The sequence below is a fragment of the Chlorocebus sabaeus genome, chromosome 20 (genome assembly GCF_047675955.1).
Source record: "Chlorocebus sabaeus isolate Y175 chromosome 20, mChlSab1.0.hap1, whole genome shotgun sequence".
In the NCBI taxonomy this organism is placed as follows: domain Eukaryota; kingdom Metazoa; phylum Chordata; class Mammalia; order Primates; family Cercopithecidae; genus Chlorocebus; species Chlorocebus sabaeus.
The window spans coordinates 119625827-119695003 of NC_132923.1; the positions used below are offsets into that span (position 1 = coordinate 119625827).

The 69177-nt window shown below is 52.0% G+C and overlaps 2 protein-coding genes across 3 annotated transcripts in view; one reads left to right on the forward strand and one right to left on the reverse strand.

Moving 5' to 3' along the window:
• The first annotated feature begins 2911 nt into the window (after positions 1–2911).
• Positions 2912–35460, forward strand: RCC2 (regulator of chromosome condensation 2). Of its 2 annotated transcripts, XM_007980312.3 has the most exons (13): positions 2912–3094; positions 4124–4419; positions 13361–13454; positions 16866–17009; positions 19726–19857; positions 20272–20360; positions 21445–21559; positions 25618–25784; positions 28512–28692; positions 29055–29160; positions 30036–30108; positions 32156–32233; positions 33005–35460. In XM_007980312.3, exons 2-13 carry the CDS (start codon positions 4132–4134, stop codon positions 33107–33109), a joined length of 1572 nt encoding a protein of 523 aa, XP_007978503.2. In that variant the 5' UTR covers positions 2912–3094; positions 4124–4131; the 3' UTR covers positions 33110–35460. The 2 variants fall into 2 exon arrangements, with proteins under 2 accessions (XP_007978503.2, XP_072863882.1); XM_073007781.1 differs by lacking the exon at positions 2912–3094 and having other exon boundaries at positions 3844–4419.
• A 4499-nt stretch (positions 35461–39959) lies between these two features.
• The window catches only part of PADI6 (peptidyl arginine deiminase 6), a 29499-nt gene continuing 281 nt past the window's right edge, over positions 39960–69177 (reverse strand). The window contains exons 2-16 of the mRNA XM_007980315.3: positions 68418–68595; positions 65959–66031; positions 61817–61884; positions 60623–60740; positions 59385–59510; positions 53217–53395; positions 52895–52998; positions 49398–49509; positions 47523–47630; positions 47155–47309; positions 46506–46662; positions 45952–46075; positions 44479–44549; positions 42861–43022; positions 39960–40503 (exon numbers count right to left, since the gene is read on the reverse strand). Coding sequence (XP_007978506.2) covers positions 40270–40503; positions 42861–43022; positions 44479–44549; positions 45952–46075; positions 46506–46662; positions 47155–47309; positions 47523–47630; positions 49398–49509; positions 52895–52998; positions 53217–53395; positions 59385–59510; positions 60623–60740; positions 61817–61884; positions 65959–66031; positions 68418–68595 — 1969 coding nt within the window. The 3' untranslated portion in view covers positions 39960–40269. The remainder of the gene's footprint in view (positions 40504–42860; positions 43023–44478; positions 44550–45951; positions 46076–46505; positions 46663–47154; positions 47310–47522; positions 47631–49397; positions 49510–52894; positions 52999–53216; positions 53396–59384; positions 59511–60622; positions 60741–61816; positions 61885–65958; positions 66032–68417; positions 68596–69177) is intronic.

Here is a 69177-nt window from a genome sequence, read left to right on the forward strand (position 1 = left end):
GGAGGCTGAGGCAGGAGACTGCTTGAACCTGGGAGGCAGAGGTTGCAGTGAGCTGAGATCGCACCACTGCACTCTAGCCCAGGTGACGGTGCGAGACTCTGCCTCAAAAAAAAAAAAAAAAAAAAGAATTATACTTTTGAGGCTGTGCACAGTGGCTCACCCCTATAATCCCACAACTTTGCGAGGCTGAGGTGGGAGGACCACTGGAGACCAGCCTGGGCAACAGAGAGAGACCTTGTCTCTACAAAACATTAAAAAAGAAAAAAAAATTAGCCAGGTGTAGCTGCCCATGCCTGTGGTCTCAGCTACTTGGGAGGCTGAAGCGAGAGGATTGCTTGAGCAAGAAAGGTAGAGGCTGCAGTGAGCTGGGATCATACCATCACCCTCCAGCCTGGGTGCTGGAGGAGTAAGATTCTATCTCAAAAAAAAAAAAAAAAAAAAAAAAAGGAAGGAAATAAGGAAAGAATCACACCTCACCCCTGGAAGAGAACTTAAGCTTAGCTGAATCTAACTTGCAATATGATTTTGCTAAAGACGAGGTTAAAGAGTGATGGCAGGCTGGCACTTGGAGCCACATTTCCAAAATTCTAGGTGTAAAATGCTCAGCACAGTGCCAGACACCTGTGCCCCAAAGTATCAGAGAAATCTCGGCCATCTTCTTTCGCTTCCCCTCTCCAGGTTTTGCACCAAACCATCCTGTCCCTGGAGAAGTTGCTCAATTAAAGCGAGGTGAAATTCCAAGCGCAGTTTGAAGTCGAGGAAGTGTCATTTTCAGCTTGCCTGTAGGTGCACCTCGCTATGTAACATTTGTTACATAAGTGGCAGCATGACACACCTAACTGATGAATGTCTGTTGCACACCCGATTCCAGCCGGGAGAGTCACACAGGCTTCCCCTGGGAGAACAGCGGTGTGGAATGGAGGCACGGAGTTGCAAAAATTACTTTTGTCATCTAACAAGTAGGGCCAGTTCCAGGGTGTTATACCCAAAGTGCTTTTCTACTGCAGCATAACCTCAAGAAAAACCAGTTTCAGGAGCACCACACCTAGGATCAGATGATGCAATATGATATTAGCATCTCATTGCATCAGTGTGTCTGACGCATGTGTCTTTTAAGCCGGCAAAAAGCATTATAAAGGGGCAGGAGAAAAAAAGAAAAGACTTCCAGACTGAAAATCCAAAGGTCCTGTCAGTGCTGTTCCTAATTGGCCACACAGGGTGTTTAGAGGATAAACACCCAGCCACCCGCCTCGGCTGACAAGCATCAGCATGCCATTTCCTGAAGGGGACTTGACGGCATATTTAGGAGAAATTCTTTTCTGGTTGGTTCTACTTATGCTTTATATCAAAGCATCAAAGTTTAATCTCTAAAAAATCTTTTCAAATGCAGGTCTATTAAGAAGAGGCTTTCAAAGGGTGCTTCTATTCCGTCTTGACTTTTCTGAAAAACTCTGAAATGTACCGGTTGATTTCTCATTTCCAAAGTTCTTTTACACAAGCACTCTCAGCTCCCTTGACACGCAGACTTTTGACTTGGATCAAATACCTTAGATCTGGGCCTCCTGGTTTCTCTGTCTTCCTTTGAAGGACACTTGATACTTCCCACTCCTGTTTCTTGCACTAACAATGAATGAATGAATGAATCACAAAAATCCTAGAATTCTATCCAATTTCAGGAAGTTGCCTAAAGAAGGAACTTCCTTGTGCAGTCCGCCTAAGGAAAAAAGAAGCAGGAGAAAAAGCACTGAGAGGAGAGCAAGCGATGGTGAGATCGTAATGGAAGTGGGGTGGAGAGGTGGAGGGTGGAGACCGGTAGGAAGCAAGCAAGCCTTTTTCACCCCTCCCAGGACACGCGAACGAGATCAAGCCTCACTGCGGTTCACTAGGGTCTATGCAGGCCCTCGCACCCCTGCCTACCTCCTCATAACCCAGCCTCTTAGCTCTTCTCACCCCAGCCCCACCAGACAGCTTCCCTCCCAGGAGGTGTCTCTCAAGATCTCGAAATGTGGAGCGTCCCGTTCACTCCACCTGGCCTGGAATACTTTTCCTGCCCCCTTTCATCGGGTCTTATTCATCCTCTAAGTTGTTCAGCATAACTTTCCACCTTCCCTTTCCGCTTTCCCTGGCCCTGAACTAGGATAAATCCCCTCGCCATAATGTTCCTACACAGGCGCCACTTTGTAAAGCTTATCACTCTTGTAATTGCTTGTTTACTGATCTGTCTTTCCGTCAGGCTGTGTGTTCCACTAGGGTGCAAACCTTGTTCCCTGGCTCTGCAGCCCCGGGCACTGTGGGTCTTGCATGTACCGGGGGCTCAGTAAATATTTGTCAAAAATGAAAAAGTTCCCCTCAAAACCAGCTTCCAGTGCCTCCACGGCCCTCAAATTAATTATGAATTAATTCACGAATACAGCAAACCTTTATGTGATTCTTCCGTGTCACAGCACCTTGCTACATACTGAGGACACATCCATAGGCAAATAAAACTCAGCTTCTCTCTGTACAGGAAAAATTATTCAAATTGTATTCATTTTCATTCCAATCACTCAATTAGGGCACGTCCCTTGTTGGCTGCTGCGTGAGCGAAGTAACTATCTTCCAGCGAGTGTCCTCAGGTGACCTGTCTAGACGTGCCCAGGAAAAACAATCCAGCATCCTCCTAAGCCGCAAAGAAGTCCCTGACGCGCAGGCCGCACTGCGTGGAAGGCCCGAGGCGCGCTCGCGGGCCCGCGAAAGGCGCAGGAGCGGCGGAGCCGAGGCAGGCGGCGTGTCGCGCGGCGCGGGGCGCAGGCTCGGGTGGGCCGGGACGGGCGGGGCGGGGGCGCCAGCGCCGGGTCCGCCGGCCGGCAGGGGGCGCGCGCGCCCCCGGGCCCCGCGCCTCCCGCCCCGCCGCGCGCTCGCTTGCCGCGCGGCCGCACATGTGTTTCTGTTTTGTGTTGTAGCATTTGTTCTGGAAGCTCGTATTTACATTTTAAGTGTATCTGGTGAGTGGGCTGGAGCCCTTGTCTGGGCCGGGAAAAAAAAAAGCCCTCCGATCCATCTTTTAGTTGCTTCTCTTCCTTTTTTCTCTCCGGTTTCTCATCATTCCAACCAGGTAGGGTCTGAAAATCGGCAGTGATCAGTTTGTGGGGTCTGGGAAAGTTTTTTTTTTTCCTTATTTTAAAGAGAAAAGGTTAAAAAAAAAAAAAACCCTGGGGGAGGGGGGGCTGGGTGATTGAAGCAATAAAAAGAGGAAGGAAGGCGGATCCACGTGGTTTAATCGGAGACAGACAGAGATCCCATTGTTCAAAATCAATAAAAAAAAAAAAAAAAAGCAGACAGGGGAGAGCGCAGGGACGCCGGGGAGCTGGTGGCGGCCCTGGGCACTTTGCATTCGGATCGGAGACCGGCCCGGCCGCGCGGCCGGCAAGGGGTCTGGGAGAGAGTTGGGCACCATTAAAGTTTTTATTTTTCGTGTCTGTGCGAGCAGGTGTTTGGGGCTGGGGTCCGGCTTTCTTCGGGCTCTTCCCCCGTCGCCCGGGGCAGTCCGCCTGAGGGATTCGGCCAACTAGGGCCCGAGGTCGGAACCCCTGAGCTAGGGCCGAACGGGGGTCCAGGGCTGACACGGGATGGGGGAAGAGTGTTGCATTAAATGCGATGAGTGGGTTTGGGGGGAGGCTGCGGAGACAAAAGCAGCAGGTGGGGTGGCCGGGGAACAGGGACTCCCTTACCCCCAAGGTGCCAAGAGGGAATCCTGGAAGTGTCCCGAAGCCTCCTTTAATGAAAATCTAGGGGACTGGAGGCTGCTTTTACTTTCCGTTTACTTTTGGGGGGGCGAGGTTCCAACTGCGATGCTTTGTGGGCAAACCTAACTTAAGGATAGGCCGGGGGTCTCCATTCTCCTTCCAGCGGATTGCCTCTGGGGCTCCCGGCTGCCCTGCGGGATTCCCCGAAGGAGCCGCGCCGGGGCCAGGGAGGGGCGCGATTTCCTCTCCCAACTCGCCCCCTCTCCGCCCACCCTGCGGCCGCCACTTTGGGGAGGGCAGGGGAGGAAGTGGAGGCCGGGTGGCTCTTCTCCGCTCCCCTCCCCCCGCGCAGTTTATAACCCGTCCATTGTGCGCCGCTGCCCCGTGTCTCCCTCCAGCCGCGACCATGCCCAGGAAGAAGGCGGCGGCGGCGGCGGCCTGGGAGGAGCCGAGCTCGGGCAACGGCACTGCCCGCGCCGGGCCCAGGAAACGCGGCGGCCCAGCGGGCAGGAAGCGCGAGCGGCCCGAGCGCTGCAGTAGCAGCAGCGGCGGCGGCAGCAGCGGCGACGAAGACGGCCTGGAGCTCGACGGGACCCCCGGCGGGGGCAAGCGCGCGGCGCGGCCGGCGGCGGCCGGCAAGGCGGGCGGTGCGGCCGTGGTCATCACCGAGCCCGAGCACACCAAGGAGCGCGTCGTGAGTGAGGGGCAGGGCGGGCGGGTGGACGCAGGGCCGGGGCCGGGGGGGGGCAGCGACGCGGCACAGCGCGCGTTCTGGCCGGGGGCAGCCTCGCGTCACGCTCCCTCCCGGCGGCCGGGCCGGCGCAGGCCGCGGGCTGAATCATTGCCTCCGCCTCCGCGCAACAAAAGGGCTCGGGCCGGGGCGCGCGGCCCGCGGCCTACCCGACCCCGGGCACCGCGCGGGCGGTTGGCGGTTGGGGCGCGCGCCCGGGCCCGCGGCGGGGGAGGGGCGGCCGAAGCCCGCGCGAGGGGGTCATGGCCCCGCCCCCACGGCTCCCTCTGCGCCCCTCCCCCCCGCCCCGGGAAAGGGGACCTCGGTAAGTTCGCCCGGCCTGGAAGAGGGGGCGGCCAGCCAGCGCCACACGTCCGTGGCCGCCGGTGGGCCCGGACGCCGCGGGGAGGGGGCGGCCGGCGCTCTGCGGGGAGCGGCCGTTTGCACCGGGGCTTTGAGGTTCCCGCCGCCTCGGCTCCGGCGCCCGGGGGAGGCGGGGCCTGACGGCCGCCGCGCATGCCCCGTGCTGCCCTGCGCCGGCTCGCGCGCCGGGAAGGCGGGGGCGGCGGGCGCCGGGGCGGGGTGCAAGGGCGCATGCTCCGCAGAGCCCTCCCCCGAGGTCGGGGAAGACCCCCGGCTGAGCGGTGCTCAGGCTTTTGTTTGCCGCCGGTGGTCCGAAGCTGCAGGATGCTCGGGGTGGGCTCTGTTGTAGTCCCCCAGTGAAGAAGCATCTCCAAGGGTCTTGGGCCGGCTTCTGTTTTCTCAAATTTTAATTAAGGTCGTGGCTGACTCAACTTAACATTCCCGAAAAAGCCTGCAGAGCCGGAGATCTGAACCTGGCATCTGCCGCCACATCATTCCCCCCGCTACCAGAACTTTCTGCAAGTTTGGTGTGGTGTGGGACATGTTTTTCAGAAGAGGGTCTAAGTTTTCAGCAGATTCTCAGATAACCCCCAGAGAGTAAGAACGTCCACCTGGGGTTTAGAGCCTGACCCCCGGTGAGGTTTTTTCCTTCCATGAGTGCCCATCTCCTAAGGGTGTTTAAGGGTTAACAGCAGAGTGCTTTCCTCCAGAGAAGCGCAGGCAGTGTCTAATAACACATTTTCTACGTCCGCTTTATAGATAGGGAAACTGGGGCACAGAATTTGAAGGCTTTGTCCAGAGTCATGGATGGAACTGGATCTCCAAATGCTGTAACCCTTGATGTCCCTGCAAATTGCACATGGGAATATGCTTTGTAAAACTGCCCTCTGGGTGAAAGGGTTAACACGTTAGGCAGTGGAGGAGAGCCCGTCAAAAGCTGTCAAAAGGTCCTGCCCAGGGTCTTGGATCAGGCTAGACTTAGACAATGGCCAAAGTATTGAGAAATTGGAACACAGGAACTGTTTTCCTTTGACATCTAATCTGCTGTGCCAGACTGTAGACATTTGCCCTCCCAACACAGTATGTTAGGACAAAACTAAAAAGAAAGGCCAGGTGAGCTTCCGCCTCTCCTGTATCCTAGTTTGAGTGAGTTTCCAAAAGCAAGATTGTGTTTGGACATCCAAGACTCCAGCTGTCAGCTGTACAGCTCCAGGCTGTTGGAGCGCTGAGTTTTGCCATCAGAGTAAAAGATCCCCCCCATGCTCAGGTTGACCCAAGAAGGTAGTGACAGGGAGTGTGTGAATGACTGGCTCTCCCTGGCCCATCTCTGCCTCCAGCTGTGCTGCTTGAAGCTGGTTTGTCAATGGAAATGGCACATTTGCTCGTCTTTTTTTTTTTTTTTAGGCAGAGTCTCCCTCTATGGCCCAGGCTGGAGTGCAGTGGCACAATCAGCTCACTGCAACCTCCGCCTCTCAGGTTCAAGTGGTTTTTGTGGGCTGATCAGCCTCTCGAGTAGCTGGGATTACAAGTGTGCACCACCACACCCGAATAATTTTTGTACTTTTTGTAGAGACCGGGTTTTACCGTGTTGGCCAGGCTGTTTCGAACTCCTGGCCTCAAGTGATCTGCCTGCCTCAGCCTCCTCCCAAAGTGCTGGGATGACACGCCTGAGCCCTTTGTTGGGCTGCACGTTTGTAAGTCTTAATGTGAGTAAATAGCAGTCCATTGCAGCTTTCAAGTTCCTGTTTATACACATAAATACGTTATTATTTTACATAAGTGTATAAGCAGGACTTTAAAAGCTACATCTTCCTTTCTCCATCCACTTAAAAACCAAGAGGGCCCATGATGCCCATCCTTTGGGCTGTCGGTGCTGTTCTAGAATCAGAGCACCTGGGAGGCTGAGGGTTCGACAAATGATGCCCCTTTATGCCTCATGGAAAGTGCACATCCTGCGTTTAAGTTTTGCTTTTGTTTTTTTGAGCTGGAATTTAGTTCTTGTTGCCCAGGTTGGAGTGCAATGTCGTGAGCTCACTGCAGTCTCCACCTCCTGGGTTCAAGCAGTTCTCCTGTCTCAGCCTCCTGAGTAGCTGGGATTACAGACGCCCACCACCACACCTGGCTAATGTTTTGTATTTTTAGTAGAGACGGGGTTTCACCTTGTTGGCCAGGCTGGTCTCGAACTCCCGACCTCAGGTGGTCCACCCACCTCGGCCTCCCAAAGTGCCCCATGTTTAAGTTTTGTTAGCATCTACTGAGTCTGGTTCATGGTCAGGGCTGGGTCCGTGCAGCCCCATTGCCTTTCCATAGGCCTAGGGCAGCCCTCTGCCCCTTGTCCTGGGTTGGCCTCCTGCCCAGTCTCCCTGACCCCAGGTTTCTGGTCTCTGTCTCTCTGTTGAGCAGTCCTAGGGACTCTGCTACCACAGGCAGACAGCAGTCCTTGATACAGAAAGAACCTTTTTTACTGAGTATTTTGCACGCCTTCTCCCTGCACAGGGTTGCTAGGAGGAGGTCTGTGTGAAAGCAGCCGTCCAGGAAACATCCAAAACCGTATTGCCTTCAGTGACTCCAAAGCTGCAGGTGACCCCAAAGCTGCTTGTAGAAGATGAGCCAAATACTTACATTGTTGAGGGGCAGAGTTGCCTTGAGTAAAATATGTGCATTTTATAGAACATTCTTATGGCAGACGCATTGTCATTGCCTAAGTGTTAAGAAGAAACTCACATTTTTGTTTTTTCTTCTGCTCTCTCACCACGCAACAACCAACACAAGACTTCTTCCCACCCCTGCCACCCCCAGACGGAGTCTTGCTCTGTCTCCCAGGCTGGAGTACAGTTTTGCAATCTCAGCTCACTGCAGCCTCCACCTCCTGGGTTCAAGCAATTCTCCTGCCTCAGCCTCCTGAGTAGCTGGGATGGCAGGCACCTGCCACTGCGCTTGGGTGATTTTTATATTTTTAGTAGAGACGGGATTTCACCATGTTGACCAGGCTGATCTTGAACTCCTGACCTCGTGATTCACCTGCCTCGGCCTTCCAAAGTGCTGGGATTACAGGTGTGAGCCACCGCGCCCGGCCTCCCAACGCAAGACTTATATGACCAGACGTAAAGGGAGGTCTCCCCCTACTATCAAGCAAGTAATCAGTTCTGTAGCACACACCGGAAGGGTGTCCTCCTCCAGCTTATCTGTGACACTATCCACCTGGAGGTAAATTTCCTCAGCTTGAGGGCTCCGTCCCCAAGACTGTCCCTTCACCCCAGGCACCAGTGGCAAGTCCAGGCCCTGGTAGCTTCTGACCAACCAGCCTCTAGTTGGGGTTCCCATTACCCCCTCTTTGGTGTCGATTAATTTATTGAAATGGCTCACAGAACTCAGGGAAACACCAGTTTATTATAAAGGATATTACAAAGGCTATGAATAAAGAGATCTGTAAGGCTAGATGTGGGGGAAGAGGCACTGTGCTTCCGTGCCCTCTGCAGACCACTTACCTGGTACATGTTCAGCTCTCCACAAGCTCTGTGACCTGGTCCTTACAGGTTTTAATGGAGGCTTCATTATGTAGGCATGGTAGATTAAGCCGTTGATCATCACTTTAACCTTCAGTCCCCTCCCTTCCTCCTGAGGTTGGAGGGTGGGGCTGAAAGTCCCTAGGCTCCCACTGCCACTGCCTGGGGGCTGCCAGTGTCAGTCAGTAGCATACAAAAGACTTTGCTTTGGAGATTCCAAGGATTTGGGAAGCTAATGCCAGGAACTCCAAATATTTATGGTGCAGTGTCACTAGGGTAGATTCAGTCCTAATTCTTTGTAAACGTCATAATCTCCTAAAGCAAGTAGAGGCAGCAGCCTTGGCCAAATCCTAGAAAACAGGTGAGTGTCGCAAACTGCCCAGATCTTTGTAGTTTTTCCAGTCTTGAGTTGCCAAGGTTTTGTGGACCCTGAGACAGATGTGTTGAATCTGAAAGGACCAAATAAATAAAACTGAAAGCCGAGCTGGAAGTCTGTTTCAGTTGATGGCCCTTAGGTAATTGGTCGATGCCGGCATTGTTCCCAGGGGTCTTACCTCCCCTGGAGCAGCGGTCTTCTAAATGGACCTGTGTTAAAAGGTTGACTCATGCACCTTGTGTTTGGATCATAATTCAAAAATTGCTTTAGACTAGAAATCCCATTTTGTTGATTGAAGAAGCTCAGTGCCTTTTCTGTCCGTGGTCATGTGTCTCTGCCCAGGTTATGTGACCAGGTTGCTAGAGGCAGCCAGGTGAAATGACATGAAAATCACTCATCTTGTTGGGGACACTATTTGCCAGGCTGTCTGCTGTGTGACCTTCATACACAAGCAGTGTAGCAGACACTGAGTTCAACCAAAAAAACATTTGTAAACCCATCAGGGAAGGCTGAATTCAGCCTGGGAGGGAACATTGAACTTCAGACACCCACACACCCACTGGCACCACCCCCCCCACCCCCGGCCCCCGGCCCAGGGAGCCCCCGAGCGCGGGAGGCTCTCCCACGATTGGTCGTTTCCAGTCTCTGACAAAGAGGAGCACCCCTTAAGTGAGAAGGGGTGCTGGGAGTTCTCTGTTACTCAATTTAAATGTTAATTCCACGTAAGACAGAGGAAAGAAGTTATAGAGAATAAAAGAAAGCAGCTTAGGGCAAACAGTTGTGTAAATAACGAAATGCAGTAACCTCCATCTAATGTGTGAGGAAATAGGGTCCATCACGTAAAAACTTGACTAACAGTTAATGTCCTTCATAGGACTCTGACCACTGTCACTGGGGTAGACTCAGTTTACCAGGGTTTTTCACACACACGTGTGTGTGTGTGTGTGTGTGTATATTTTTGTTATTTGAGACGGAGTCTCGCTCTGTCTCCCAGGCTGGAGTGCAGTAGCGCAATGTAGTGTCACTGCAAGCCCCGCCCCCTGAGTTCACACCATTCTCTTGCCTCAGCCTTAGCCTCCCGAGTAGCTGGGACTACAGGCTAGAGCCACCACACCCGGCCCACAAATATATTTTTATTGATGTGGTTGGGTTTGCGTATAAATGCTTAGCTAGCCTGATGGGTCTGTCTTCCTGAGCCCTTGACCAAATGTCCAGGTCACCCAGGAAACTCCCTCCTCAAGGCCAAGGCCACTGCGATTAAGCTCTGGCTGTCTGAACTTGCCCTGAACCATGCCCTCTGGCCTGATGGAGCTGAGGGTTCTGGTGTGGCCTCAGCGCTGTGAAGTTTTGCTGCAGTGATTGTATCTCAGTGTTGGGTGGTTTGACTTCAATGGTGCGTGCTGAGCACAGGTGCACAGGAACCTCCGCCTGCCTGGTCCACAGTTACTGGCATTCCAGGGCTCTTTTCTAGGCTGCTCTCTGGCCTGGGAGCTTGGTCTCCAGTGCCTTAGCGCCATTCCTGGGTCTCCACTGCCCCCTCCATGCCAACTTGGTAGGCTTGGGCAGAGGACTCAGGCCCCTCCTTCCACAGAGACTTTGACAGAACCCATTGACTGTAGACCTGTAGCATATTCCAGCCAGGCCTGCCAGTTAAACAAAGAAGGCGAGATAATCAGGGGAAACTAGGCTCCAATTCAAGTAACCTGAGTTGTGGGTGCTGCAGGGGCTGGGCCACCCTCTGATTAAGGTCATTTTCTAAATAATTTAAATGTGGCAAAGTTGTTCTCCCTTTCTGTGTTGTTTCACTTCCCTCCCCACCGCCTGTTTTTCTTTTTTTGAGACGGAGTTTCGTTCTTGTTGCCCATGAGTGCAATGGCGTGATCTTGGCTCACTGCAACCTCTGCCTCCTGGGTTCAAGTGATTCTCTTGCCTCAGCCTCCCAAGTAGCTGGGATTACAGACAGCCAGCTAATTTTTTGTATTTTTAGTAGAGACAGGGTTTCACCATGTTGGCCACGCTGGACTCGAACTCCTGACCGCAGGTGATCCACCTACCTTGGCCTCCCAAAGTGCTGGGATGATGGACGTGAGCCACCGCGGCTGGCCTCACTTCCCCTTTTCGTGACGACTGCAGGATGCATTCCTGTAGATTGACCATCTTTCTCCTGTTACATAATGTGGTGGGGTGGGCAAGCGTGACGGAACCTATATTTTGGTGGACGCCCTAATCAGGTTTGGGTTGTGTAAAGGTTCCTATGAAATGGAATTCATCTGCGTGAAGATGTGTAATCTTTTTTTTTTTTTTTTTTTTTTTTTTTGAGACGGAATCTCGCTCTGTCGCCCATGCTGGAGGGCAGTGGCGTGATCTCAGCTCACTGCAAGCTCCGCCTCTGGGGTTCAGGCCATTCTGCCTCAGCCTCCCAAATAGCTGGGGCTATAGGCGCCTGCCACCACGCCCAGCTAATTTTTTGTAATTTTAGTAGAGACAGGGTTTCACCGTGTTAACCAGGATGGTCTCGATCTCCTGACCTCGTGATCTGCCTGCCTCGGCCTCCCAAAGTGCTGAGATTACAGGCATGAGCCCCTGCACCTGGCGAAGATGTGTAATCTTAGAAATGCATGAGCCGTACTGCCAAAGCATACTGGTGGGGTGATCACACTGTAGAGGTTAGAATGATTGGGCCTTTTTCTTTCTCTCTTTTTTTTTTGAGACAGGACTGGCTTTGTCACCACGGTTGGACTTGAACTCCTGACCTCAGGTGATCTGCCTGCTTCGGCCTCCCAAAGTGCTGGGATGACAGATGTGAGCCACCATGCCTGGCCCACAAATACATTTTTATTGGCGTGGTTGGGTACTTTTATCGGCGTTATTTTATTGGCGTTTTATCGGCACTTTGGGAGGCCAAGGTGGGTGGATCACCTGCAGTCAGGAGTTGGAGACCAGCCTGGCCAACATGGTGAAACCCTGTCTCTACTAAAAATACAAAAAATTAGCTGGGTGTCTGTAATCCCAGCTACTTGGGAGGCTGAGGCAGGAGAATCGCTTGAACCCGGAAGGCAGAGGTTGCAGTGAACCATGATCATGCCATTGCGCTCCAGCCTGGGCAGCAACACTGGGAGTGCAGTGGCGCCATCTCGGCTCACTGCAACCTCCACCTCCCAGGTTCAAGTGATTCTTCTGCCTCAGCCTCCTGTAGCTGGGACTACAGGCGCACGCCACCATGCCCAGCTAATTTTTTTGTATTTCTAGTAGAGACGGGGGTTTCACCATATTGGCCAGGCTGGTCTTGAACTCCTGACCTTGTGATTCGCCTGCCTTGGCCTCCCAAAGTGCTGGTGAGCCACTGTGCCTGGCCTTTGTTTTGAGACAGAGCCTGGCTTTGTCACCCAAGCTGGAGAGCAGTCATGTGATTCTGGCTCACTGCAGTCTCCAGCTCCTCAGCTCAAGCAATCCTCCCACCTGAGCCTCCCAAGTAACCGGGACCACAGGCTCATTTTTGTATTTTCTTTCGAGACAAGGTTTCGCCTTGTTGCCCAGACTGGTCTGTAAGCTCAAGCAATCTGCCCGCCTCGGCCTTCCAAAGTGCTGGGATTACAGGCGTGAGCCATTGCGCCTGGCCAGCCTTTTTTCCTGAAGCCTTCCAAGAACAATTCTGTAAACGGAAGGAAATCCGTTTCCTTTTCACATCCAGGAAAGATGATGTGTAAGAGCAGAAAGTGATAGTAATGAATGCTGCCCTTGCCAGTGTGGACTGAGTGGGGAGTTCAGAATTGAGTTTTCCACTAACAGCCTACTTGAAAAAGTATATTTTGACATTTAAGGAAGCAAAGTGCTGAGAATATTATGAGTGCCACCCAGAATTGAACAATGGCCTTTTAAAATGGCGTAGATTTTCGTTGACAGTATGAGAGTTGGTGGCCCTGATGACTTTATGTGTTGAGAGTCTGAGGATGAACATTGGCGTATCCTGGCTGCTGTGACAGCTTGTTCCTGGAGAAGCCCAGCCTCTGGGAGGTCCTGTTTCACTCACCATTGGCCCCCGGGCTCATGGAGAGCGGCTGAGGGTGCCATCAAGGCCGCCTGCATCAGACCCCCGCATACTCACCAAAGTTGCGTTCTGCCTGGTCTCCCTTCAGTGGAGAAACCGAACCTTGTTCTCTACTTTCTTCCTGAGTCCCCATGGAAAGGCTCTCGGCAGAGTGGGCAGCAGAAGTGATGTGGGGCTCCTAAGGTTTGAGGTCCCGGACTGTGCTAACCATGTGAAGTGGAGACTTGGCCCTAGGACGAGCCAGATGTAATGCCCCTAAGTGGCCGGCAGGCTTCCTGCAAATACCTCTGTGCATCAGTTTGCGAAGGAGGCATGTATTTGGGTTATTTCTTTTGGTGTTTTGCAAAAGCTATTTTAAAGGGAAGTCAAAGGATAAAAGTGAGCCTGGGCTTAGCAAGTGAGCGGCTGGGGGCAGGTTTGGGGTTGCCCGCATTGCCACTTGCCGATGAGGGAGGGGAGTGTGGGGAGACTCTGTTGGTGTGGAGGTCACAGGTGACTTAAGGGCTAACAAGTGAGTGATTTTCTTTCGTTTCGTGCTGTCGTTGGACGGCCTTGGGAAGCTAGGTGCAGACTTAACACGCTAATTTTTTTTTCCTTTCTCTGTCTCTGCAGAAACTTGAAGGGTCAAAGTGCAAAGGGCAGCTTTTGATTTTTGGGGCAACCAACTGGGACTTGATTGGTCGAAAAGAAGTGCCTAAACAGCAAGGTATGAGAATGGTGTCTTTAAACCCATTGAATGCTTCTTAAGTGCTAGGTTCTGTTGACCACCTGCCTGGTAGGTATTCCCTTCATTTACACATGCATGTTCAGAGAGGCCAAGTGACTTGCCTGAGACCACACAGCCACTGCAGTGGTAGAGCTGGATTTGAACCCTGATCTTAGTCTTTTAAAGGCACAGTTTTGCAGTGACTCACTAATTCCATTAAGATTAATCAGGAAAATATAAGTAGTATCCTGAAATGTGAACACTGCCACCTTTTCCATCTTCCCTCTCATGTCACTTGTTTTCATTAAAATGAAGAGACTGGCTCTGTGAGATGGTGTCAGAATGTCCTAGACATTTGTCAAATGTCAGATGTCAAAATGTCAGACATTGCAGAAGAGTCCATGTTTCTTTGCAAGCTGCCAAATTGTTGTAGGAACTGGTTTGATGGAACAGTCTGGAGCGGGGGAAAGCAGAGAGGTCCTTAAGAAGAAATGTTTTGTCCCGTTTCCTTTGGAAAACTGGTGTCTTACCTTAAGGGAAATGGCCCATCTGGCACGTAGCCAACTTTTATGGCTTCTTGATTTCATCTGGAAAGACTCCCAAAGTGCTTTCCAGCATTGCTTTGTCCCCATGAACAAATATTTGCATGCTGGCACGTCTTGGCACCTTAAAACAGGGGCGTTGGAAATCACCTTGTTCCATGAAAACAGCTTATGAATCAGCAGCACCTGGGGGCTAGCTGAGTTAGAAATGGGTTTAAGTTGCAGGTAGCAGCAACGTCTTGTTTGGAAAATGCCCAGCCTTCAGGCTCAAGCCAGGAGGGGGCCACGTCCACACAGTGGCTGGTGTCCCAGGGAAGCGCCTCCTGGTCTGCAGTAACGTAAGCCCAGGTGCTGATGGTGCCTTGCTGCCAGTCCTGTGCCCGTGTTGCGTCATCTCTCAACGCTGTTCTTCAACTGAGCAGCCACTTGACACTGAAGATACAGAAGCCCAGAGAAGGGCAGTAAATACCAAAGGAAGCGAGTGGCAGGGCCAGGGTTGGAGTCCCACCCTCTAGTTAACTCTGTTGCCTCTCGTACATGTATGTTGCTGTAGATCTGGTGAAAACCAGCACCCTGGATGTCTTGTTTTTTGCAAGATAGCACAGCAATCCACACATAGCTCTGTGATTAGGACCAGACCCCAGGGATCCGGAGGCCGTGGGAATTGACTTCTCAGTCTGACCGCAGGCCTGGGACTGCTGCAGGGCATTTCATTTGACTTGCTCCCCCGCCTGGTCCCTCCAGTCCCTCCAGCCCTTCCTTGGGAGGCCAGAAGAAACCCAAGCCTGCTCCTCAGGAGCTGATGGCATCCTGGGCACTGCAGGGAAAGATGCTTTGGTAAGTCCAGGAGCATCTGACCACCTGAGACTCCCCTTGGCCAATCTAGGTCAAGTGTGGCACCACACCCTTGCCTGGCATCCCCTGGCCTCCTGTGCCGTGGCACAGGGTCGTGATGATACTCGTCAGTCATGCCGTCATTTTGTCTTCATGACAAAGAGACCTTAGGTTTCTCTTTTTCCCTTCTAAGTTTAGTATTAATACAGTTCCTGAATCTTAATTTAGGTGCCACCTCCTTGGGTTTTTCTGAAGTTTTAATATAGACCATGAGGCTTTTATTTTTGGTTTGCTCTTTCCCCAGGAAGTTGTTGATGTTCTTTTTCCTCCTTTCAGGGGAGGTGTCTGCAGGTGTGCTGCCTCAGGTGCCAGGTGGGAGAGGCTGGCCCCTGCCCCCTGCGACCAGGAGTCTTGCCCACTTGCCCCTGCACCTGAATGAGGGAGCATGTGGCGCCCTCTGCTGGGAGCGGAGGGTGGGCCACAAACGAACTTCACAGATACTTTGCAGGGAGCCAGGCGCTTGATAGACACATTGTAGCCTTTTGATCAGTTCCTACATTGGATCAGTCTTACACACTCCATTTGGCAGTGGCTAGCATTTCAGGATCATCACCACAGTCCTGGAAATATTCTTGAGCGTCTCAATTTCAAAAATTAAGATTGCTGGGCATGGTGGCTCATGCCTGTAATCCCAGCACTTTGGAAGACTGAGTCGAGTGGATCACTTGAGGTCAGGAGTTAAAGACCAATCTGGCCAATGTGGTGAAACCCTCTCTACTAAATGTACAAAAATTAGCTGGGCGTGACGGCACATGCCTGTAATCCCAGTTACTCGGGAGGCTGAGGCAGGAGAATCAATTGAACCTGGGAGGCGGAGGTTGCAGTGAACCGAGATCACGCCACTGCACTCCAGCCTGGGCAACAGAGTGAGACTCCGTCTCAAAAAAAAAAAAAAAAAAGTAAAAAATTACTTAAAAAAATTAAGTAAGAAATTGGCCCTGTCCCATCCACTAATAGGGTGTGAAGGGGGGTTTGTGAGGAAGGCGCTATTTCTTTTCTCTCCCATTGAGCGCTCACTGCGTGCCAGGCATTTGTGAGGGTCTAGGCTGGAGGGAGCCTACAGCTTTGGCCCTGGGTGGCTTCTCATGGAGTGGGAGGGCCGGGGAGCTCAGGAAGAGAGCTGTGGTGGGCTGAGCAGGGCTGGGGCAGGGGAGCCCTGAGGGAAGGAGATTTCTCAGTGGATGTTGCCCTAGAGGGCTTCCCCAAGGAGGGGAACTGGTGCTTGACTTGAGCTTTGAGGGATAAGTCAGAGATGGGAAGGACATTCTAGGGGAAGTGAATATATGGGTGGAGGTGGGGAGTCATGAAGTGGCTGCCACTTTGGACGGGTGAGAAAGGAGGGGGAGGTGGGAGGGATGCTGTGTGAGCAGTGCCCCTCCGCGAGGGGCCTGATGGACCTGCTGGGAACACTGGAAGACAGGACACTTGGGTCACTCCTCAGAAAGAGCCTTCTGGCCCAGGGCGGAGGCCAGAGATGGAGGGCAGGAGAGCCTGGGAAAGGAGAGGTGGGGCGGCAGCAGGGAGTGAGGAGGAGGAGGTGACTGTCAGGGCGAGCGGGGTTTCCTGGGTCAGCTTCTTCCTCAGCTGACAGCACTCCTGCCTCCTGGACAGGCCTCACACCACGTCCCAGGCACTTGTGGGTAGGCGTGCTCAATGGCAGAGCACGTGGGGCTGAGGCCTGTGAGAGGTGGGACCCATAGAAGGGGCTGAGGCCGAAGGGGTGTAAAGGTGGCAGGTGACACCAGGCCTGTGCCAGCTCCTGGGCATTCTGTTTTTTGGGCCTTCAGAGGCATCGCAGAGATTAGAAGTGCAAACCCGATCCTTGTGCAGCCTCCCAGCAGCCACGTTAGGGTGGCACCCAAGGAACACCTGTGTCTGGTACCCTTGGGAAGTGGCTTCTTGGTGGCCAGTGACATTTTGGAGGTCACCCCACCCACCCCCAGGTGTCTGATCTGCATTCTCATTCTCTCTGCAGCTGCTTACCGCAATCTCGGTCAGAATTTGTGGGGGCCCCATAGGTATGGGTGCCTGGCGGGGGTCCGGGTACGGACAGTGGTCTCGGGCTCCTGTGCTGCACACAGCCTCCTCATCACCACGGAAGGGAAGCTGTGGAGCTGGGGTGAGTACCGCGTGGGGGCTGGGCACTGGGGACCACTGTCACCAGCTGTCCCCACACAGCATTTTCTTCTGTTTGCCTGGAAAAGAGACTCGCGTCTTAGAAGGCTGGGTTCCTTCGTTCACAGCCCACGTCTTTTTTCCTGATTCCCAGCTCGTCTCTTGTCTACACGCTACATGCAGATCCCCTTCCTCCTCCTGACATTTTTTGCCCGTACGCAGCCCCTACTTCTTTGATTCCTTGTGTTTAAGCAATATTTTCTTGAATCTTCTGCCCGGAGCTTGATCTGATACTGAGGTATGTGAATGTGTTAGGCAGGCTGTCCTTCCAGAAGACAGTTTCCTTCCTCTTTGAGGCATGATATGACATGATACCTCTGTTCCTGCCACTGGAAATGCCACTGGCTTTTATACCTGCCACCTTATGTCATAGGATGCTGTGTCCCTGCCGCCTTGCCCTTGTGTCTGAGGTCTGCGCAAGTCTGTTCTGCAGGCTTGGTCGCTCACTGTCTGTGTTGTCTGCTTCTTTGGCTATTTCCCCAGATACCTCAGTTTCCTTTTTTGAAGTTGTTTGCCTTTCCCTTCTGTTTTTCCTCACCTGGGCACTCGGGATGGGTTCCAGTTCTTCCGTTAGCCTCTGTCCACGGCACTGTCCTCTGCAGCTGGCCGGCCCATTCCTGCCTGTGTCCTCTTCCAGATCATTCCAGCCATAGGGTGTGGGCTAAGGCTCATTTTATCCCCAGCGCTTTGGGTGGCTCCTGGCCTCTGCCTCCAGCGGGGTATGTTGGCGTTTGTCCCCACCCTTTGTTGCTGGTCCTCTGGCTAGCTTTTAGTCCATATGACTGCATTTTTATTTTGGGCTGTTTGAACTGTTTTTTGTGATTTCATGAGCTGCTGTACCAAAGTCCAAATATATTAACATCTGTTGTCTTCCCTGCACACGGCTAATTTTGTAATTTCTGTTGAAAAAAGCTAAAGTGTGTCTGGCCCAAATTTATACTTTATAGTCTCTTGATGGCATGCTGACATTGCCAGAGTTTTTGTTTTCCCCCGGTTGGCATCCCGGTTGGCACAGATGTGTGTCCCTTCCCCCAGAGCACCCCTCCTACTTCGTGTTCTAACACTGAACACAGCCTTTTATGTCAGTGTTCCAAACCTAAAATACCTTAGTTCTGATCTCTCGCTGAGCTTCACTTGCTTGGTGGCTCTAAAAGCGCCCTCGGTTCTGACCCTGTGGGCAGGGACAATGTATGTCCCGCCATCGAGACGTGTGATCCCCGAGCAGACAGTGCAGTACGTGAGGACAGGGTTGGAGGTATCACAGGCCCACTGCTTGCCACTCCAGAAGGCAGAGGGGCACCGTCTGGTGTGAGTGTGGAGTGTCACGGGAGGGTGGCTGACGCATTGCTCATGGGGGGCCTCCGTCTGTGGCCCGCCCCCCCGTCCTGCGGCAACTTGGTCCACTGAGCCTCGCTCTTGTTGCTCTGTATTCACCTGCCTTTCACCGTGAACTTGGGCACCTCCCATTGGAAGCTGGTGTGTCTGCCTCTCCTGCTCGAGTGCCAGTGTTGGCCCTTCAGCCTGCCATTCTTTAGAGAGCGAGTCAGAGGCTGGTTTCCCTTAGTCGCAATTCCTTCTGTAGTCAGAGGCTGCTCCTGCAGGCCTTCTCCAGGGCAGCTGGAACTTATCTTAATGACTCTGCTGTCTGCCTTTATCACGACCTAAGGGTGAAAAGTTCATTGCTGGAGAAGGTTGCAAAACCCCCTAGAATCCCTCTGTCTTCTCACCTCTGTAAGATCTCCGTCAGTATCCCCAAACGTTAGCTTACAGGTGTGGTTCATCTCTTATCGGGAGGGATCCAAGAGGGGCCGGCTGAATTTTTGTTTTGGAACTTGGTAGTCTGTGTTGAAACGTAGATGAGGTGTAGGGGCTCCCAGCCCTCTTTTTGGCCCACCCAACTTCCACGTCTGTTTTGGAGCTGAATTTGGTGCTGCAGAGGGCTCGGGGGCAGGGGTTGGCCCTCAGGCCTGCCTTCCGCTGGAATTCACAGGTGCAGGGCCTTGGTTGCACCTGCAGCAGCCCTGGAGGTGGGGCTGGGCGTGTTGTGTTCAGGGCAGATCTGTGCTTTGTCACCAGGGTTCCTGTTGCTGAGAGCCCTTGAGGGGCGATCCCTAGGGGTAGGATTGGCACTGTTCTGTGAGCACCATTTACAGGGTAGAAAAAGGAGGAGAAATATTGGGCAGACAGCAAATAGTCCTCAGTGGATGCCCACAGCACCAAAGGGATTAAACTCTGGTGAGCCAGGTGTCAAAATGGGTGCTGTCTTAAAATACATCTCAGAGGGTAGCGACGGGGTGGTTGTCTTGCAGGCACTCCAAGTGGGAGCAGCGTGTTTCTGTGAGCATGCCCGCCTGTGCTTGGTGTCCGTACCACACGGAGCCTCTCGTTTCCCTTTGTAGCAGAGATGTGGGAGGTGCGCACGGGTGGTCCCGCTGCTGCCCCAGGGAAGGAGGTCGGGGGAGCTGCAGCAGGTGCCATTCCAGTGGGCGGAAGGCCAGGACGGTCTTTGCTCTGGATCTTGGCTGCTGTTGGGAATTTGGAGGGTGCCTTCCGGAGACACAGATGGGCGTCATTTGAGAGTGTGTTGGTACTCACCTTCGCCTGGTGGTGCCACCTGGACCACCCTCTCTCTTTTCTACTTTCTCTCATGTGATCTGCAGGTCGAAATGAGAAGGGGCAGCTGGGACATGGTGACACCAAGAGAGTAGAAGCCCCCAGACTCATCGAGGGTCTCAGCCACGAAGTGATTGTGTCTGCAGCATGTGGGCGGAACCACACCTTGGCCTTGACGGGTAAGGAGGGGGCTGCTGGTGTTTCTTAGTTTGGCAAGAGGCCAAATGGTCTGCCTTGGGGATGGGGCGTGGGGGGAGGGGTGGAGTTACCCTTGTGACTCTTGGTCAAGATCAGAAAGAGGTCCTGAGAACCTGGGTATGGAGTGGCTTCTTGAGGGCATTGGCAGCCTCCCCATTGGCCATAGGAGGCCCGTCTGGGAGTGGGAGACGCTGCCCTGCGTATCTCGGCACACCCAGTTTCTGATGTGAAACGACTTTACTGTGAAGCATCTGCACTGCCAGCTTTTGGGCAGCCTCACTGGCCTTCTGCCTGGCAGATGAGCTGTTTTTATTATTTTGATGCTTTTGATTCTAAATGTAGTTCAAAACATTCACCATTATCTTCCCTTTTGTGATATTTTCCTTTCTTTCCAGAAACGGGTTCCGTGTTTGCTTTTGGGGAAAACAAGATGGGGCAGCTGGGCCTTGGCAACCAGACAGACGCCGTCCCCAGCCCCGCGCAGGTGACGCCTCCTCAGCTCCGGCTCCGCGGCTTTTCCTTTCTCTTTACTTTTGTGTTTGATTTTCTGAGGTGGGGTCTCCGTTGTTTGAGTTAATTCACCCCTTGTAAAAAGAGGTCCTGGATGTTTAGTTACATGCTGTAGGGTTTTTTTGTTTGTTTTTGTTTTTGTTTTTGTTTGAGAACGGAGTTTCGCTCTTGTTGCCCAGGCTGGAGTGCAGTGGTGCAGTCTCCGCTCACTGCAACCTCTGCCTCCCAGGTTCAAGTGATTCTCCTGCCTCACCCTCCAGAGTAGCTGGGATTACAGGCGTGCACCACCACCCCTGGCTAATTTTGTATTTTTAGTAGAGACAGGGTTTCTCCATGTTGGTCAGGCAGGTCTGGAACTCCTGACCTCAGGTGATCTGCCCACCTCGGCCTCCCAAAGTGCTGGGATTACAGGTGTGAGCCACTGTGCACAGCCTTGCTGTAGTTTTTAAAACAGGCGTAGTCTGTGGTCAGGTTGAAAACCATCCTGAAAACATTTTGTTTCCAAATGGAGAAATGTGTTAGAAATGCCTTGTCGTAAGCCTGTTCTGTTCCAAAGAAAGTGAGATATGTTGTAGGATGTAATTGTACTTACCTGCAAATACTTTGTTTTGACCTTGTATAAAGTCACCACCCAGGTTCTTAGAACACAAATAAAAGATAGGCAGTCTTTTTTTTTCCCTAAGAAACTTGAGTTGGAAGGGTGAGATTTATACCTTAAAAACAAACTACTGCTAATGGCAGAAGAATGCTAAGTGCCTAATAGTGGTTTAGGTGATGAAGGAAGGGAGGGACTTGGTCTTATTGATCTTAAAAAGAGACAGTGGCTAGGCTTTGAACTGTGCTCTGTGCTGGGAAGGTGGGGGGTGTGAGGGTGCTTCTTTACATATCTTCTAAGCTTTGTGTTCTAGAAATGCCATCAGCTTTTGCCTTCAGAATTGTTGAGTTTATTAAACTTCCCTTTGTAACCTAGTAATTGTTTCCCACCAACATGCAGAGAGGTAGAGGCTTTTTATCAGTCTTTAAAAAAAAAATGAAAGTCTCCTTTCTTTTCTTTTCAGATAATGTACAACGGCCAGCCAATTACCAAAATGGCCTGTGGGGCTGAATTCAGTATGATAATGGACTGCAAAGGAAACCTCTATTCCTTTGGGTGCCCTGAATATGGTCAGCTGGGTATGGAAGTACATTTTTTTAAAAGCTCTAATCTAGTTGTGTATATTCAGAACCAGAGATCACCGGGTGGCTGCACACACGTGTTAGAAATGTGGGTAATTGATCTCAGATAATAGCCTTTGTCCATTAAGTGGATCTCACGTTCAGCGGAACAGCGCATCCTCATTCACAGGATTGTGGAGTATTGCAACACTGCCTCAATGGAAAAGTTGGGACTGGAGTGTGACAAAAGATTTCTTTTTTTGTGATTTGGGAATTCATTTATATAAAAGGATTTCAAAGTTTAAAAAAAAAATCAGGCCACCTTCATTCAATTTCACATTTAAAGATTATGCCTTTATTGAAAATGAGAAAATTACACAAGGTGAAGGTTGTTCTGGAAACCCTGGCCTGGGCGATTATTTCAGGTTGCCACGTGAGGAGCCCCGGTGGACCCCCTCCCCGTGCGTCATCCCTAGCCAGAATCTGGTTGTCCAGAGACTTGTTTCTTCGATCTAATTGGTAGAAAAGGAGAATTCAGGAATCAGTTCTCAGTCAGTGCGGGGAGTGTCTTGCGACTTGGTGGTCTCAGTTCTCCTTCCTGTCCCACCCCGAAGTGTGGTTCCCCTTTGCGGCTCCGCCTCCAGCCTCTCTAGGGAGGCCTCCGCGAGGTGTGGCGCGGGCGCCCTCTGCTGGCCACGCCTGCTTCTGCAGCCACAGCGCCTGGCAGATGGAAAAGGTAAAAATAGCGTCGAGCCCGCTGGCCTTAGCCTCGGGGAACAGTGACTCTGTGAAACTAAATATACCTCAAGTCAGAAGTGAATAAGAGAGAACAGCCCCTTACGCACATTTCACATTTTGCGTTGGTTGCCTGGGCGGAGCCTGAGACAGTTGGAGAGCGGTTTCCATGGCCACGGCCCTGCTGCGGTGCCCAGCAGCGGTCCGCTTCCTGCCACGTGCGCGCTCCTGCTGCCTCGGCCTCCCCTCTGCACCCTGGCAAGTCGATTTTCCATCAGGAAGCGTGACATGCTGTTGGTGATTAAAAATGGCTCACTTTCATGGAGCAGTGACTGCGTGTGCCAGGCACCATGTAAGTACTTTGTACAAATTCTCAGGTGCTCAGTTACACTCAGCTTGTAGGATTGGCTTGATTTGTAGCTACAGAATCGTTTCTTCTCAGTGTATTACTTGTTTTAAGGCAGGTTTTTGTCTCGTTGTCCAAATCCGGGTAGATCACTTTTAGAATGAGAACCTAAATCTGACTGTGGCCGTGTCTCACCCACACAAACTCATGCCTTGTGCCCCCTTTTTTGCAGTGCACTTACTGGGCTGGGCAATGCCAATATAAGAGAGAGAGAGTCTCTCTCTGTCGCCCAGGCTGGAGTGCAGTGGTGTGATCTCAGTTCACTGCAACCTCCACCTCCCGGATTCAAGTGATTGTCCTGCCTCAGCCTCCCGAGTAGTTGGGACTACAGGCGCCCGCCACCACACCCAGCTAACGTTTTTGTATTTTTAGTAGAGACGGGGTTTCACCATGTTGACCAGGCTTGTCTCAAACTCTTGATCTCAAGTGATCTACCCGCCTCGGCCTCCCGAAGTGTTGGGATTATAGGCGTGAGCCACTGTGCCCAGCCATGCCATTTAACTTTATTTTAAAGAGCTGTCATCCCTCTCGAGGGACAGGGAAGTCCCCGTTCCATGTTTTCTGGAGTAGTTTCTGTTCTGTTCTTCTGGAGAAAGCAGATGTGTGCAGCTTTTTAAAGGAGATGGAAAAAACAGTCCCCAAATATGCCTCCTCTACTGTCTGGGGATTGTGTCTGTTCAGTATCCACTGTGTCGGTAACAAATAAAGGGACTCTAATCATTTGTTGGCTGCCTTGCTGAAACCTTGTCCAGAAGAGTGCAAGTGTTTAAAAATACCACTTTTGTGAGAGAGGTAGCATCCATATCCTGAAGTGCATTCTATTTGCTATGATGTCCTTCAATTCATCATATCCTAGAAGGTGGGGGAATTTCTTAGTGGGAACCCTCAGACTTTTGTTTTTGTTTTTGTTTTTTGGATACAGAGTCTTGCTCTGTGGCTAGGCTGGAGTGCAGTGGCGTGATCTCGGGTCACTGCACCCTCTGCCTCCTGGTTCAAGCGATTCTCCTGCCTCAGCCTCCCAGGTAGCTGGGACTACAGGTGTGTGCCACCATGCCTGGCTAATTTTTGTACTTTTAGTAGAGACGAGGTTTCACCATGCTGGCCAGGATGGTCTAGATCTCTTGATCTCGTGATCCGCTCGCCTCAGCCTCCCAAAGTGCTGGGATTACAGGCATGAGCCACTGCGCCCAGCCAAGACCCTCAGACTTTTAAATGGACAGACATTCTACTGGAATGGATTATGTCAACAGCAGAACTGCTGTCATAATAAAACCTGCTTACGAGATGAGTGTTATAAAGCACCGCCCTGTAAACAAGCCCAGTAATTGTACTGTGCGTGGTTTAGTTGTGATTCCAGGGTACAGCTGCTCCTTGGTTACCTGGGGGATTGCCTCCAGTACCCCCTATGGATACCAAGATCCGGAGATGCTTAAGCAACTCAAATAAAATGGCATCGTATTTGCATGTAACCTATATACTTAAAATCATCTCTAGATTACTTCAGTGCCTAATGTGATATAAATGTCATGTAAATAGTTCTACTATATGGTCTTACTTGTATTATTTGTATTATCTTTTTTTCTTGTTTACCCCTCCCCCCAGATGTTTTTTTACCACAGTTGGTTGAACCTGTGGCCGTGGAGGGCTGACTATTTAAATAGCACAGTGCTCAAAACCACACACACCAGTAAGGACTGAGGTACACACAAGCGTGTCATATGGAGGGGGATTAGCCACAAGCTGGGGGGCTCGTTTACAAACTGACACAACCATTTTTTTTTTTTTTGGAGGCAGAGTCTTGCTGTGTCACCCAGGCTGGAGTGCTGTGGCCCGATCTTTGCTCACTGCAACCTCCATTTCCCAGCTTCAAGTGATTCTGCTGCCTCAGCCTCCTGAGTAGCTGGGACTACAGGCGCCCACCACCACGCCCGGCTAATTTTTGTATTTTTAGTAGAGACAGTTTCACCATGTTAGCCAAGATGGTCTCAATCTCCTGACCTCGTGATCCGCCCGCCTCAGCCTCTCAAAGTGTTGGGATGATAGGCATGAGCCACCGCGCCCAGCCTTGTGTTTGTTTAGGTAGAGACAGGACTTCACTGTGTTGGCCAGGCTGGTCTTGAACACCTCACTTCAGGGGATCCACCCACCTTGGCCTCCCAACGTGCTGGGATTATAGGCGTGACCCACCGTGCCCGACCAAACTGATGATCACAATGTAGGAATAGGAGCAGTTTAAAACTACAAACTACTCAGCAGCCCTGCTGCTGCGGGTGCCTGCAGGAGCATGGGTGACTGGCGTGTTCTCAGGACTGGAGCGGCCGGTCTCCTGTTGTGTGGTGTGCTGAGCTGGGTCCTTGCAAACCAGTCCCTGGGTCAGTCGGAGTGTGGGAAGTGCAGGTTTTAGCCACCCATAACCATATGTTTAGGTTACTGGTAATTCATAAAAACAGGCCTGGGATTGTGTGTGGAGCTTTTCTGTCTATTCTTGGCCCATCAGGGGCTCCTTGTGGTCCCTCCAGTCGAGTAGAGATGTTACTTGATAGACCATTCCTTGATCAGCAGCTTCAACTTTTTTGACTGCAGCCCATTGTAAGAAATACGTTTTCTGTTGCAACCCAATCTGAACCTATAATACCTTAGCTAGAATTGTTATAACATGGTGGCATTGTTATGTGTAGAGTATTCTTTGTCATTCTGTTCTATTCATTTTTAAAAAATAACTGGTCTCAGCTCACAAAATTGATTTCACTGACCCGCTCACTGTGCTGTGCCTGAGATTGGAAACGCTGCCCTTGTTGACCATCGTGTGCTAGTATAAGGCCCAGAAGGGCCAGATTGGGGTGATGCCGGGGCTCACTACAGACTCTGTGTGGGCGCAGTGACACATCTCTTGTGCTTGTGCTGCCGCTGATGGCCGGCTCTGTGGTCTCTACAGGACACAACTCAGATGGGAAGTTCATCGCCCGGGCACAGCGGATAGAGTATGACTGTGAACTAGTTCCCCGGCGAGTGGCCATCTTCATTGAGAAGACGAAAGATGGACAGATTCTGCCTGTACCAAACGTGGTTGTGCGAGACGTGGCCTGTGGCGCTAACCACACGGTGAGGCTCGGCTTTTCTCACTTCCTGAGAGTCGCACGGGGATAGAGGGTCTTCATGCTCAAGTTTCCTGACGCTTGGCTTTGGCTAGGAACTGATTCCAGGTAGACATCTGCTTGCTTCTTCAAGAGGGCTTTGCACCCTGGCCAAAGGGTCCTTGGTCCCAGGGCAGGGTTCCCTGTCACTGCCTCTCCTGTGTTAACTTCTCCCATGATTTAAATAGACACATCTTAAACAAGTAGATGTTTTGCTGTCCTCACCTGCACTTTACGGTAAGCACTTTCTGTTTTTGGCTTTTGTCTAACATAACATCACAGACATCTTTCCAGGCCAATAGATGGTGCCCCGTCCTGGGGATGTGAGTTGTTTTTAATCAGTAGGTTGTTCCTTTTTTTTTTTTTTTTTAAAGACCGTTTCGCTCTTGTTGCCCAGGCTGGAGCGCAATCTCGGCTCACCACAACTTCCGCCTCCCAGGTTCAAGCAGTTCTCCTGCCTCAGCCTCCCGAGTAGCTGGGATTACAGGCGTGCTCCACCATGCCCCGGCTAATTTTGTATTTTTAGTAGAGATAGATAGGGTTTCTCCATGTTGGTCAGGCTGGTCTCAAACTCCCGACCTCAGGTGATCCGCCTGCCTCAGCCTCCCAAAGTGCTGGGATTACAGGTGTGAGCCACCACGCCCCGGCCTAGGTTGTTTCTTTAAAGGTCACTTTAGGTAAACCGCAGTGCAATCTTTTGTTTGTGTATCTTTTTTTGTTGTTGTTTTGAGACGGAGTTTCACTTTTTCACCTAGGCTGGAGTGCAGTGGCGGGATCTCGGCTCACTGCAACCTCTGCCTTCCGGTTTCAAGCGATTCTCCTACCTCAGCCTCTTGAGTAGCTGGAATTACAGGCGCCTGCCACCATGCCTGGCTAGTTTTTGTATTTTTAGTAGAGATGGGGTTTCACCATGTTGGCCAGGGTGGTCTCACACTCCTGACCTCGTGATCCACCTGCCTCGGCCTCCCAAAGTGCTGGGATTACAGGTGTGAGCCACCGTTCCTGGCAGGTGTTAGAGTGTCTTTTAATTTTAATGGCCTTCCTGTGGTTCTTCATTCTGAGAATGCCTAGGAGTCTCTGTTCTGTGCTTTGTTCAAAGAGCCTGGGCCGGGAGTCCAGAGATCAAGTTGGTCCTCCCCACTGAGTGGTGTCAGCCCACCAGCTCCTTCCCTTGGAATCTTCTTCCCGATGAAGAATGCCCATTGAACTGGGCTAGGACTAGAGTAGGAGATTTCAGTTTGTGCATGTCCAAAAACTGTGATTTGTTTTGTCTAATGCATTCGGGGAAATAAAGTTGGCTTTTGTTTAGGACCTTGTAGGTCCAGCTTTTTAGTAAGTTGTAGATTCACATGGTTTAGACATGAAACATGAAAGAACTGAATTGGCATGTCAGAAGATGGGAAGACAAGACTGAAGAAGATAGATCTGAAACACTTGAAGTGTCTTTTGAGTTCATTTCATCAGTGACCAGGTACAGGTTACCTCTGTGTACCTGTGGACAAGGGGGAAGTCTAAAGAAGAATCCAGGCCGGGTGCAGTGGTTCATGTTTGTAATCTGAGGACTTTGGGAGGCCAAGGTGGGCGGATCATTTGAGACCAGCCTGGGCAACATGGTGAGACCCTCTTTTCTACCAAAAAAACACAAAAATTAGCTGGGCGTGGTGGTACACACCCAAGTCCTAGCTACTTGGGAGGCTGAGGTAGGAGATTCACTTAAGCCCAGGAGGTGGAGGTTGTGGTGAGCCGAGATTGCACCACTGCATTGCAGCCTGGGTGACAGAGCATGAGACCCTCTCAAGGGGGAAAAAAGAAATGAAAAATCCAGGAACAGGTAGACCTTTTCTCTTCTGTTCTTTCTGCAGTCGAATCTGTTTTTTTTTTTTTTGAGATGGAGTCTCACTCTGTCACCCATGTTGGAGTGCAGTGACACAGTCTCGGCTCACCACAACCTCTGCCTCCCAGGTTCAAGAGATTCTCCTGTCTCAGCCTCCCAAGTAGCTGGGATTACAGGTGCACACCAGCATGCCCAGCTTATTTTTTGTGTTTTAGTAGAGACGGGTTTCACCATGTTGCCCAGGCTAGTCTTGAACTCCTGAGTTCAGGCAATCTACCCGCCTCGGCCTCCCAAAGTGCTAGGATTACAGGCATGAGCCACCACACCTGGCGGAATCTCTGTTGTAATAGGAATCAAGTGGTTGCCCTGCTGTCCGAAGACACAGCCCTGTTGCTTCTGACTAAGGAAAGGGTTAAGACTTGTAGCTTAAATAAATAAACAGAACAAAAAAGGATTGGAAAATGGAGTCCCTGGCAGAGAAATAGCAAACTAGGTTTATTGAATGCATGCCATTTTGCTACACTTGCTCCTGTTGCCTCCTCTCCCACTGCTGAAGGCGGGAGGTAGAGGATCTTTCTGCTGGAGGCAGGCAGAGGATATTTCTTTGGTTTTTAGAGACTGGGTTTCACCATGTTGGCCAGGCTGGTCTCGAACTCTTGACCTCAAGTGATCCACCTGCCGTGGCCTCCCAAAGTGTTGGGATTAGATGTGAGCGACCGCGCCCAGCTGGTAGGGGATCTTGGATGTTGCTGTTCCTTTGCCCTTAGCATTTGCATCAGTTTGTCTGGACAGAAACGATGACCCCTCTTGTTGCCTGTTGGAAGCCTGTTTGTTCCAACCCTGTGTTTTCTTTCCTTGCAGCTGGTCCTGGACTCCCAGAAGCGAGTCTTCTCCTGGGGCTTCGGTGGCTATGGCCGACTGGGCCACGCAGAGCAGAAGGATGAGATGGTGCCCCGCCTGGTGAAGCTGTTTGACTTCCCTGGACGTGGGGCTTCCCAGATCTATGCTGGTTACACCTGCTCCTTTGCCGTCAGTGAAGTGGGTTAGTGATTGCTGCTCCCTGGCTTATCAGTGCTCTGGTGGGGAACTGTGTAGCCATTGTCCTGTCCCTAGACCACCAACCCCAGTTCTCTTTACCTGCCATTGTTCTTTATTTTTTTGAGATAGGAGCTCATTGTGTTGTCCAGGCTGGTCTTGAACTCCTGGGCTCAAGCAGTCCTACCACCTTAGCGTCCTGAGTAGCTAGGACTGCACAGGCACGCCACCATGCCCGGCTCCAGTTATCTTTTAGACAGAACACTTGTTTGCCATCCTGTCTTCTTACTCTTCACCCTCACAATGCTAAAGATGAGACTCAGCTCTCGATGTCTGGTCACGCTGGGAACATGTTTTGTCTTCCCTCAGGTGGTCTGTTTTTCTGGGGGGCCACCAACACCTCCCGTGAATCTACCATGTACCCAAAAGCAGTGCAGGACCTCTGCGGCTGGAGAATCCGGAGCCTGGCTTGTGGGTAGGTGGCAGCACCTCCTGTGGGTATGAGGTCTCTTCCTTTCTTGGGGGTGTCAGACACACCCATGGGGTGCCCTTCCCTGATGGGGCTCTGTTTCTGCTGCCTGTTGGGCCATCCTCAGCAGGCCATGTGACACACTGAATCCTGGAGTCTGGGGGCCCAGGAGGGGAGAGGGCCCATTCGCTGCTAGAACAGATGGCTGTTCCCTGTCTTGTGGGAAGAAAGTCATTTTGAAGGTTTCTGTTCAAAGAAATACACAAGCAGAGCTTGATGTATTCCTGCGTTGCAGGTTGAAAATTATACGTAGTTGGGAACGTAGGACTGGAGTTGCTCTGACACTGGGAAGACGACATTGTCTTGACAGCAGTGGTTTGTAGTTCATCTCAGGACTCCTGTTGAGTTAGCTAGCACTTCCTGCTGAGGAGCTGGATTCGTCAGCTGGCGGGTGTGGGTGGAACAGTCTAAGGGGCGTGGCTTTAATCTGTTGCGGCCTCTAGCCCTGCCCAAATTACTATGCATGAAGGCTGCTCCCTCTGCAACAGGCTTTTACTCCATTGTGATCTGGTCTCCTCTTCCCAAAGCAGCCTCCCACTGAGAGAGCCCTAGGACCTAGGGCAGGGTGCACAGCAAGGTCCCCTGCCTTCGGCCCCTAGGCCTGTCTAAGGGCTTTGTCGTTTTGTTGAAACGTTGAGTGGCCTGCACAGAACAATCTTCAGAGTTTAGGAGAAGCCTGTTGGCCCTGTTGTCGTGTTTGCTACTTGGAATGTGTACACCACCTGAAAAGCGGCAGCTCACACCCATGCCCTCGGAGCCGTAGCTGGGTGGGTCCAGGGCTGGGGCTGCTGGGCCTGCGGTGACAGCCTGCCTGTTTGCAGGAAGAGCAGCATCATTGTGGCCGCCGACGAGAGCACCATCAGCTGGGGCCCGTCACCGACCTTTGGGGAACTGGTAAGCTGTCACCTGCGCGAGTCGGGGGAAGTGGAGCCAGTCAGGGTGGCTCTTGGCCTTTGGGTTCTCTCCACCAGTCTCCCAAAACACACAGAAGAAAAACATTTGGGAGATTCTCCTCCCCTTATTGTATTAAGGTCTGCAGCACAATTGAGTCCCATGAGTTTTCAAGGACAATTCTGTGCTAGTCAGATAATTCTGAGTCATCTCTGCACATTTGTACTGAAAATTGGGACTTTTTCAGATCCAGTTTCCCCTTGCATTTTGTAAACCACAGTTGGGATATGGTAGGAAAGGGGCCTGTTTGTTCCCTCTCCCCTGGAGGCCTAAGTCAGTGGGAAACTCATAGTACTGGGTGATTTGAGGACATTCTTCATTTTTCCAAATTGAGTTTAAACCTGTGTTTTTGTTGTTAATACCAGTTACTTGAGTAATGAGGTTAGAACCCATGGCCCTCAATTTCACACACGTGGCCCTCCCCAAACAAATGTCTTTCATTCTTAGGTCCTGGTGCTAGGTGAGTCTTTTTTTTTTTTTTTTTTTGAGATGGCGTTTCTCTGTCACCCAGGAGTACAGTGGCACAATCTTGGCTCACTGCAACCTCTGCCTGCCACGTTCAAATGATTCTCAGTTCTCCTGCTTCAGCCTTCTGAGTAGCTGGGACTACAAGCGTTTGCCACCACGCCTGGCTAATTTTTGTATTTTTGGTAGAGATGGGGTTTCACCATGTTGGCCAGGCTGGTCTCAAATTCCTGGCCTTAGGTGATCCACTCGCCTCGACCTACCAAAGTGATGGGATTACAGGCGTGAGCCTCTGCGCCCGGCCAAGGTGGGTCTTAGAGGTTTTGTTAGGAAGACTCGCTTGGCTGTGGAGTGTATCCTGATCTGCCTGCGCTAGTCACGGTTTGATTCTCCGCTTGATGAACTCTTAGTGGTCTTAGTTTTAGTCCCTCATTTCTTGTTAGAAACACAGTCTGCCTCCGTCTCCTGAACCTCGGGGTTGCAAGCTGACGTGTTGTTGGAGAGGAGGGGGAAGGAAGGGGCAGTCCTTGGTCCCTCGAGCTGTGGCTAGGATGGATGGTGAATGCACCTTTTTCTCGGGGTTCTGCATGCCCTTGCAGTCTGGCTCAGACGCTCTGCTGGCCCGATTTGAAACATTGACAGGAAAGAGACAGAACTTGGCCCAGTTTCTACGGATTGTTCTTAGCGGAGGATGGATGTTTTCTGGGGCCTATCAGAAATAGACTTTGACCTTCTAAATATAAATTTCGAAACAAGAGGGGAGCAAGGGAGACTTTCTGGGGAGCTTCTCAAGGGTGAGAAGGTGGCCTGGCACCTTGGAGGGAACGTCTACTGTGTGGGAAGGCCGGGGTGGGGCCTGGTGGGAGATGAAACCAGGGACACGTGGGCAGGCCCGGGCTGGGAGGGAGGGTGTGGCTCTCCTGCCCTGTGGGACCCTCTGTTTCAGCTGAGCTGGGGCCTTCAGCCTGTCAATTGCCCAGCTCCACACCTTTGCACAAGACTCCCCCTTAGCTATGCCAATTCGTCCAGTTCCTTCTACCTCTGGGAGGGAAACTGGTTCCCTGGTGCCATTGCTAATAAACAGTCTCCCTGTCATGCTTAAGCCCTTTTGTTTTGTTTTGGATGGTGATTATTCCACTCTCTAGACGGTGGAGGCATCAAGGGCATCTGGTCATCCGTGTTCTTGGTGACTTTGGTCCAGAAGGGCTGCAGTGGTGTCATCTCCTGTCACCAGTGCCATACTCCCCAGAAGGGACTTGAGTGCACAGAAGTCCCGCAGGCTAGAGTTGGGCACCTTGGTCTTCCTTAGGTTAAGCACTAGTCGCCTGCTGGCGGCAGCTTTCGTGGATAAACTTGGATGATTCCACCTGGCCCTTGTGTGCAAGGGTGGCCGGGCTTGGTCACAGGCCAGTGGGCATCGTCACTGGCTTCTGTTAGTGGGGGCTGGGAAACGTTGCCATGATTCCCCACTTGTGGACTGAGCCACACGGATTCCCGATTGCAAACATCTTATTTGCTTCGCCAGGGTTATGGGGACCACAAGCCCAAGTCTTCCACTGCAGCCCAGGAGGTGAAGACTCTGGATGGCATTTTCTCAGAGCAGGTAAGCGGGGGTGGCTGTGCCAGCTCGGGGACGTGTCCATACCCAGTGGTACGTCACTCCTCATGCTTTTGATCGTCACGATCTGTTTGGGTTGTCTTGTTTAACAACTCCTCAGTTAGCTTTCCTGGTGCCTCACGCTAAGGTTTGCTGAGGGGTAACAGTCATCCGCAGGAGAGAGTGCAGAGGGTTGCTGGCCAGGCTGGGTGGCTGTCCTCACCCTTGATGACAGGTGCCACCAACTGACTGCAGCAGATCGCTCTCGGGCGAGCACGTCGCTCGTGTCTCCGTCACACCCAGGACTCAGATTCACTGGGCTGGAGGCAGGTCTGCAGGTCCATGGAGTAGAGGCTGTGTGGCTGCAGGAGTCAGATGGTGGAGTGAGGCCCCTGTGGCTCAGCCAGGCTGCCAGCCCTGTCTGCCAAGATTCAGAGAGGGGTCGTGCACCTCACTCAGGCAGGATCGTGGGCCAGAGAGGAGGATGGAAGTGGAGCTGGAGCCATGTCCCCACCTGTCCTTGCTGACAAGAGGTGGCCCAGTGGGCTTCCTTCCAGCTAGGTCTCTCAGGGCAGCCTGGAAGGCTCTGATTGGCAGAGTGTGGGTGACAGTCACATGGAAACTAGCTGTCTTGGGCAGAGGGGCTTTTTGCGGTTTTCAAGGGCACCCTGTTTTTCTCCATGCTGACCCGCTTTGGCAGCCCAGTTTCCAGAGTCTCCTCAACGTGTTCATTAGCCCAGGCGCTGCAGGCACACCCAATGCTGATTTGTCCCCCAGGTCGCCATGGGCTACTCACACTCCTTGGTGATAGCAAGAGACGAAAGTGAGACTGAGAAAGAGAAGATCAAGAAACTGCCAGAATACAACCCCCGAACCCTCTGATGCTCCCGGAGACTCTCCGACTCCACACCTCTCGCGGCAGCTGTCATTTCCATGTGCACTGGGACGGGAAGTCCAACGAGGAATTGAAAAAGGCAAAAGTTGACCGAAGGTGCATTTTTGTTTAGACTCCCTGAGGTTCCGTTTTACAAATGATCCAACGTTAACTACCTTTTTTTCTGTATGCTTTCCAAAGTCCCTTTTCCCCTTCATGTCGAATTAAAACACTTGCTCATAGTTGACTTACCATTCCTACAAAAGAGGCAGAAACTTTGAGCAATCTAGGTTGTTTTTTTTTGTTTTTTTTTTTTAAAGTTTTTTTCTTTCTTCCTCTCCTGAATACACTCCCCAAAACACCCCTTTCCAGTTATAATTAGCATCGTGATCCAAGCGGATGCTACATGGAAGAGGAATCGCCATTTACTCGGAAAAAATGTCCCTTACAGGAACCGGCAGCAGCTAGGCAAAGTCGCAGGCCCGCCTCCATCCCAAATCACGCTCGCATGCTTCGGAAGCATCCGGGTCACTCCTTTCCCGCTTTTTCTTGCAGATCGGCCTAGGCCGGTGTTGATTCTGTTTCTCCCCTTGGCTGCCTGTACGCCCACAGCCTTCTGGCTGCGACATTAGAGAATCGGCCGTGTCCCCCCTGGTGGGGGATTGGGGATCTGTGTTTAGCCATTTATATCTACTCTAGCTGTTAAAGAAGCTGTTAAAGAAAATCAGGTGATGGTGGAACCGTGGGGACTTGCGGGTGGGGCAGAGGTGGGAACATTTGTATCAGTTGAGTCAGCTTCGTGGCTCCCTGTGGAGCCAGGGCGGAGCCTTGTCACGTGCACTCGCCAATTAGAGATTGATCAGCCAGCAGTCAAGTGCATTCTCCAGTCCTTGCAAGAAGGATCAGCCCTTTCTGTACCAGCCTCGATCGCCTTGTGCTTTGGTCTCCTTTTCTCCCCCGCCTGGATCCTGCCTCGCGCGGGCCGTCCTGTTGCTGAGACTCGGGGTACCGTTCTGCTGACCCAGCTCCCTTTAGTCATGTTTGCTTGGCTCTGGTACCAAATAGTTGGGATTACCGAAGAGTCCCCTTCCTCGCGTGTCAGCACGGATGCTGTGACTGCCACCCGCGTCCCCGTCAAGTGCCCGTGCCCGAGCTCGCTGCTGTGTGCACTGCGCTGAGTGAGTTATGAGGTGCCTTTCCCGGAACCCTCCTCTCGCCTGGACCCAAGAGAGGCGACAGCTGTGGCTGGGGCTCTTGGTTTCCAGAGGGTCTGGACTGGTTTGGGTGCTTTAAAATAGATATTTAGTTCAGTGGTGCTTATGGGGGAGATGGGACTAGAACTTAAATGTGAGACTTGGGTGGATGGGAAAGTTAAATATTGGTCTCTTCAAGTTGTTTTTTTTTTTTCTCTTGCTATTGTTACCACTTGTCACCGTCTCCATGTTAAAATGCCAAAAATGATCTAGTTGTTGCTTTTTTCCCTATTTTCCACCCTAGTCATTCCTTACCGTGACTCCTGCCCTTGGAGGGCACGTAGCAGTGTCTGTCCTGCCAGTCCCAAGGCCCTGTGGGAGGAGACTGGCCTGCATCTCTCTGAGACTTAGTCTGACGCCACGCACATCTCTTGTTCTGTGTTCAATCAGTAGTCCAGGGGAGAAGCTTCTGCCACTTCAGAGCTTTGCTAAACTAACCCAATTTGTCCAAATCACCCCAGAACCACCATCTCTGACTCAAGCTTCCATGCGACAGCCTGATCCGTTTCCCTGGACAGGTCTCTTTCCTGGAACGCAGCCCAGGCACCTGTGCTCCTGGCACCTTTGAGGTCTCTCCTTTGAGTCGTGGCCACCGAGAGGGTTGAGGACGCAGCACCTGAGGTCCCAGCCTTTGCAGGAGCCGCCCTGGGCGGAGCTGGACTTAGATCTTCGGTGGCCTCCTATAAAGCCGGCGGCCAGCCTCTTCTAGAACCCTAGCCCAGGGACTGGAGCAGGAAAGGACCTTCGAAGCGAAGACCGCCTTGTCCCGCACTTCTTCCGGCTTCGATGGAAAAATGGGCTTCCTAATGGGTTAAATCCTTTAAAACAAGGGAGTTGGGGGGGGGAAGGGTGTCGTGCACTCCTAGAGAAAGGTACACAGTTGCCCGGCTGGGAACGTGCTTGGCGCTGACCCTGCGGGCATCTGACTGGTCTTCCAGCTCAGGAAAAAGAATGTGAAAGAGGCTTAGCGTGAAGGGGAATCAAAGAGGAGGTTGTGATTTGGTCGAAGGTGCCTGGTTTAGTGCTGTAATTGTCTTATTATTTTTTTTTATATATATATTTCTTGGAGTAAACATTTTAAATAAACGACATCATTGTCTACTGTCCTGGCTTTTTTGTGTTTCTTTTTTGGTTGGAATGGAGCTCTGTTTTTCTTAACTCCTTGTATGTGTACCCCCTAAGCCCTGGCACCCACAGCAGGTGGTGTCAGGAGACACGTAGCCCCAGGGGAGCTTCCAGGTTTAAACCACACTGGTTGAAGTGAGTGGATCCCCCAACTCCACCCCAAATGCTAGGGGAGAGGGACCGTGTCACTTCCTCAGTTGTCCAGTTCAGAAGAGGAGTTCTTCCCATTTTCACGGGGACTTTGAGAGGGAAAAATAAGTCATGGGAGGCATCCAGAACAGTGACCGCATGTGCTATGTGCCTAGCAATACGCATGTGCACCCACTCCCCAGGCTTCAGCAGGGGGTCCTGTGGTCAGGCCCTGGCCGTGGCTTCAGGCCAGTGCTGCTCCTTGCAGGCAGTGTGGCCAACTGCCCACCAGAGGGCACCAGGAGGCTGGTCCTCGCTTCTCCGGGGCTGGCAGGTATTCATTCGCCTTTACGCTGCTGCTGAGTCTATACCGGACAGACTCCTAGACAAGACCCTTGCACAGGACACTGGCTCCCTGCAGCCAAGGAGATGCCTGGGATCCCTGGAACCTCAAGTGCTGGCCGCCTTGTGTTTACTGGCTGAATAGTGTCCAGACCAGCCCCTCCTGGCAGGCATTGGCCCAGTTTGGGAGAGGAGGAAACCGTGTCCCATGGCCTATTAGCTGCAGAAGCAGCATGTGCACTGTTGCAGGACAGTCCAAATGTAAAACACAGTGTTTTCCCCATCTCCCACCTTGGCAGTTTGGAGCTTCCCATCAGATGCTCCTGCCCTGGAAGAGCCCCTGTGGGCAGGGAAGCCACTACTGGGGGCAGTGTCCCGGCTGACACACTGGCTGTCATGTATTGGGCACGTGTTGCAAATTGAGTGTTGTGTGTCTTGCCCCTGACTCCTGCAGTCTTGTTTATTGGTTTTTTTTGAGAGAGTTTCGCTCTATCGCCCAGGCTGGAGTGCAGTGGCGTAATCTCGGCTCACTGCAACCTCCGCCTCCTGGGTTCAAGTGATTCTCCTGCCTCAACCTCCTGAGTAACTGGGATTACGGGTGCCCACCACATGCCTGGCAAATTTTTATATTTTTAGTAGAGATGGGGTTTCACCATGTTGGCCAGGCTGGTCTCGAACTCCTGACCTCATGATCCTCCCACCTTGGCCTCCCAAACTGCTGGGATTACAGGCGTGAGCCACTGCGCCCGGCCTTGTATTTTTGAGGTGGAGCCTTGCTCTTGTCGCCCAGGCTAGAGTGCAGTGGTGTGATCTCTGCTCACTGCAACTTCTGCTTCCTGGGTTCAAGCAGTTCTGTCTGTGGCTGGAGGATGGGAGAAGCCTCCTGAAGTCAGGGGCAGAGAAGGCAGGCTGCCCACAGGCGGCTCTGGAGTTTGTTTTTTAAGATGTCCCCGAGGCTGGAGTGCAGTGTCACAGCTTGGCTCCCCACAACCTCCCCCTCCTGGGTTCAAGTAATTCTGCCTCAGCCTCTTGATTAGCTAGGATTACAGGCGCACGCCACCGCACCCAGCTAATTTTTTTTAGTAGAGGTGGGGTTTCGCCACGTTGACCAGACTGGCCTCGAACTCTTGAACTCAGGTGATCTGCCCCCCACCTCGGCCTCCCAGAGTGCTAGGATTACAGGCGTGAGCCACCGCGCCTGGCCTTTGGCTCTGGGGTTTTCTCACCTGCAAAGCTGCTGCCTCCTGCTGCTGTCCTGCCTTGTCAAACCAGCAGCCTTGCTGGCCAATATCCTCCACTCAGAGGCTCCTTAGGCTCCCAGGGAACAGCGGAAAGGGCTGGAAGATGGTGAATGGGGAAGGGGACTTGCCCCTGTTCCTACCTAGTCCTGCTTTGCCCCAAACACCTGCCCCAGCCCCACATTGAAGGGTGGGGACCTGCGGGAGGGTCACATGGGATGGCCACGCTGGAGGGTCTCAGGATCCAGCTTAGCTGGTGTTAACACCAGACGGTAGCAGTGGAGCCCACTCTCCAGACTGGGAGGACTCAGCAGGCAGGATGCAGGGAGGGGAGAAGGGGAGACAGGAACAGCCCCTTAAATGCTTTGGAAGGGAAATGGAGGTCGCCTCCTTCTAAAAGCATTCCGGGCACTGAAGCAGCCTGGAGGGGAGAGGACTCCGTGCCTTTAAAGAACTAAAAGATGGCCTGTTGCAGGTTGGGAGGCACTTGGGAGGGCTGGAATCTCCAAAACCCTTGGCTGCCCTCACACTGGGTCCCCAGCACTGCCCCCCACCCCGCCACCACCCGCCTCTCCTGGCATTTCCTGTGATTGTTTTGTTTTTTGAGATGAAGTCTCACTTTGTTGCCCAGGCTGGAGTGCAGTGGCATGATCTTGGAGCCTCCACCTCCTGGGTTCAAGTGATTCTCCCAACTCAGCCTTCCAAGTAGCTGGGATTACAGGTGCATGCCACCACGCCCTACTAATTTTTGCATTTTTAGTAGAGACGGAGATTCCCCCATGTTGGCTGTTGGCCAGGCTGACTTTGAACTCCTGGCCTCAAGTGATCCATCTGCCTCAGCCTCCCAAAGTGCTGGGACTACAGGCGTGAGCCACCACGCCTGGCCCTCTGTCTGCTATGCAGGCAGTGGAGGCTTTTGTACTTCTACAGAGATGTATTCCCCCCAGCCATCAGCAATGAGAGGTGCCATGTGTCTTTCTAGGGCTTTATGTAATAACTGCAGTCCTCAGAACAACCTTGAGATAGGCACAACTCTTGCCCACTTGCGCTGGTGAGGAAACTGAAGCACAGAGCCCACTTAGCTTGTTTTCTCACCTTTGACCAGTACACGGAGCATTTCCTCTCCTTCCCTGCAGCAGTAGTGCAAGCATGGTGCCAAATGACCACCGACCTTTGCAGGGGGATACAGTGGGGAGGGGTGGGGCCTGGGGCCTTTTGGAGCACATCTTTGTCTAGCGGGTGTGGCCAGTGAATCTTCAGCCTCGGCCCAGTGTGATCAGTTCTAAAGACTTGGCAGCAGGAGCTGGAAATCCAGACTGAGTAAATCGTCAGTGCCTAACTTAGAAACGTTTATAACATTGTACAAGCCAAGTACACCCAGCTCTCTGCTGCAGGTGTCTGCTAACAGCCAGGGCTGGGAGTGCGCCTCCCCAGGTGCCATCAGGGCGGTGCTGCCTGGGAGGTAAAAGGAGAGAAGGGTGTCAAGCTGCCAAGATCTCCTGCGGGACCCTTAGGCAGGCGGCGTGGGAAGGGCCCGGGGCTGACCTGAAAAGCCCTGGGTGAGGGTCTAGTTAGGGTTGGAGGAGGGACAAATTCATCCACCCTAAGGCAGTCCTTGGCAGAGGTGGGTGAGTTCCCTGGGAAAAGCTCATGGGGGTGGAAGAGTAGACATTTTGTCCCCTTTCTGGCCCTAGGGCTTCCCTCTCCCCTTTTTCCCTAGAGATGGAGCCCCATCTCTAGATGGACCACCCTTGGGGTCCAGAGTCCCCTATTTATTTTGGCTTTTCTAGACTATCTGAAAATGCAGATGAGCTCATCCATCCCTCCCCATATTTAAGATTCATTTGAAGGTCTGGTCTATTTCAGTCCCAGGCTGGTATAGGGGGTCAGAGCCATGAATACGACGTGTCTAGTATAGTCCACAGACTACACCACCATGGGCAGGCTAACGAGATATCGTAAGATGTCCTAGGTTAGCTGGCACACCAGGTCGCAGCTCCTGGATAAAGACCCACATCTGATCCAGTGAACAGCCCTGCTGCCCCAACCCTGGCTTCTGCCTCTTGGCTGCCTTGCTTCCTTAGGATGACCCTCCTCCACTGCCCCAGCAGCTGGCAGAGGCTGGCCAGGTCCTGCCTGCTGCCCGCAGGCCCGGGTGCTGGGACCAGGGCTAGTTCGAGGCCCAGCTCTGCCTTCAACTCCCTGTGGGACATGGACACAGGGCTCCCTTCTCAGGTCCTACCCTGAGGGTTAGAGTGTCCTAGAGGAGCCATCACCCAGGAGGAGCAGGGCAGGAGCCACAGCGCCTGTTAAAGCTTAACAGCATCCCTGTGCCATTAACACAGGAATGGTCAGATAGGAATACACGGCTTTGGGCCTTGGGAGGGGCACTTCAGGCTGAGGGTCACCCAGGTCCACTCCTGCTGTGTCTTCTGAGGCCATACCTACAGATCCAAGGAGACCATAGCTTCCACTTGCTGCCCACTGGGCATGGCACCACCCCCACCCCGGGCCTGCCCCCTCCAGGTCCTACCAGGCCCAAGGGGAGGCCCTCAACCTTCCTCCAGCCTGGGCCCTGTACTCTAGACCCAGCTTGTCCCAGTTGCTTAAACCAGAGCAGCATTTGGATAATCTAAGTCCATTTGAATTAATCTAACCACTTCCTGCCATAAACATAATTTCAAGATGAGGGGAAGGACAGCAACTCATGTAGCCAAGTCTCTTCCCCCCACACAAGAAGGTCAGCATGGCCATAGGCATCTCAGCTCAGCCCTGTCCTCAGCTGGCACACATCCCCTCCCCAAACAAGGAGGTCACCGCCAAGGTGCATTCATGCCCACCAGCACTTTATTGGCTATTTAGTAAATGCCATTTGGCTGAACACTTTTCCATCTTTTCCCCACAGGGGTTCAAGCTGGCAGCATTTGCCATCCTACTGGGTCCGAGGGTCGGGGTGGACGGGGAAGAAAGGCTTGTGTCGCCTGGACTCTCCAGCCTCTACTGGCCAAGGAATCATGCTGCTGCATGGTGACAGTGGGCCATCCCATGCTGGGGCAGAGCCGGCAGCTCCAGGGCCCGGGTCTAAGGTACCATCTTCCACCATTTGAAGGCAAAGGGCACCCGGCGGACGTTGGCACAGGCGCAGATGTCTCCGACCTCCGTCAGGTAACAGTCAAAGTCATTGATGAAGGTGCACTTGAAACCCAGGGGCTCCAGCAAGCGGCAAATCTTTTCTTCCAGGCAGCAGGTCCCTTTGATTTGGGGCCCAAAAGGCTTGGGGATCCCCAGGTTCTTGCCCATCACAATCATCCGCAGCTGTCAGAAAGAAAGGGTGAGGCCTGGACAGGGATCAGAGGCCTGAAAGCCAGCCCCCGACCTGCCTCTCTGTGGTCAGGCCAGACCAGGTGTAGCACGCAGGCAGCCACCTCCTCCAGGTCAGTGAAACCCAGCTCGCTTCTGCTCAGCCCTCCAATGGCTGTTTCTCAACAGCAAGACAAAATCCTGCCTGGCCAAGGTCTGGGATTGTCAACTTCTCCAGTTCCTATGTTTTGATTATTCTGGCCTCTTATGGTCTGGATGCAACACACGGCTGCTGCCTCCACTGGAACGCTCTCCCCACCCCTGCTTTGTCAGTTGACTGCTGCACATCTTTCATATCTCAACTCCTTCTCAAAGCAGCTTCTTGCCACCACTCACCCCTACCGGACCACACTGAGCTTGATCAAGTTAGAAGACACTCATGGCATCAGGGCCTGTACCCCTAGGACCCAGGGAGGAGGTCAGCAAGTGTTTAGAGAATGGGGGCACTCAAATGCCTCCGTTCATTTTAAATACCTATATAATGGGTCAGCTGTTCCATGAGAAAGTTCAGATGTGAGCCACAGTTGACATAGGCTTGGTGAAGCCAGGACCTCTTGTACTCACAGCCCCACTCTTATGACTTCTGGTTTAGAATAAGTAGGAACAGAATTTTTAAAAACAAAAATAAACAGTTTTGCTCTTGTTGCCCAGGCTGGAGTGCAGTGGCGTGATCTCAGCTCACTGCAACCTCCACTGGAAGGTTCAAGCGATTCTCCTGCCTCAGTCTCCTGAGTAGCTGGGATTTTAGGCATGCGCCACCACACCTGGCTAATTTTGTATTTTTAGTAGAGGCGGAGTTTCTCCATGTTAGTCAGGCTAGTCTCGAACTCCTGACCTCAGGTGATCCTCCCACCTGGGCCTCCCAAAGTGCTGGGATTACAGGTGTGAGCCACCACACCTGGCCCCAGAATTATTTTTTTTTGGTTTGGTTTATCAGACAAGGTCTTGGTTTGTTGCCCAGGTTGGAGTGCAGTGGCTCATTGCAGCCTCTACCTCCTGGGCTCAAGAAATTGTCCTGCCTCAACCTCCTGAGTGGCTGAGACTACAGGCATGGGCCACCACACCCATCTTTTTTTTTTTTTTTTTGGTTGGGGGAGGCAGTGGAGACAGTCTTGCTCTGTTGCCCAGGCTGGAGTCCAGCGGTGCAATATTGGCTCACTGCAACCTCTGCCTCCTGGATTCAAGGGATCCTCCTGCCTCAGCCTCTGATTAGCTGGGATTATAGGCATGCACCACAACACCCAGCTAGTGTTTTGTATTTTTCCTAGAGATGGGGTTTCAACCACGTCGGTCAGGCTGGTCTTGAACTCCAGACTTCAAAAGTGATCTGCCCTCCTCAGCCTCCCAAAGTGCTGAGATTACAGGCATGAGTCACTGCACCGTGGCCCCAGCTAATTTTTTTTTTTTTTTTTTTTTTTTTTTTTTTTTTAAGATGCAGGGTCTTACTATGTTACCCTAGCTGGTCTTCAGCTCCTGAGTTCAAGTGATCTTCCCACCTCAGCATCCCAGTGTGCTGGAACTACAGGTGAGCCACCACGACCAGCCAAACTGAACAGAACATAATTTTTGAGACAGAGTTTCGCTCTTGTTGCCCAGGCTGGAGTGCAATGGCGTGATTTAGGTTCACTGCAACTTCCACCTCCCAGGTTCAAGCAATTCTCCCGTCTCAGCCTCCCAAGTAGCTGGGATTACAGGCATGTGCTACCACGCCCAGCTAATTTTGTATTTTTAGTAGAGACAGGGTTTCTCCATGTTGGTTAGGCTGGTCTCGAACTCCTGACCTCAGGTGATCCACCTGCCTCAGCCTCCCAAAGTGCTGGGATTACAGGCGTGAGTCACCGCGCCCAGCCTAGAATGTTATTTTAAGTGCTGATGTACCTCCATGTATCAGACACGGCTGCCCTGGACCCTGGGGATAGTGGACAGGAAAGACCTACCCTGAGGTAGCTTGCCCTAGGCCTCACTGCTGGCAGATGCACGGCAACCTCAACTCTGAGTTACATAGCACCCCATCTGAAGTGGGCCTCACAGGTTCATCCTTTTAGACTAGGGGTGCAGCTCACTGAGGCTCCTAAAGTTCCTGGCCCATAGTAACTGCCTGGGGAACCCTCCAAGCCTTCAGGCCCAGTACACCTGCTCTCTGGGAGGGCATCCCTAACCGAGATGGGGGAGAAGGGGTCTCCTGCCCATTTCCTCATAGGCACCGTTATCTGCTGTCCCTCCCCAATCTCTGCAGTCCAGCACAGTGAGGCGGCAGCCAGTGTTACCTGGATGGACCCTCCCCCACCCAGGGATGCCCAGTCGTCCCTCACCAGGTCAGGGAAGTATGGCCTCGCGAAGGGCCTCTTGGGCTGCTGGTCAGAGGGGATGTTAGTCATCTTCTCCAAGCAGAACAGCTGAGGAATCTCGATGATGTCCTGTTCCACCAGGCCCAGCTCTGTCTTCAGGATGTCACGGTTCAAGTGAATGCACTTCTGTGGGGTGGGAGGGGCCAGGAGAGCTTATCAGGAATTAAGTTTCCTTCCATACTGAAGGTAGGCCATGGCCTGATACCACTGCCATCCCCATCACTCACTGTGCACCAGGAGCCTCACACATCACACCAACCTTCCTAAGTGGGCAGTTCCCTTTTCACCTGGGGAAGTGGGGGCTCAGGAAAGGCCTAGTCTTTAGTCCAGGATCCCACAGCTAGACAGCGTCGGGCACTTCCCAACCCAGACCAGCTGAGCCCAATACCCGAGCATCTCCCTAGGTCTTGAAATAGGCTTCAGACACCCAGCACACCTGTCTCCCTAGGTCTTGAAATAAGCTTCAGACACAACCCAACACACCCTAAGCTGTCACCAGGGGCTGGGAGATGCTGTCTCAGCCCCATGCCTGGCTGGCACCCACCCTGCTATGCCAGAAGGGATGTTCTTGCAAAACAGGGCACCCATGCACTGTGCATGACATAGAACATTCCTTAGGAACATTCCTGGGAATGGTAAGGACCCAGTGAGCAAAGCAGTTTTGCTGACCATGCAACCCCAGCTGAGAAATTACCCTTCTCTGGGCCTAAGCTTCTCCCACTAGAAGTTGGGAAGACTCTGCTTCTCACAGCCAATGATTCACTTCTAAGATCTCTGAAGGTTGGTGACCCTGAACACCATTCTCAGGACCGCTGTGACAGGCCGCTTCATCCCGAAAGCTGGGTCTTTTCCCCCAAGCTGGGAAAGCCCTGATTATCCAGGTGCCTAGCTGAGAACCAACGATGGCCCAAGCCTTGTGCAAGACACCTCACTACAAACCCTGCAGATAGCCCTATAAAGTAAAACACCTCTTACATATGAGAGTGAGGCACAGAGTAAAATCACCAGCCCAAGACAATCATTTGGGGGATTGAGTCTGAACTCCCAGGTTCCTGTGTTGCTCATTATGCTACTCAAGCTGCCTAGGCTCCATTTCCCGGAAAATGATATAGCTCAGCAGCCTCCTTGAAGAGGCCAGCTCCTCACTTCTGAGAAGCTGAGTATCAGACTCAAACAAGGGCCTACTCAATGCTTTCTGACAGTATCTGCAAGCAGTATCTGTCAACTGTTCTGACATGCCATGGCGCTCCTCCCTGCCCCTGTCCCACCCTGGGTCCTCAGCCATCTGACACCATAGACAGCTGTGTTACCACTTCCAGCTCTCTTCCAAGCATAAAGGTACATCGTGCTGTGTTTGACTCCAGAGACCTAACTCCTTACTCCTCTAGTCTCCCTACACTGGCATATATATGGCCAGCTCTAGCCCCAGACCTGGGCCTGTATCAAGATCTGGAAAGAAAGGGTGGCAGGCAGCTGCGCCCCCAACCCTTTCACCCCTCAGGAGGGGTGGGTGGGAACCTTCCTGCAGGACCTGCGGCACCAGCCCTTTCTTGGGGACGCCCCCCCCTCGCGCTGGCCCTACCTCCACGTATTCATTCTGCTTCTTCAGGCTTTCATCAGCCAGAAGTTGGTCGATGGTTTTGGCTTCCCTTCCTGTAAGGGAGAAGTGGTCAGGGAACAGCAGCACTGCCAAGAGCTGGGCACACTCAGGTAAGGCCCAGCCACCTGGGTGTGTTCCTGGGCCAGTGACCCATGGCGAGAGGAGGGGACTGGCCTATCTCCAGGGACTATACCTTCAGGTCCAGTATCTTCCTTCTGGGGACTGACCAGGGTCTACACCAGAAAGTCCAGGCAGGACTTACTGCCACTGGCCACTCTGTCCCCAGCATGAGGGAATAGCCTGTGCCAGGCTGAGGGATACAGCCTGGAGCTTGTTAGGATGACTTCAGCCCCTACTCCCCTTATGCCGATACAACTTGGCGCCTTCTGCCTGTGGCCTTCACCAGGTTACATTACTTTTATTCCTCAATGGCCTCATCTTTGGGACAGGAATGCCCAATTCATTTGCCAGCTCTGAGGTGACAGTCTTTGTCATGTGGTTCATGTTCAGCAGATGTTACCTTCCATGGTGCTTCTATGACCAGGAATTCCCGGGCCCCACCCCAAAGGCCGAGTATCCAGGAGCTCTGGAGCAGGGTGGAAATCCTGTATTTCTAACAAGCTCCCAGGTACACCGGCCCTCAGATCACACTTTGGGTATTGAGGGTCTAGAAAAACCTAATACCCCCACAGCCCCTTTCTGGGTTCATACAGCCTTTATTATTTTTTGAGACGGAATCTTGCTCTGTGGCCCAGGCTGGAGTGCAATGGCATGATCTCAGCTCACTGCAACTTCCACCTCCCAGGTCAAAGCAATTCCCCTGCCTCAGCCTCCCGAATAGCTGAGATTACAGGCATGCACCACCATGCCCTGTTGATTTTCACATTTTTAGTAGAGATGGGCTTTCATCATGTTGGCCGGGCTGATCTGGAACTTCTGGCCTCAGGTGATCTGCCCGCCTTGGCCTCCCAAAGTGCTGGGGTTACAGGTGTGAGCCACCATGCCCAGCCCACTCCCACAGCTTTTAGATCAGAAGTATGATGGCACCAGCCACACTACTTCTGCTTGTCCACCTGTGTGTTTCCTTAATGTAACCAGGAGACCCACAAAGTCCCAATCCCTAAGTACTTAATCCAACGTGCCCTGAGTAAATCCAGGCACTAGCATTGTTAATACCCGTTTCCCCCCCACTTGGGGCCACCTACATGCTAAGTGAGTCCCCTTCAAATACATCCTAAAAGTCTCTAGGCCATCCCAGAACATCTGGTCTACCTGTGTTGTCGTAGTACCACTAGAGTAGCCCAGAAATAAGACATTCTAATACGACAATTCCAACAGCTTTTGTGCTTCCCTGGCATCCTTTCTGCCAAGCGTGACAGAATGGCTATGCAGAAAGGGCCCCTGGAAAAAGGAGGAGGACCCCAGTTCTGTTCTGTGGAAAGGGAGTTCCCTTACCATTAGACAAGAGCTGATCTGCTCTAAGCTCGTCAAACAGAAGAGCATCGCCATAGCCTTCCTTCTGTTTCTCTCGGAAGAGTTTATAGCAGGCGCTGGGACTGGCCAGGAGCAGCTGGAAGCCCTGGGAAACAGAACTTGGGTCAGAAGCCAGCTTTCTCCGCTGGACATGATGGCTTTTACCTGTAATCCCAGCACTCTGGAGGCCGAGGCAGGCAGATCACCTGAGATCAGGAGTTCGAGACCAGCCTGGCCAACATAGTGAAATCCCATCTCTACTAAAAATACAAAAGTTAGCCAGGTGTGGTGGCATGTGCCTGTAATCCCAGCTACTCAGGAGGCTGAGGCACAAGAATCACTTTAACCTGGGGCAGAGGTTGCAGTGAGTGGAGATGGTGCCACTGTACTCCAGCCTGGGTGACAGAGTGAGACTCAAAAAACAAAAACAAAAACCAAGAGAAAAAGCCAGCTTTTTCTCCAGAATCTTCCAAGAGTCCCCAACAGAAGGCATGGGGACATGGTCAGATGTCCCTTCTGCAGACCCCAATACAGACCTTTTTGCCCTCATTCTTGTCATCTGTGGGGATGAAGCACATGAACTCATCCACGTGGCCTGTCATCAGCCAATCTGAGTAGAGCTCCACTGGCGCTTGGACCTGCTGGGCATAGAGGAAGTCTCGGAGGGTCTTACTCATGGCCCGGCCCTCTGCGCTAGAAGGAAGATGGAAAGAACAGCTTTTGAGCCAGTGTGGCCCAGACTGGTCACCTGTCACTTGGTGTCATGCTGCCTCCAGGGAGCTGGCCTCTGTGACCGTTGTGTGAAAGAGGCCGGTCTATAGCGGATGAGTTGGTTATGAATCCCTTACTCTGACTCCACTCAGAACAGAGCCTAGTGTTCTAGACAGATAAGCCTGGACACAGTATCATTTTGGATTTATGGCCACCAAGAAATCCAGCCACATGTCTCTTGGAAATGACATCCTGGTGGACCAAATTTCACTTGTTTCAGTTTAAACCCTGGAATCAAAGAATAAACAGTTTATTCTGATCTTTAGTCTCCACATGAATCAAAAGCTCAAATGTCCTTCTAAGAAATGTTCCACAGTGCGTGACTGGCCGAGGTGCCATGGGAAGCAGGCGGGGCCAGGGGAACGACCATGGTCCCTTCCTTTTCATCTGAAGGCGTCTGGCCCGGTGGCTCACCTGGGGTAAAAGCTGCTGCCAATGAGGACTCTGCCCAGGGGGTACTCTTTCTCTTGGACCTTGACAGGTGGGGACACCATTAGGTTCCCAATGGAATCCATGCTGGCCACTTTATGGTCCTCAATGTCCTGGATCATGTAGCCAATACCAGGGCTCTGGGGAGAGATCCAGCGGGGAAGGGGTGTTAGTAGGGGATGGCTTTGGGCCCCAGTGTTATCCCTAAATCCAGGCTCTCAGGTAGACTTCTACATCCCCTCCCCCCAGAGGCCACCTGGGTCCTCTCCCCACTTGGTGCCCCATCACTTCTAGGCAGGTTCCAGGCCTGAGAGATTGGACTGAGTTCAGATTAGCCAAACCAAGTTCCACACCAATGAGTACTTCATGGGGAACTCATCAAGATCGGTGGCCTGAGGCGTGTCGAGGATCAAGGATGTTGTCTTGTGGGGAGCCTGGGTGTAGCAGAAGGCCATCTCATCCTGGAATGGAGAGAAGACAGATCGTTTGCCAGTCACACATCTCCCTGGGCCCCATTTAGGGAAAAGGTACGGTAAGAATCCCCTTCCTTCCTGCCAACTCGTGCTCAACCCTCAACACCCAGGTCAGATATCGCCCTTTCTTGAAGGCTGTCTGATCCCTCTCTCCCCTACTCTTCAGGTTTAAGACTTGAACATCCATGGCTGGGCACGGTGGCTCATGCCTGTAATCCCAGCACTTTGGGAGGCCAAAGTGGGTGGATCACTTGAGCCTAGGAATTCAAGACCAGCCTGGGCAACATGGTGAGACCCCCATCTACTGAAAAAAAAAAAAAAACCCCCAAAAAAAACAACAGAAAAAAACCCAAAAAGTTAGCCACGCATGGTGGCTCATGCCTGTAATCCCGGCTACTCAGGAGGAGGTAGAGGCTGCAGTGGAGCTGAGATCGTGCCACTGCACTCTAGCTTGGGCGACAAAGACTTGAGCATCCAGATTCTTCCTTTCTTCTTCTATAAAGAATCCATTAACAAGCCTTACTGGCTTACATTCCGAGTCAACTCTGCGCTGGTGCCACTCAGGAAACCACCGTGTCTCCACCCTATGCCCACTGCAACGCCTTCTAGTTTCCCTTCTATTCTTGCCCACTCTTAAGATTTGTTCCCTATATCTTAGCCAGAGGGGTCTTTTGAAAACCTAAACTGTAACCTTTCATTCCTGATTCATGCTTTGAGTGTCTCTTGTTTGCCTTTAGCTGAAAAGGTACCTTAACCAGGTGGTAACCCTGCCTCTCACCTTGGTTCACGGTGATTGGTGTCTTCAAGACCTCCAAGCACACCCCCACTGTTTTTTTTTGAGACAGTCTGTCATCCAGGCTGGAGTGCCAGTGGTGTGATCTGGGCGTACTGCAACCTCCGCCTCCTGGGTTCAAGCAATTCTCCTGCCTCAGCGACCCGAGTGGGTGCGACTACAGGCTTGCGACACCACATTCGGCTGATTTTTGTATTTTTAGTAGAGACAGTATTTTGCCGTGTTTTCCATGCTGTTTTTAAACTCCTGACCTCAAGTGATCTGCCTGCCTCAGTCTCCCAAAGCATTGGGATTACAGGCGTGAGCCACCACGCCCGGCCAGGGACTCCTACTTTTAATCCTGGCCACTCCTACCCCTATCTCTGCATGGCCAGCTCCTTGTTTCCTTAAGTTTCATTTGCAGATTTTCCCGACTATTCTTGAACTGCCTCATTTGGTCTAATGACTCACGGTATCATCTCATTCTCTGACTTTCATAGCACTTAAAAGTTCTATCCTTGCTAACATGGGACAGCATACGTTCCGATTTATCTCTGGTGCTCAGGATAGTGCGCCTAGCACGTGACGATCACTCATCTGCAGAGGACAGAGCTCTAGAACTGAAGGCTGACCGGGGCTTTAGATTTGGTGCTGTGCCAGAGTCAGGCGGGACCCCAGGGAAGTGGCCCAGCTCTCACAGCCTTAGCCAAAGGCGTCAGAGCCTTCTGGGGCCTGGGGGTTAGGGTTCTGTGGTCTTGAACACATGTCCATTCTGGAATGGGAAGGAGGTTAGACTCTAAACTCTATTCCTGAGTGGACATGACTCAGGCAAATCCTCATCTGAGCCTCCACTGAAGTCCTAAGAACAGGGCCACCTCTATCAAGGCTTTAAGGTTAACCAGAAGACTGTGAAGTTCCTCTTAGGTGGCAAATGCTGTCTCCTCACCCCTCCCTCCCACACAGGGGGTTTGGTGGGGTGTTACCTGGAGCCACCTGCCCAGGCGGTTGGGGTCCTCATAGACAGATGCCACCTGGCTGTTGCTCTTCTCACTCAGCTCCGTCACTGTGTCCACAAAACCCTGCAGCTGCAGCTCTCTGCCGTGGGAGAGAAGCCAGTTCTGGCAAGACTTTCACAGCTCCCTTACTGTAAAGTTATGACCTCCCTGTGCCAGGAGAGGGAGAACACCTCCTTCTCACCAGGAGAGGTTACATCCCTGCCCGTGAGGTCAACAGAGCAACCATCCCCTGACCTCAGCACAAGCCAGAAGCTCAGAGCCCATCTTGTCCAATGCTACTCAGCTTTGCCCAGAGCCAGGTTGGGAAGTGCCAGTGGCAGCCCCTTCCCTGGTAGCCAAGGCCTGCTCTGTTTATACCCTTCGGTCAGATTCTGCAAGTACGCTTCCCTTGTTTGAGACAGTCTCGTTCTGTCACCCAGGCTGGAGTACAGTGGCATGATCTGACTCACTGCAACCTCTGCCTCCTGGGTTCAAGCGAATCTCCTGCCTCAGCGCCCCCTCCCCGCCGCCCAGTAGCTGGGACTATAGGCCCCCGCCACCTTGCTTGGCTAATTTTTATATTTCTAGTAGAGATGGGGTTTCACCACGTTGGCCAGGCTGGTCTCAAACTCCTGACCTCAGGTGATCCGCCCACCTCGGCCTCCCAAAGTCCTGAGATTATAGGTGTGAGTCACTGTGCCCAGCCTGCAAGTACCCTTCTATCCCAGGGAATTTGGGGACTCCCCCGGGCTCTCCTGCCTCAGCCTATCCAAAGGTATTAGCTGACTCTCTACCCAAGGGGGCTGTATTTTTGTCCTGAGAAGCCATGAAGCTGGGTACCCCACCCTTGAGATGGCCAAGAAGGTTGTCATTTTTGTATGTGTGGCATGGGGTGGGTCTTGAGCCCTGGGATCTTCAAGATTGGGAGTTTGAGACCAGCCTGGCCGACATGGTGAAACCCCATCTCTACCAGAAATACAGAAATTAGCTGTGTGTGGTGTCACGTGCCTGTAATCCCAGCTACTTGGGAGGCTGAGGCAGGAGAATTGCTGGAACCCGGGAGGCGGAGGCTGCAGTGAGTCAAGATCATACCACTGCACTCCAGTCTGGGCAACAGAGCGAGACTCCATCTCAAAAATAAAAAATAAAAACAAAAAAACAAAACACTTATCTGAAACAAATGGGTCCTCAAAAGTTAGAGGTCAGCGAGGCCCTAGTATTGGGAAATATTGAAATTGGGACTCTAGTCCAGCTTCAGGTCCAAAGCTCATGTTGCTACTAATAGAATACAGCAATGTAACTGCTGGCATAGCACATTCATAGTATCTATGCTACTGCTCCAAAGAACCTATTTCTTGGGTCTATGCAAAGCCACAGGGAGCTACCAGCCTGACAAGGTCTAGAACAGTCTGAGGCTTATTGGGGGAAGGGAGTATAGACCCAGCCTTGCAGGTCGTATGCAGCTCTACTGGGTCAAACCGTGCCTGAATACCACTGTACGGAAGACTTGGGTTTCCTTGAACAAGTAGATACCCTCTGTGAATGAGAAACCCCTGTCTTCAAATACTCGAGATACCAAATCTCTCTGCTTTATGTCTTTTGTATCTGCCATCAGAATTCCATCAGACCGGCTGAGATTTTACCTTCTCATCCTGAAACCTGGTATCCCTCTGAGGACCACACTCCCCAGCAGCCCGCCCCGGAAGAGCTGTCTGGCTTCTACACCCACTGAGCCCGGAAGAGGGGAAGAAGTCTTTTTTTTTTTTTTTTTTTTTTGAGATGGAATCTTACTCTGTCACCCAGGCTGGAGTACAGGGGTATAATCTTGGCTCACTGCAACCTCCACCTTCTGGGTTCAAGAGATTCTCCTGCCTCAGCCTTCCGAGCAGCTGGGATTACTGGGGTGCACCACCATGCCTGGCTAATTGTTTTTGTACTTTTAGTAGAGATGGGGTTTTACCATGTTGGCCAGGCTGGTCTTGAACTCTTGACCTCAGGTGATCTGCCTGCCTCAGCTTCCCAAAGTGCTGGGATTACAGGCATGAATCACCATACCCGGTAATTTTTATTTTTTATTTTTATGAGTTTTGCTCTTGTTTCCCAGGCTGCAGTGCAGTGGGGCTATTTCAGCTCACTGCAACCTCTGCCTCCTGGGTTCAAGCGATTCTCCTGCCTCAGCCTCACTGAGTGGCTGGGATTACAGGCATGTACCACATCTGGCTAATTTTTCTATTTTTAGTGGAGACTGGGTTTCACCATGTTGGCCAGGCTGGTCTCGAACTTCTGACCCTCAGGTGATCCTCCTGCCTCAGCCTTCCAAAGTGCTGGGATTATAGGTGTGAGCCACCACACTGGCTACCTTTTCCTATTAGTGTTTCCCATCCCTGCTAGAGTGTTCCATCAGCATTATCCTTTACCTCCTACTTTAAAAAACAAAAAAAGACAGGCTTCACATAAGGAATTTGCAATAAAGGGCAACATGGCAGAAGTAATCTAGAGGCGGCTGGTGTGGAACGAGTGGGGCGGGGACGTCTTGCCTGCAGACCAATCCCAACTCTAATGGCTGCTCCTGCCACCCTGGCTTGAGCCATACTGTGTCTAGACCTTTTATTTGTACGTGACTTTCCACGTGGCCAGAGTGATCATGCAGACAGAACCCTGGGCTTCCCACTGTTCTGCCTTCAGGATCCTTTCTCCTTTTCTCCCTAGGCATGTGGCTACATGGCTAGAGACCGTGCCTGGATTCCCTGAAGCCGGACGTGGCCCCGTGCGTGTTCAGGCTTTTGGTACGTGAGGCGGTTCAGGAGACTTCCAGACCACTAGCAGCAACAATAGGTTGCAGCGCCCAAATCTTGGTTCCTTCTCTCCCTCCTAGGGCCCAGGCCTAGACCGAGGACGTGTGTACCCAGCCTCCACAGAGGAGGCAGCCACCCCACGGGAAAATATAACAAGACTGAAAGGAACCAGGGCCTGTAAGTGGCAGTGGGTGAGCAGTACCATCTTCCTGCAGGTATCCAGGTGACAAAGCTTTCACCACTGTATTTAGAATACGTATGGCCCCAGATACCTCATCCTAACACTCAGGGCCCACAGGTCTCTGCTCCTTTCACCCATCCCCACACCTCCCCTTCCTGGTCTCACACCTGTTCTCTGGCTCCATAGGAGTCTCGTCATCCCTGGGACAGGTTCTCATCCTGACCTCTCCATTCTTCACCCTGCTTTAGAGTACTTGGTGCTGTTTAAAACCATGCCGTTGGACCCTAACATAACTGGGGGACTGTCTCACATTCACTGTTCCATGCCCAGCTTTGGGAATATTCAGGCCTGTATTGGACTGTCTTGGGGCAGGTCCAGACAGCTCAGACAGAAGTGTTTCAACTCTCCTGGTGAGAGGTCCCAATCATCTTTACCCACCCCACCCTCATACAGAAAGAGGGTGCCAGTTATGAGAACCACCTGGCACAGTCAGCCTGAGGGTCTCTCACCTGCACAGGTAAACCTCCAGAGGCACCTGAGTGCAGGGAACGAAGACGCAGGGAGCCACCCGGAACACCACCGTGTCTTTGTACAGCACAGTCTCTGGAATTGACTGCAACAAGACGAGGTCCTGTTAGTAACCTGCTTCCATATTTACTCCCTCCCCTCTAACCCCCAGGGTTCTGGCCGTTCAGCCCGGTCCCCAGCTGGGCCCCACCTGCCTTCTGCAGCTCTCCCCCGGCAAGCCTCGAGCTCTGCCCAACTGTGGGAGATGCCTTTTCCCCCACCGGACCATCCTAGTCCAAGGACGCATCTATTGTGGGGACATACCGGGTCTTGAGACTCCTCCACCAGGGACGCAGAGTAGGAGATGAGGCCCGAGAATTCGGCGGACGGGAACGCTATAGCTTCAATGTAGAAGGTCTCTTTCAAGTGGTTCCCAAGGAGGGCCAAGGTATAGGCGTGCTGGCCAGGCCCCAGCACCAACTCAAAGGTACTGGAGTTGTCTTCTAGGAGAGAAAGAAGGGATGGACCAGCCACCGAAGTAACCTGGTGCCAGTCACCACATTTGATGGTCAAGGTACCAGCTCATTCCTCGTATCAGAGGCAAGGCTGTGAATTCCAGGGGGGCTGGAGCTGAACTGGCTTGGCTGTCCCTGTTTCTAGCATTGAGGGCTTGGTAGACAACCAGATGTTTGGATACAAGCAACAGCCAGTTCTCTACCAATGTTCCTTGAAGACCTATCACACACCAGGAGTTGGAGTTCAGGTGATGCCTTCAAGGCTCCTGCCTGGTATGAAGCTTCAGGGTAAGTGGTTCTGTATTTTGAGCCATGAATCCAACTCCTGTGATAATATCATAAAGTCCTAAAGGTGGGAAACTCTCCCAGGCTGGGCTCGGCAGCCTCATCTGAAAAAGATGCTAGAAAGGTCAGTGAGAAACATTTATTGGATGGATTATGCCTCCATCAAGGTTTCTGAGGAAACCAAGTGTTCTTACGATTATACATGTGAAGACTGTCTCCTAGTTTTAGGTCATTCAATACAAAACCACGCACAGAAGAGATCAGAAGGAAGTTGACCACACGTGGTAGTTGTCATTTGCTAACTAGATCCTAAGGTTTTGTTTTTTCTGTTTTTGTTTTTTTTTTTGTTTCTTTTTTTGAGATGGAGTCCTGCTTGGTTGAGCAGGCTAGAGTGCAGCGGCGCTACCTCGGCTCACTTCAACCTCCATCTCCCGGGTTCAAGCGATTCTTGTGCCTCAGCCTCCTGAGTAGGTGACTATAGGTGTGCACCACCATGCCCGGCTAGTTTTTTGTATTTTTAGTAGAGATGGGGTTTTACCACGTTGCCCAGGCCGATCTCCAACTCCTGAGCTCAGGCAATCCACCTGCCTTAGCCTCCCGAAGTGCTAGGATTACAGGCATAAGCCACTGCACCCAGCCCAAGTCTGTCTGTTTTCTAGGCCAGAAATTACCCTGACCCAAGCTTCTCCCCCCACCTGGGTCACTAGAACTTCCTCTTTCCTGGCCTGTCCTCTTTATCTGTTCCCGACATGGCAGCTGTAGGCCTGATGATGGCTGTTTCTGCTTAAGATTCCAGGTGACTTCTTATTTCGGGGAATCCTAGGCTAGATTTACCTTGGCCACCAGAACCCCAGGAGATCCAGGAACTGTAGCATCCTCAGACCTTCTGCACAGCACTGCCAGCTGCCTCCATCTCTAGCTCCTCCAACGTGCCAGCAGATGGCTGCAGCTGTGGCCATGGCTGCCGCCGGTCAGGCGCTGTCCTGGGTCCGGGCCCCAGCAGCCCTCCCGATGGACTCTGCAGTTCTCCTGCAGCCCCTCCTTGGAGGCCCTGGGGATGCTGGTTACAGGCCCAGTCTCAGTCCTGCTGCTGGTTGTGAGGGAACTGGGCCCACCAGGACCGTTCCTGTGCTGGTTCCTGCTTCTCATCTACCTAGAGGCTTCACCAGGCCTCATGGGGCAAGACCAGACAAGGCAATCCCAGGAACCCCTGCAGCTTCCTAGTGCAGACACAGCCCTCTTGACCTGCGATAGCATTGGATGGCCCACGGCACCCAGCCCAAGAACTTCTGCACACCTAGGGCCTGCTCCTGTTCTGGGGACCTGGGCTCCCTGTGGCCATTCCACCCAAGGGTGATTCACCACCAGGCAGTAAGGGTGAGAGGGTCACAGTCTGTTTGCCACAAGCCGCTACAGGCTGGCTGTCCTGTGGTTGACCCTCTGGGGGACCTTCTTATAGCTAGTTTGTTGTGAAGCTGAAGCATAGCTAACATTTTGCTGTGGGCTTACTATCTTTGCTAGTAGCTCTGGTAGGTGTTTCAGGCTCATGGCCTCACATCCTCAGGACCCTTCAAGGCAGGCATTTGTTGTCCCCATTAAAAAAGAAGCATGAGGGAGGCCAGAAGCCCTGCGACCCAGGCACACACAACAATTGCCTCTGCCTGGAAGGCCCTTCCTGCCCTCAGTCCTCAGAGCTGCCCAGGAGGCCTTAGCTACCTCAAACTCTCCCTACCCACACTGGGGGCATCTTAAAGGGCTGCCTCCAGCTTCTGCTGGGTCCTTGGCTATCTGTTCATCTGTCGTAGCAGGCTCTGAGAGCAGGTAACATGGTTTATTCTTGCAGAGCTGGATCCTTAGGGCACAGAGCAAATACTGATGATTTGAGCTGAGCTTTTTCCTACCTGCTATGTACTGCTGGACCTACAGGAAGGCAGGTACCCTTCTTGGTTCTTCACTGGCACTTCCAGGCCATTTCTCTATTCAAGAATCCCAGTTCCTATGAAGTGCTGACTGTCAGATAACACCAGCTACCCCTTTCTTTTGGGGATGATGTCATCTTCTCCATCCTTCGTGGATTGTTCTAGCACTACTTGCCTCCACTGCTGTTGTGTCACTGGTATCTGACAATGGACTAGAACATTCAGACATTTTGATCTCTCTTCAACCTTATTTCAATGAACCTGGGTTCTGTACCACCTTAGACATCTATTACAATGGTCATACCACAGACTAGATGCCACCTCCAAGGCAGACTCAATGCCTTCCGATCTGTTTAACTCACCTATGCTCCCACCCCAGCGAGTCCCCAGTCTCAGTCCCAGATCTTCCTACCAATCCCCACCCTTCATCCTCACTTCCCTTTGACCCTTCTCAGAGCTCAAAAACCCATCACTACATCCTCTCTTATGCACACTGTCCACTCCACTCCCACACCCTTTTCTAGTTTGTTTTCCTGGAAAACCTCCATTCTGGTCACACCAGGTCTTTAAAGCTCATTCTTGCACCTGAGGAGCTGGAGAAAACCATCACACCCAAAGGCCTCATTTCAGGCTACGACCAGACCTCAAGGCAAGCCACCAACACTACTCAAACACTATTGTCTCATTCCTGTCCACAGACTTGCCTGTCTTCCATAGTCCTAAAGGCAATCCTTCTGCCTTGGCCTCCCAAAGTGCTGGGGTTACAGGTGTGAGCCACCATGCCAGCCTGTTTAGAACCTTGTCTTCTGGCTTTCTATCCCTCTGCAAACTTCTCAGATCTTCCCCTAGGATCCATTTCCCCACCCGTTGGATCAGTTCCAGCTACACATCTGCCCATGTACTACCAGCTTCAGACACGCTCGACTGTGTGCCAGCCCCCCATAATTACCACCACAAGTCTCCCTTTACGGAAGATTCTTTCCATGGCCTAGATTTACTGTGCCTACCCATTTCAACCTGACTTTTCACTGCTCTTATCAGAGTCACTAATGACTGCCATTCTGAGGATTGTGACTTAGGCATCTTAGTCTATCAACAGCATTTGCCAGGGTTGGCCACGGCCTTACTTCACCCAGGCTGGAGTGCAGTGGTGCAATGTCAGCTCACTGCAGCCTCTGCCTCTGGGTTCACATGATCCTCCCCACTCAGTCTCCCAAGTAGCTAGGATTACAAGAGTAGCTAGGATTATAAGCTAGCGCCACCACACCTAACTAATTTTGGTATTTTTAGCAGATGGTTTACCATGTTGGCCAGGCTGGTCTCAAACTCCTTACCTCAAGTGATATACCAGTCTTGGCCTCTCAAAGTGCTGGGATTACAGGCATGAGTCACCACACCATACCTGGCCAGGGTTCTTTATAAAAATAATCTTTTATCTTAGAGACACAGGGTCTCACGGTGTTGCCAAGGCTGGTCTTGAACTCCTGTGCCCAAGTAATCCTCCTGCCTTGGTTTCCCAAAGTGCTGGGATTACAGGTGTGAGCCACCACACCCAGCCTGTTTCTAGAACCCTGTATTCTGGCTTTCTATTCTTCTGCAAACTTTTCAGACTCTTTTGCTCTTTTTGTGGTTCAAGCTTTAGCATGTTTCAGAGTCACCCGGAGGGCCTGTTAAAACATAACATGCTGTGTTGCCCTACCCTAGATTGTTGAATAAGCTTTTTTGTTTTTTGTTTTGTTTTTTTGAGACAGTTGTACTCTGTCACCTAGCCTGGAGTGCAGTGGTGCAATGTTGGCTCATTGTAGCCTCTGCCTCCTGGGTTCACTCCTACCTTGGCCTCATGAGTAGCTGGGATTACAGGCATACACCACAATGCCCAGCTAATTTTTGTAGTTTTTAGTAGAGATGGGGTTTTGCCGTGTTGGCCGGGCTGGTCTCGAACTCCTGACCTCAGGTGATCTGCCTGCCTTGGCCTCCCGAAGTGTTGGGATTATAGGCATGAGCCCCGTGCCCAGCCCCTAGATTATTGAATAAGATTTTTTTTTTTAATTATTTTTTTGAGTCTCACTCAGGCTGGAGTACAGTGGCATGATCTCGGCTGACTACAACCTCTGCCTTTCGGGTTCAAGCAATTCTCCTGCCTCAGCCTCCCAAGTAGCTGGCGGGCATGCCTGCTACCATGCCCAGCTAATTTTTGTATTTTTAGTAGAGACAGGGTTTCTCCATGTTGTCCAGGCTGTTCTCGAACTCCTGACCTCAGGTGATCTGTCTGCCTCGGCCTCCCAAAGTGTTGGGATTGCAGGCATGAGCCACCACGCCCAGCCTGAATAAGCTTTGTCAATAAAGAAACCAGTATTTCACTATGATCCGCATGATGAAGTATGGCTTCCTTAGCAGGCTACGTGAACTGTCAGACTCCAAGGCCCGCCTGGCCTAATCCACCTACTTCAGCATTGGTAGGCTTCCCAGGGCCAGAGTAGCCCTTGTGGCCTGAACCTGGACCTCTGGTTTCTTAGGCTCACTCCAGCTCACATGTAAGATGGCCACGTCCAAGCTGGGCTACCTTTCCTGGCTAATCCCAGGCTACTTTGAAATCCAGCTGTGACCTATGATCTGCCGAAGAGATGGAGTCGGAGATGAAGCCAAGGCCCCAGAGTGCAGGCCAGGAAGTGGCAGAAATACTCTCCAATGCTGGCAACAGAGATGGTGCCCTCTGACAACGGGCACAGGATAGACCACAGGGCTCTCTGCATTGCCCAGCTGAAGCTCAGCATGGTTTATAAGAGAAGGTAGCAGGTTGGGCCGGGTGCAGTAGCTCCCACCTGTAATCCCAGCACTTTGGGAGGCCAAGGCAGGAGGATTGTTTGCATCCAGGAGTTTGAAACCAGTCTGGACAAAGTGAGACCCCATCTCTACAAGAAAAGTGAATTGCCAGTTGTGGTGGCGCACACCTGTCATACCAGCTACTTGGGAGGCTTAGGTGGGAAGACTGCTCGAGTCCAGGAAGCTAAGTCTACAGTGAGCTGTCATCACACTACTGCACTCCAGCCTGGGTGACTGAGCTAGACCCTGTCTCAAAGAAGAAAAACAAAACAAAACCCCAAAAAGCATGCTGGCATGTCCCTCCAGAAGCAGAGAGCCAGCTGTCATCGAGAGATTTAGAGGTACGCTAAGTACCCAGTCAGTTCAGGGAAGTCAAAAGACGCACAAGGCTCTTGCTGGAGTTGGGCATGTCTACCTCCTAACCAGTCCTCCATCTATAGATAGGGTGTGCTGCCTGCCTCCCAGCGAGAGGAGGGCTGAAGATGGGTGGTGGATGGCATGGTGGCTGGGATGCTACCCTGGCCGCCACTCTAGGTTTTAGCCTCGGATTTCTGGAAATTTAACATAATCTTGGTTTCGAGTGAAGATGGATTCTCCTGAGAAGAGTCATTGGGAGCTGTGATCTAATCTGTGTAAGGCAATAGCTACTGTTTCAGCTAAGATGTCTCCCTCCTCTTCCAGCCTGCAGCGAAGGCACAGCTACCCCCTTTTTACAAGTGGAGAAAGTGGCTTAGAGGTACAATAACTCACCCATGTGTACAGACTTAGCCTACGGTGAAGGTAGCAGCCAGAGAATCCTAGAAACACAAGTACAGCCACAGTGGCCTCTCATCTGCAGCTCTAGGTCTCCAGCAGGCTTCTGCCGGGGACCTTGCTGGGAGGAGGTGTGGGCACAACTTGCCTGGCACATCGAAAGCAGGCAAAGTTGGAGCTGGCACAAGAACACTCACTTTGGGGCCAGTAGACTCTTGCCTTCTTCGACTCTTCCTTGGAGGTATGGAGGACTAGCCGATATTTCTTTAAGATACAGCTGGGGCCTTGGACACTCAGTGTCATCTGGGACAGATTCTTTATTTCTGGGCAAAAGACAAAGCAAAGGTTAAGGAATGTCTGGAGGCCAGCACTCTGGGGGTGGAGGGAGGAGGAGTAGAGAGGGGCCGGGAGTTTGAACAGAGCACCAAAGACCCCCTGCCTTTCGCTAGGGCCCAGGCCTGAAGCATTACCACTTCACTGCTTGTTCTGGGTGGTTACAGGCAAGCTACAAACCCCAAGGGCCTCCTTTTGAGGGAGGATGGCATTTATTCCATGGTCCCCACAAACAGAACAGGGCCTACCTCGATCAGTTCAGTGAGGGTTCACCTCCAGCCTCAGTAGGAACCAAGACATTCCATTCTATAGCTAAGACCCAGAACCCTGGTCCCAACCACAAGTCAGGATCCAAGACAAAATTGTTTTTGTTTTTGAGATGGAGTCTTGCTCTGTCACCCAGGCTGGAGTGCAGTGGCGCAATCTCGGCTCACTGCTTGCTTAGCCTCCCAGGTTCACGCCATTCTCCTGCCTCAGCCTCCCAACTAGCTGGGACTACAAGCGCCCGCCGCCACGCCTGGCTAATTTTTCGTATTTTTAGTGGAGACGGGGTTTCACCGTATTAGCCAGGATGGTCTTGATCTCCTGACCTCGTGATCCGCCCGCCTCAGCCTCCCAAAGTGCTGGGATTACAGTGTGAGCCACCGCGCCGGGCCCCAAGACAATTTTTCCCCAAGACAGTCTAAAGTTCCTGGTCCAGACTACGAGAGGCTTTTTAGAAAGCAGGGCGTATACCCCATTGTCTTCATTTAGTCTTGTCAGCCAACTGATAAAGTTGGGAGGGCAACTGTATCATCCCCATTTTACAAATAGGGAAACAAGATCAGGGAAGGTAGTGTGCTGGAGTTCACAGCTAGGAAATAAGTTTGTAACCACCCATGCTCTTTGCATGGCACCCTGTGACCTCTCTTCCCGATTACACATCTACAACCCAGGACAAAAGATTTGATCAGCCCAGGCTTGGGGACTGGGGAAGAGGGTGTGTGGGGTGGTGGGAGGGGGCGGGGGTGGAAAAAATTAGTCTGGAATCTATATTTGCTGAGAAGCAGGGCAGCAAAGGCCGAGACCAAGAAGGAAAGGCAGAGACAGTCTGAGGTCCTACCCTCTGAAAAGATCACTTTCTTGGTTTTCTTGTCCTCAGGCTGCTGGCCCACATCAGCAGGGTTGCAATTCACAAGCAGGATGGCACCCCAACCGCTGGGACCCCAGATCCATTTTTTCTGCAAATGAGATAGGAACGTTGGCTTAGGAAGGAGCCAAGTAAATCCTCTGCTTCTCGGATGCCGCCTCATAGCAGAAAGGCCCAGCTAAGCCTTTCTCCAGGGTCACAGGGACCCATGGAACAGGACCAGTGAGGTCAAGAATCTGTAGGCACAGGAAGGTAACATCAGGTAAGGAGGCTAAGAGGAAGGGAAAGAAGCTAGGTTCGGGGTTACCAGTTACCTACCCCATATTTCAGGGTCAGAGAATCAGGGATGAGGCAAACTGGAAAAGAGATATACCACCTGGCAGCAGCAGCTAATCCTCTCGTCTAGGAGACTCCACAACCAGGGTAGGACATGAGCGTAGAGTTGCCAGATATTCTAGTTTTGTTTTAGTGAGGTAGAGGTGTAATCAGTTCTGATCCCAGTACTTTGGGAGGCTGAGGCAGGCAGACTACTGGAGGTCAGGAGTTTGAGACCATCCTGGCTAACAGTGAAAACCCGTCTCTACTAAAAATACAAAAAAAATTAGCCAGGCGTGGTGGCAGGCACCTGTAGTCCCAGCTACATGGGAGGCTGAGGCAGAAGAATGGCGTGAACCTGGGAGACGGAGCTTGCAATGGGCCGAGATGGTGCCACTGCACTCCAGCCTGGGCAACAGAGTGAGACTCTCTCAAAAAAAAAAAAAAAAAAAAAAAAAAGAAAAAAAAAAAGAAAAAAAAATTAGCTGGGTGTGGTAGCACATGCTTGTAACCCCAGCTACTAGGAGGCTGAGGCAGGAGAATTGCTTGAACCTGGAAGGCAGAGGTTGCAGTGAGCTAAGATCATGCCACTGCACTCCAGTCTACGTGACCGAGGGAGATTCCATCAAAAACAAAAAACAAAAACCAAAAACCTCACAAAAGAAAAAGAATTTAATCAGCTCTGATGTGTACCATGACAGTTTGTTTCCCCGCCCTCCTGCCCCCCATATCTAATCCATCAGCAATGTTACAGCAATTGGGCTAGATACTAGGAAGGTCAGATCAAGTGAGCCTGTGGGCAGATTTGGCTTATAGGGTCCCTTCCCCGCCCCCTTTTGCTGGCAGACTCACCTTAGCCTGTTTGTCACTTGACATCTCAACTTGCCCACTGCGGTAGATGTCTACCTCTAGAGAGACCTCTGAAAAAGAAAAGGGTGTCCCAGCCACCTAGACCTGCCAGATGGAACCTCAAAGTTACAGGTTATCTCCTGCGGGGCTGCCCAAGGCTGGCATCAGGGCATCCAGCCTTTCTGGCATGCTATCAGTTTAGAAGCAGAAACCATCCTCAAAAGTGACAGCTTCACCTCAGCAAGCCTGAAGAGGTCCAAGTAGTCACATGTCTACCCCAAACCTCCCGGGAACTCACAAAACAAGCCCATCATGGTCCTCATGCCATCTCATGCCTTTCAGCCTCTACCCAAGTGATTCTTACTTGCAAAGTCTACCTCTCTAGCCTTCTGGAAAACTTTATGCTCCAAGATATAGGAAAGGCTTAATATGGCCGGGCACAGTGGCTCACTCCTGTAATCCCAACGCTTTGGGAGGCTGAGGTGAATGGATCACTTGAGGTCAGGAGTTCGAGACCAGCCTGGGCAACATGGTGAAACCTCATCTCTACCAAAGATACAAAAATTAGCTGGGCATCGTGGAGGGCATCTGTAGTCCCAGCCTCTTGGGAGGCTGAGGCAGGAGTGTCACTTGAGCTCGGGAGGTGGAGGTTGCAGTGAACTGAGATCACACCACTGCACTCTAGCCTGGGTGACAGAGCAAGATTCTGTCTAAAAAAAGAAAAAAAAAAATTCAATACATGACAATTCTAAGCCCCTTTAAAATTTAAGGATTAGCTGGGCACGGTGGCTCACGCCTGTAACCCCAGCACTTTGGGAGGCCAAGGCAGGCAGATCACCTGAGATTAGGAGTTCAAGACCAGACTGACCAACACGGCAAAACCTTGTCTCTACCAAAAATACAAAAATTAGCCAGCTATGGTGGCAGGTGCCTGTAGTTCCAGCTACTCAGGAAGCTGAGGCAGGAGAATCGCTTGAACCCAGGAGGTGGAGATTGCAGTGAGCAGAAATCGTGCCACTGCACTCCAGCCTGGGTGACAGAGTGAGGTTCTGTCTCAAACCAAACCAAACCAAACCAAAAACAACCCCCCTCCCCCCCCCCCCGCCCAAAACAAAAACACACTTAAGGATCTAGGTTTTTGCCCAGGTACTGTCATAGGGACTGCCCTGCCACCTTAGCATACCAGCTCCCATCCCTTCTACCACACAAGGGACAACCACGTGGCTCTAGTGTGGTCTTTTGTTCACAGCTCTTATTTGACATGCTGATTCCTAACTGGAACATCAGGGCCACAAATGTAGGACTTGTTTCCTGTTACGTCATCAGCACCTGGCCAACAGATGCTCAGGGACCAGATGCCCACTGCGAACTGGGCTGCCCCAGGTCCTAGGGATCTAGCAGCATGCCGGATGGAGACCTCGTCTCTTTAGAGCTTACATAAGCACGAATGTGTGCACCAGGGGAGGGGCAAGCAGATATATCATGTTTGATGGCAATAAGCACTGAGGGATATGGGAGAAGGAATGGAGTGGGGGTGTTTCAGTTTTAGATGATCAAGGAAGCCTAAGTTGACATTTGAAAAGAGATCTGAAAGAGGCAAGAAAATCTGAGTTAACATCTAGGGTAAGACCCATTAGGGGAAATAGGAAGCCCAAGGTGGCAAGGCCAAGGATCAGAGTGACCAACAGCACCCAGAGCAGAATGAGCAGGATGACGCAGGGGGAAGATTCGCAGGTGGTAAAGACAGAGGCAGCCCAGGGTTACTTGTGTAGTTTTGTGTGCAGTGACTTTGGCTTCAATCCAAGCAACATGGAAGCAGTTGGAAGGCGTTATCCAATATTCCACTTAAAGATGTGCCACACTCTGGCTGCTGGATCAAGGCTAGAGGTCTAGTCAGAAGGGCAAGGGTGCCAGCATGAACCCCACTGGGAGGCCTGGGCTGTGACCCAGGTGAGAGGATGGGGGCTCGAGCCAGGGCGAGCACACGGAGTATGAGTATGAGTTGCCAGATTCCGGCGAAACATCAGGTAATACAAGATTCAGACTGCTGTGGGGCAAGAAGAGTCAGGTGATGCCAAGGTTTACACTGGAAGGATGGAGCTACCTGCTACTGTGATGGAGGGACTACTAGAAAAACAGGTTTTCAGGAGTAGAGAGAATCCATTTGCATTTCAGACATCTGTCAGATACCCAAGCGATCATGCTGGTTAGGCAATATCCAAGTCGGGTTTGTGGGAGCAGCCTGTCCATAGGTAACATTAGAGCCATGTGACCAGCCTCCTGAGCTCGAGACACTTCACTGATTGAAAGCAGGGGGACAAAGAACCAGGAAGAGCTCCTCTGAGCTCCAAAGTGTTCTGAGAAGCAACAGGCAGGAGGAAAAATAAGTTGAACATCCCTGAAGCGTTAAAGTGTGTTAAGAAGGGATGACCAGCAGGTACGTGGCTCACGCCTGTAACTCCAGCACTTTGGGAGGCTGAGGCGGGAGGATCACTTGAGGTCAGGAGTTCGAGACCACGTTAGGCAATATGGTAAAACCTTCTCTATGGGGACAAAAATAACAAAAAATAAGAAAATCAGCTGGGGTTGGTGGTGCGTGCCTGTAGTCCCAGCTACTCTGGAGATTGAGGTGGGAAGAGCCTGGGCAACATAGGGAAACCTATGTCTGTATAAAATATTAAACAGGTATGGTGATGTAACACCTATGGTCCAAATTACCGGAGAGGCTGAGGTGGGAGGATCATTTGAGGCTGTAATGAGCCATGATCGTGTCTCTTCACTCCAGTTCAGCTTAGGCTAGTGAGACTCCGTCTCAAAAATAACAAAAGACGACCAAAAAAAAAAAAAAAAAGAACAGAACAAAAAACAAAAAAACCCCACACAAAAACTTAGTGTTGTAGATGTTAGAGTTCTATAAGAACTCCGTTAGTGGTAGGTGTCTAATTTGAGAAGATTCTAGAGAAATTGAGGACACAGATGGCTCCTCAGGAACAGAGGTGGGAGAACAGACTTTAAAAGACAACCTAGGCCGGGCGCAGTGGCTCATGCCTATAATCCCAGCACTCTGGGAAGCTGAGGCGGGCAGATCATGAGGTCAAGTCCTATGCTGGTTAATATGGTGAAACCCCATCTCCACTAAAAGTACAAAAAATTAGCCGGGCATGGTGGCGGGCATCTGTATTCCCAGCTACTCTGGGAGGCTGAGGCAGGAGAGTGGCGTGGACCTGGGAGGCAGAGGTTGCAGTGAGCCAAGATCGCACCACTGCACTCCAACCTGGGCAACAGAGCTAGACTCCGTCTTTAAAAACAACAAACAAACAAACAAACAAACACCCACAAACCCTAGAATCAGGTTTAAGAGATGTTGTGGCCAGGCACAGTGGCTCACACCTGATAATCTCAGCACTTGGAGACCGAGGCAGGTGGATCATGAGGTCAGGAGTTCGAGACCAGCCTGGCCTACATGGCCAAAACCTGTCTCTACTAAAAATATAAAAAATTAGCCAGGAATGGTGGTATACACCTATAGTCCCAGCCGGTGAAGTAGGAGAATCACTTGAATCTAGGAGGTGGAGGTTGCAGTGAGCCAAGATCATGCCACTGTACTCCAGCCTGAGTAACAATAAGACTTCATCTCAAAAAAAAAAAAAAAAGAAAAAAGAAAAAAGAAAAAGTAGATGTTATAGAGCTTGTTCCTGAGTTGATGGGGGTGATCTAGAGAGCGGGGAAGGGTGGCAGCTTCTTACATTGGTAAGAATTGACAAAGGAATGTTCTTGAATGAGAAGAAAGGATCTAGTGAGGCAAAGATTAACTTTGGACCAGACACGTCAACTGTAACAAAGGAAGAAGGTAGGCACCAGACAGGCGTAGGTGGGTAGATGGCAGCGACACGGAAGTTCTGGCTGTTCTATTCTCAGAATTAGGTCGGCAGTGCATGAAGATGGAGCAGCGACTGAGCGTCGAGGAGGGCGTGTGAGTGGGTATCTCAAATGATTCCATTTAGGAGTTTGTTCAGGAGTTCCTGGGGCCCACAGGAGGCATCTTGTTACAGAGAGAATCCTTTTTGGCTCCTCTTGCAATCCCACCCCTTCCCCCACCCCAGCGGTAGGCTGGGCCCCAGACTCCCAGTTGGAGCAACACTCACCAATGCCAGTGAGGTACACCACAGCTGTGCCCACGGGGGCATCCTCATTGGGCCCATAGTAGGTGATCGAGACCTGTGGAGACAGCATTCCGAACCCATAGGCAGTATTGAAGGGGAGGGACCAGGAACAGAGCCCCAGGCAATGTGCTGAGTCTAGGCCTGTGACCTTGGTCTTGTGTTACGGCTTCTGAAGTCTCACCATGAGCTGGTACGGGGACCACAGCCCTGCACTTAGGGCTGAGTCAGTTCCCCGAGGACTTAGAACCTGCCATGACCCTCAACCCCAACCTTGTCGAGAGCCAGGCTTGCAACCACCTGTCCAGGTGAGAGCTGTATCCCTGATGGCAGCGGGATCAAGGGACTTACCCCATACCACTCAAAGGGATTTAAGATCCAGGCTGCCTGGCTCTAGAGCCCAAGCTTGAAACCACACTATACATTCTTCCTGCTAAACCCACCCTCCCAGGTCCCATCCGCTACTCCATAAGGTGCACAGTGGGGAAACAGGCCTCTGGTAGCTTAAGCTGCTAAGGACACCCAGGGTGGGGAAGCAGCATTGGGACTCAGTCTTTCCTGTGTCCCACGCCAGCCTCTACTTTATGCTTTTAGAAAGAGACCTGCACTCCAGCCCGTGGCCCTGACCACAAGGTCTTGGTCATGAACCACAGACCCAACCATTGGCCAGAGATTGAGAGATCCACACTGTCCTTAAATAGAAGCTTTAGTCCTCCAAGGTCAAGGTTCTTTGTTGGCCACTTGGTGCCTCCGTTCTTATCCGAGATACCTTTCTTTGCAATGGAGTTTTGTTCTTGTTGCCCAGGCTGGAATGCAGTGGGACAATCTCAGCTTACTACAACCTCCACCTCCTGGGTTCAAGTGATTCTCCAGCCTCAGCCTCCTGAGAACCTGAGATCACAGGCACCTGCCACCACACCCGGTTAATTTTTGTATTTTTAGTAGAGACAGGGTTTCGCCCTGTTAGCCAGGCTGGTCTTGAACTCCCGACCTCAGGTGATCTGCCCGTCTCAGCCTTCTGAAGTGCTGGGATTACAGGCTTGAGCCACTACACCCGGCCAGAGACGCTCAGTTGCTATCTAAGTCCACTACTTGCCTCTCAGGGAATTGCCTGCCCTGGGCACACAGCGCAGGTGGGTGTGTACCCTACTCTGCAGCAGACATCTCCAGTAGGTCCTGCAGGGTGTAGGGGGAGGGAGGAAGAGCTCTACCCAGTCCTGAACTGCTCCATCATGGTTCTCATCCCCAGCCCCGCACTGGGGGCACCTGGAGAGCTTTAAACCAGAGGCCAGGGTCCTAGCCCTGAGGTTCCACTTTAATTGGTAGAGGGGGTGTGGCCTGGGTATTGATGTTATCAGGTTCCCATGGTTCTCACCTGCAACCAAAGTGGAACACTCCTGCCCTGAATGAGCCACCTGCTTCTACCACAGGAGACCACTGCTGCCCCCTTGTGTACGAGGTGGAGGGAAACCTCCCCACCGTAGGCACCCCGTTAGGGAGACAGCTTACCCAAGGGAGAGAGTACACGCTTGGCTCAAGCTCAAATCCTGGGTCTATCCCACTCTAGGTAGGCTGCTTAGGTTTAGACACGGCACTCTGTGCCTCAGTTTCTTCATATATGAAGTGATGGTAGGCCAGGCGCAGTGGCGCATGCCTGTAATCCCAGCACTTTGGGAGGTGGAGGCAGGTAGGTCACTTGAAGTCAGGAGTTCGAGACCAGCCTGGCGAACATAGTGAAAGAAACCCCGTCTCTACTAAAAATACAAAATTAGCCCGGCGTGGTGGTGGGCGCCTGTAGTCCCAGCTACTCGGGAAGCTGAGGCAGGAGAATCGCTTGAACCTGGGAAGCGGAGGTTGCAGTGAGCCGAGATTGTGCCATTGCACGCCAGCCTGGACAATAAGAGTGAGACTCTCAAAAAAATAAAAAATAAAAATAAAATAAATGAAAAAAAAAAAAAAAAGCCATGGTAGAGGCCCACAGCCCGGAACATGATCCAAGTCCTCTGGTATGTAGCATGCATTTAGGACACCTTAGCTATTACATCTCTTTCAAGTCTCCACATCCAGAAGAGCTGCCTTCACCAAAAGCCTGTCTGAGTTACGCTGCTAACACCTTGAAGCCAGACTGTGGTGCGGCTAGGTCGGAAGCCAGGCCAGTATCACCGTCAGGGGCTCGCATGGCTGAGACGAACTCGCCCAGCTTGAATCCCAGTTCTGCTCGTTGCTGACTTGGCAGGGCACCTTCTCTAGGTGCCTCCGTTTCTCTGTAAAATGGGGTCATGGCGTGCCCACCCCACTGGTCTGTTGCAGACACTGGATCAGATCAGACATGCAAAACAATGTGTTTCACAGGCTCGAGTCATGTCTGCAGCCAGGAGGGAGCCCCAGTTGCTGTGTTAGCTCCCATCCCTGGAAGATGCCCCTCAGCTCTTCCCGAGGCTTACCTTATCCGTATCCACAGAAGGGCTGGGTGATATCATCTTCACCGTGGCGTACGTGGGATCAGACAGGGGCCACCAGATGGTGGCGTCCTCCTCCTCAGAAATCACTGTGTTGGCCACATCAATCAAGACCCTCCCAGAGCCATGGATGGTAAAGCACTGGCACTTCTGGGGGGCACATCTGGTTTGCCAGGTAAGAGACACATGTCAGGGCACACTCACTCACCTTCTCAGCCTAGGAGATGACTGGCATGGGGGAGGGGACGGCTCCCAAATCCTCATTCTCCTTAGGGTGTTGAGGCAGAGTGTTCTGGGGTCCTTATTCCCACCACCCCCTCCCAAAGGACCCCTGTGTTTGCTCTCTGACAAGCTGCAGCCCAAACCCCACCCCGCTACCAACACTGCAGAAGTTACGACAGGTACATCTTAGTAATAAGCACCCAACTCCCAAGAAGGGAGGAGCCACAAAGGATCCCCTTAAGGAAAAAGACCAGGGCAAGGGACTCAGGAGGTTGTATTATGACCCTGCTGTCAGTCACCTCCACCTGCAGGCTCCAGCATCTCGCAGTCTCCCTGGCCCACTCCTCACAGCCCCCCGTGGACAAGCCTCCCCACGGTTTCACACACAGGGGGACACAGAGGCCAAGGCGCTTGGCTCACTAAGAGTCCATGGCAGCTGCTACAGCGCAGAGGCAGGATTTAAGTCAGAATCCTGCCGTGGTCGGAACTGGGAGCCCCCGCTAGAGACCCAAGGCTTCCCAAG

Coding starts and splice junctions, on each gene's coding strand:
- RCC2 (XM_007980312.3), top strand. CDS start 4,132: ATGCCCAGGAAGAAGGCGGCGGCGGCGGCGGCCTGGGAGGAGCCGAGC. Junction 28,693..29,054: donor CTTTGCCGTCAGTGAAGTGG/GTTAGTGATTGC, acceptor GTCTTCCCTCAG/GTGGTCTGTTTTTCTGGGGG. Junction 30,109..32,155: donor CACCGACCTTTGGGGAACTG/GTAAGCTGTCAC, acceptor TTGCTTCGCCAG/GGTTATGGGGACCACAAGCC.